We start from the raw sequence: 60,948 nt of genomic DNA on the forward strand, positions 1-60,948 counted from the left end.
TAATCTAAATAATAAAAAAGATTTAAATCCTAGAAACCTTGGCAGTTAAAGATATTTAAATATTAAAATATTATTTTACTAGTAGCTTGTTAATCTAGTTATGTTTTATAAAAACTAAAAAATAAAAAAAATTAGCTTTTTTTATTTTAATTTAAAAAAAAATATAGCTATTAACTTAAAAGGATTTTATATATTTTATAAAAATATTTATATATTTATAAACTAGCTTTATAATATACTTATATATAAAAAAAAACTTATAATAAAAACTAACTTAATTACTTGCTTTTATAAATTTATATTTAATTAATATATATTATAGCTTTTAAATATTAAAAAGCTTGATTTTTAAAAGGGCGCTATAAAAAAAAATTTTTTTATTAATTAAGTATTTTAAGCTAAACCTACATGCCTTTTTTATAAAGCTTTAAAAAATAAAGTATAATTTTACTAATATAAAAATTAGGAGCTTACCTAAATTTTATACTTAAAAAATTATTAAATATTACCATGGCTTTAATATTTATAATAAGGCTAATTAAATCTTAATAATTTAGTTTTATTTAAATTCCTTTTTATGTTAGTATATTTCTAAGCTAAATAAATAAATTATATTAAATATATTTTTTTAAATCCTAAAGTTTAAAAAGTTCTTATAGCAGGACTTACTTATAAAATATAATAAAAAAAAGTTTTTTTATTTATTTACTTTTTTAAAGTAAAACCATAGCTTATACTAAAATTATTTTACTTATAACTTTAAATTTAGGCCTTATAAATATTAAACTAACTTTAAACCTAGCCCTGCGCGTGGTAGTTATAATTACCAAGGCTATTTAATATATACCGCGCGTTTTTATAATAGCTAAAACTATCTAGTGCTAAACTAAAATTATTTATTATATAACTAGTAGTAAAACTATAGCTAGTAATAAAATTATAACTAGTAATATTAATTTTTAAATTTTTAAAATAAAAACTAAGAATTAGGTAATTCCTTAAACTATTACTTATAAAATTAAAATAATTTAGTAAATTATTTATAGGCTTATACTACCAACGTAAATGCTTTACTAAATATTAATTAGTAAAACTAGTAAAATTTTAATTAAAATATTTTTTATTAAGGTATTAACCCGTAGTATAACTAAAATATATACTTTAATAACTTTACTTACCCTACCCCTTTAGGAATTAATCCCTTTATATATTATAATATATAAAATATCCCTGCCTTTAATTATTATTAAAGCCTTATAATATTTAGCAAGTAAAATAATTATAAAATTTTAAAATTAGACTTTAAACCTAATATTAGCGCTAGTTTTATAAATACTTATTATTAATAATTTAAAATGGTTGCTTGCCAAGATTATTAAATAAGTTTTTTATTAAATAATACTTTATATAAATACCTAATATTTATCTCCCAGGCCTAGTATTTAATAATTTATTTATAAAATTTTTTATTTTTATTTTTTTAGTTTTTAATGCTGGTGTTAATCTCTTACTAGGCATGGAAATTTTAATAGGTAAAAATATTATATTATTTAGTAATTACTTAATAATATTTATAAAATTTTATAATAACCTAAAAGTTCCTATAGCTTGTTAAGCTTTACCTAAAAATAAATAGTTATTAAATACCCCTATATTTACTTTTTATATTATGCTTGTTTTAATATATTTTAAAGTTTATATTTTAATTTAAATTAAAATAAAGTTATTACCTAAGCGTAATATACTATTTAAGTTATTTAGTAATATTAAGCCTTTACTATATACATACCTTATTAATTATAAATTCTTATTTATTAAGGCTTTAAATAAAATATTAAAACTAATTTTCCTTGCCCGCCACTAGTAATTAAAAACTTTTTTAAATATTTTATATGCTTCCGCGTGCTAACTTTTAAAAAACACCTAAAATTTAGCTTAAATAATTTTTTTTTTAAAAATAGCTATTAGCTAGAGGAAGACCTAACCTTTGCTAAATTTTACTAAAATATTAACCTTAATATTAGTAGATTAAATAATTAAGGTTATTAATAATATATAAAGTAATGTTATAAAAAAGCTATAAAGTTATACCTATAAAAAAAAACTAAAAAAACCTAAAAAAACCCTATAAAATATATTATTCCTACTTTATTTATATTTACGCTGCATGTATTATTAAATAAAATTAAATACTTATAGCTTTTTAAGTTGCTTAACTAGTAAAAAGTGCTTTTAAAACACGTAAAATTATTACTTAATAAAGTTATTATTTATTACTAGGATCTTAAAAAAGTTTTATATTATTAAGTACTTATAAAAAAATTTAATATATAGGTAAACCCTAAGGGCATAAATATAGGTATAATAAATTTATTAAAAAGTTATTAAATACCTATTTTTATACGTAAGGGTTAGTAATATTACTTACCTAAAGCTTATATATATTAAGTTTTTTTTACTAATTAAGAAGTTATTAATACTATATTTAATTTATTAGTATAATTAGGGAAATTAAAATAATATATTAAATATACTTTAATAAAATTTCCTATTTTTATAGTATGGCGGACTGTAGTTAATTAAAATAGCTTAAAAAAATAAAAAAAATATGTTATTATTAACCTTTAAGTAGTAAATTAAAAAGCCAAGCCTAATATTTATTTAATTTTTTTATAATTTAAGATAATTAGCCTTGTTTAAAAATACATGTATATTTTTATTATTAATATAGCTAAATTTTTTTACTAATAGCTAATTAAATAAAAGTATAAAAATTATTTAGTAATAATCTTTTACTAAGGTTAAAAAATATTTTATATAATTATTATAGGATTTATTAACTTAGTTCCCTACCTTTAGTAATAAATAAATTTATTATTAGCTAAATACCAAGAATTTTACCGCGTATATATTAATAATATTATAATTATATTTTAATTTTTTAAGAAATATTTTTAGTATCTTTTGCTTATTTTTTAAAAATTTAAAAAAATAAATATAAAACTAGAGCCTTTAAAAAAATTTCTAAAATTTTTATTAATATAACTTTTTAAATAATAAGTTAACATGCTTAGCCTTATAATACTAATAAAAAAAATTAAAGCTATTTTAGCCCTAGAGTTTTCTTATATTTTTTACTAGTTAAAATATTATATAGGCTTAATTAGCTAATTTAAACATATAATTTTAAAATACACCAAGTAAATTAATTTTTTATAATTAAAAAAATAAATCTTTTTAAGCCTATATTAAAAAAGGCTAACTTTATAAGAATTACGCCTTTTATATATTACTAAATATTCTTACCTTTAAAAAACTTTATACTTTTAAGAATATTTAGAATAAGTTTTAAAAATTATAGTTTTTTTATTATTTTAACTTAAAAATTATATTTTATATAAACCTAAATACCTTTAAGCTAGGCCACGGCTTTATAATTTATTATATTAACCCTACTTTTTATTATAATAATTTAAAAATTCCCTTTTTATAAACTTGCGTGAAGCTAGTACTTTTTTTTTATATTTTAATTAAAGCTAAACTTTTTTACTAATTAATAAAACTAAAAGTTTTTTACTTAATTTAAATAATTAAAAAAGTCTGCCACCTTATAAAAATAGTAAAATATATAATAATTTATATTAATTATGCCTTTATAATTAATATATTTAAGTAAACTTTATTAAATACTATAGCTATTAAAAATTTAAACCTATACCTAGTTTAAGTAAGTATGTTTATTTAATAATTTAGGCTAGACCTTTTTTATAAGCTAGGTAAAGCTAATATTATTTTAAATATATTTTTTTAATTACCTTATAAAACTCCTGCACTAAAAACTTTTATAAATTTAAATAATTTACTTATTATTCTTACTTTGCTAGCTAAAGGTACTAATAATAATTATATATTATTTTTTTTATTTATTTTAAAAAGCTTTTAGCAATACTTAAAAAATAAGTATAAAAGTAATTTTTATGCTTTAGTAATTCTTAAAGCTATAAAAAATAATTAAATTAATACCCTGCCTTATTTATTAAATAAAAATAGTATATTTTATATAAAATATTAAAAAATAGTAAATATTAATAATATATTTATTTTATTTATAAAACCATGGCTATATATCCCTTAGTTACTTTTTATAAAGGTATTTTATATAATTTATAACAAGCGCGGATATTAAGGCCTAAATTTTTATTAATAAGCTTTTTATAAAATTATATTATATAAAGGTTAAATACTTTTTTAAAATTATATTACTTGCTATTTATTCTATTTTAAAAATATTATTAAATATTATAAACCTTTTAATTTTTTGTAACCTATAGGTATAGTAACCATACTTTTTAATATAATTATTATAAATTTTATTATAGGATTACCTTATTATTAATTTATATTTAATAAACATGCTAAAGCTATTCCTACACTTAAAAAAATACTATTTATTTTAATATTTTACTTATTATTATAAACAAGTTTACCAAGCACCTTGGGCTACTTTTAAAATATTTTATATAAATAATTTAAAAATAAGGTTTTACCTTTATAAAATATTACTAAGCCTATAACTAGGGTATTTTAAGGTGCTTTATTTTTAACTAAAATTTAAAGTTTTTATTCTTTTTTTAGTAAGAAATATTTATTAAGCTTACTTTTAATATAATATAGCACTATGCTATTATAGCTTACTTATAAATAAATAATTTTTTTAAAAAAATAATATAAAAAGTAAAAGTAATAATTTATTATATTATAACCTAAGGCTTTTTATAACTAGTAATCTTACTTATTATAATTTTTATAATAAATTTTACTTACTTATAAACTATAAACTTTATGTTATATAAGCTTTTATTTAGTATTAACTTATATTTACCCTAAAATATTTTTTAAAAAGTATTTTAATAAAATTAGGATTTCTTTATATAATTTAATACTAAAAAAGTATTAAACTTTATTATTATTTATATAAAGATTATTTATAATTAAAAATACAAGCTTATTAAGTTTACTATTAACTAGCCTATTTATTTATGCTTATATTATAAATATACTTTACTAGTACTTATTTATTTTTTACCTAAATTTACTAAATAATTTACTAGTTTTTTTAAAGTTAAAAAATATATTAAGCATATAGTATATTACTTAAAAGGTTTACTACTTAATTAAAAAATATATTTTATAGTATTTATGGTGTAGCTTAAACCTACTTTATTTAAAAAAAATTTATAAAATTATTATTATTTTATTTTGCTTATAGTTATTAAAAATACTAGTTTTAATAACCCTTATAAAATTAAGAAATTACTTAATTATTATATTTATAAATATAGTTATTTATAAACTTTTTATATTAAGTACCTTATATGCTATTTTAGATATTTTACTAATTATAATAAGTAATGTGGAGGGGCAGTACTAGAGCATGGGAACTAAAGGAGCCAAACAGTGGCGGTATCCTAGGACAGGATGGTATATAGTATAGGTAGGAATAATAGTAAAAAAAAAAATATATATATTAAGGTAAATAATAAACTAGGTATAAAAGGCCGGTAGCAAGGCTATAAATATTATAAAAATTAATATTAGGGTGTAACCCCACTATATTTCCTTAGGGGGGGGCTAAAACTTACTAATAAGTAAGACTTTTTTTTACTCACGCCCTTTATTTTTTTTAAGGTAGTGTCCTAAAATATAATAGCTAGCTATGCTTTGCTTGGCTAGCCTTTGCTAGGCCTTTTTTTTTACCTTTTTTTTTTTTTNGGCAAGAAGTATTAATAATAATTAATAAGTAGCTTGGCTTTATTTAACACTTTTTTAATAATTATGGCCACGTGGGCGGGAATAAAAGCAGGGGGTAGTATTATTTTATAATAATTATAGCTAAAGTTACTAAAGTACTCCTATTTTAGCTTTTAAAATTATATATATATATTTATAGTAATAAAAATAGCCTTTTTCCTCCAGGACTTAAAAAAATTATACCTAATAAATATATTTAGGCTAAATACTAGCTTTATTTTATTAACTACTTTAGCTAAATTTTATTTATAATATTTTACTAAAATATTATTAATAACTCCCAGCCCCTGGAGTTAAATAGTTAGGGTAAATAATTATAAAATTTTTAAGTAATAATTTAAAAAACTAAATAAGGAGGTAGGGCCAGGTATAAGGTTATAATATATAATAGCTAATTTTTTTTAGGTACCTTTTTTTATTATTTTAAGTATTTAATAGTTAGCTAATATAGTAACATACTAGGGTAGTACCATGCGCCTTATTTTTATAGCTAGTTTAGTAAATTTATATAGTATTAATAAGTATATAATTTAAATAATAAGCCGCGAGCAAGGGTTTTTTTTTTAGTTTATATAAAAGTATTTAGTATTATTTTTAGTTTACTTTTTATTTTTCACGTGATTAATTAAATTAAAAAGGTTATTAATATTATCTCGCGCCTTTACCCATGCTAGCTATGCCTTTACCTTATTTTTTTAATATATACCTGGTAAAACCTTGGTGTAGTTATTATTATTTTTTATATTTAATAATAATAATTTTTAAATAATATTTACTTCTTGTTTATCTTAAAGCGCTTAGTTAATATTAATATTTATATATTAAAAGTAGGTATGGTTTTTTTACTAGGCGTACTTTATATAGTATAAATATAAGATTAGTTAATACTTATAATTAAGCCTTAATATAATATACCAGGCCTAATAAAATAGGTCCTAGTATATAAGTTATTAAATAATAATATAATAAATATTTTATAGCTAGCTATAGTTTAGCGCTTTTTAGTACTTGCGTAGGTAGTAAAAATAAATGTTTATTTTTTTTTAAGCAAGGTTTAAAAATTAGGTGTTTAGTTTATACCCCTTAGGCGCTAGATTTTTAAGTTCTTTAGCTAAATAGTTAAAAAAACTATTAATATTAATAAATTCGTGGTTATTAAATATGCCCTTGTAGTTTTTTTTTTATAAATTATTAAAAAAAATGCCGCGGGCAATTTTTATAATATTAAGGTGTAAGAATAACTTAAAAAGTTAGAAACATTTATAATAATATTAATAAATACCTAGCGTGTTTTCCAGGCGCGAAGGTTAAACTTTTTATTAAAACTATATAAAGTAAGCCTTACTTATTATAATATTATTTAAATTTAAATAATTTTTTAGAATAAATTTAACACAAGGGCGCAGTATTTTATTAGGTAAGTTAGTTTTTATACTAATTTTTTTCCCTAATTATTTTATATAAAGGTAGTATATATACTAGCGCTTTTTTTTTAGTACTAGTATAATTTTTTTATAAATTTATTATAGGGTGCATGCTTATAAGATAACACTTTATTTTTTACTAGTTTTAATTATAAAATTAATAAAGGTTAGTACTTATATATAATAGTAAGTATTTTTACTTTTAGTAGGCGGGGCTAATACTTTTATAAACTTAAGTAGGTATAGGTTTTTAATAACTTCTTATACTAGGTTAGTTATGCTATTTTATAATACCTTTTATATAATTATTTTTATTACTTGGCGGCTAGTAGCACGCAGTAGTAGTTTTTTTAATTAACTAGTTATTTTATATCCAGGCGGACGTGAAATATTAGTAATAAATATTTAATTTATACCTATTAATATATGCAAGACTATGGTATTATAAGCCAACCCTTAACTAGTTATACTTATTTATTTTTAATAATAGGCTTTTAGGGCTAGTAAATTAAGGAATATAATATTACTAGTATACTAAAAGTAAGTTAAAATATAGCTTTTAAACTTACCAAGTATTTCTTAAAAAATAATATTATAGGCGGCAGCGTGTTTTACAGGTTTAGTTTTAGCTAGTTATAAAAGGCCTAAGGCATGTAATTTAGCCTGGCTTTAAATAATTAAGTTATAGCTAGATAATAGGGCAAGGCTAAATTAAGGTAGTAATTAAGTTAATAGCTAATTTAGGGCGCGGGAAGTTTTAGCTAGGTCTAGTATATAAGTAGGCGCGCGGGAAGTTACTAGCTAATTTTTTTTAATATTTTTATTTATAAAGTCCCGGGCGCAAATAAGTTTATTATTTTTTATAATTAATTTTAACTTTTTTAGGCAGTAACTATTATAATTAGGCTAAAAAGGTATACTTAGGGCATGGTTAATATTTCCAGGCGTGATAGCTAATATTATATATTTTTTTTATTTTTTATTGCCCACGCAATTTACCACGGTATTATTAATATTATTTTAAATAGCTTGCTATTTAGTATTTAAAGTTAAGCTATTAAATATTTTTTAAACCCTTTTAGCTAATAGTTACAAGTGCACGTGCTTAAAAATATTTATAATAATATTTATTTAATTTTTATTATTATAATACTTAAAAATAAGGATATTTTATATCCCCTTTATTTTAGCGTGTTACTTTTTTATATTTTTAATGGCTTTCTTAGCTATATTTTAAAACTTATTTTTATTAATAATTATAAAGTTAGTTACTTTTCACGCCTTGGCCTTTAAAACATGTTTTTAAAGCTTTATAATAATATTTTTTAAATTATTTTTTATAATAAATAATGCTATAAATAGCTTTTTTTATTATTTATACTACATGTTAAGTAGTGTGTTTTTAATAACTTAAATAACTTTTTTTATACTAGCATAGGTTACTAGTTTAATTTTAATTAGCTACTACTTTATAAGAAAAATAGCACCTATAAATATTTAGGTTTACTTTAGGGTATTTAGTAAACACGGGGTTAGGGCATGCTATTAAAACTAGTAAAGGCCTAATAATTAAAAAGGGCGGTGCTAAGTAGTATTAATTAAAGGACTTATTTATATACGCGAAAAGGCGCTTTTATTATTATAATTATTATTTAGTTTTTAAATATCTTAGCTTTTAAGTACTTGGCAGCTATAAGGCTAGTAAGTTTTAATATATTTAATACTAGTATTTTAGCTAGGTTAAAAGGCTTTTATTTTTTTTTTTTTTAGGCGCTTGCGTTGGGCGGCTATTACTTTCTTACTTTTTTTAAAGGGGTTAAAATTAAAAAAAAATAACAGGGCCATGGTTATAATACCTAGCACCCTAGCATGGGTAGTAATAATTTAAATAAATAAGTAATTAATAAAAAAAAGCAGTATATAATAATAGGAAATAATAAATAAAAATAATACTATAAATTAGGGAAAACATAAAATTAAATAGCAAGAGTTAAAAAAAATAAAAAATATAAAATTCTTAAAAGGCACTAAGTTATAATAGGTAAAGTAGGTCCAGGTAATAATAAGCAAAACATAAAAAAATTAATCTTAATTAATAGGGGGGTAACATAAAGAAAATTAACTAATAAAAGGTAATATAAAAAAAATTAACTAATAGCAAAATATAAAGAAAATTTACTTAGTAACTACTCTTTACTTAGCAACTTCTTAACTTTTTACTTTTTACTTAGGAACTTTTTAACTTATTTTAGCCGGTGGCGGCGGTATAATAATAGCTAGATCCTATTTATTTAGTACCTAGCTAGCTTTTTATTCCACTATTATATTTACCTAGTTTTTTATATTCAGGTCTTCCCCTACCTTTTATTTTTTTATTTTTAAGTTTTTACCTTATCCCCCGGGTTCCGCGGTGCCACTAGTAAAGTTTTTATTTAAGTAAAATAGCTTTAACTTATTACTATTTATTATATAAGCTATACATGTATTATTAAGTTTACTTAACTAGTAAGCTTTAATATTAATATATACTTTTTTAATTTAGTAAGGTTTTAGCTATTAAAATTATAGTTTAGCTATTATTTTTAAATCCTGCTTTTATTTACTATTTTATAAAAGTATATAGTTGCCTTTTTTTAGCAGGGTGTGCTTAATAATATAGTTATTATTTTAAATATTTTTATTTTTTTTTAAATATATTTTAGTTATAAAACCACTTTTTTTATATTTTTATTTTTTTTTTAATTTACTAGGTCCTTATTATAATTAGGTTTTTTTAAGTATAAATATTTTTTTAAGGCAAGGTTACCCATGTGGGTACTTTAAGTTTAATTAAAAAAATTACTTTTTAACTTATAAGTATTTAAATAGGAGTTATCCCGGTGGTTTTATAAGTTATTAATTAAATAAATTATAGTATTAAGTAAAAGTATTAGGTTTAGCCTTTTTTAATACTATTAGTAAGTTTGCTAATAATATTTTTAATAACTTAATTTATATATTTAATAATAGTATTTACTTTTAGGTGCTATAGCAAGATGTTAGCTTGCTTAATTTTATATTTTTATAAAAAAATATTAATAACTTTTTTTTTTATTTTTAGTTTTTTATCCAGGACTATTTGGCGGGGAACTTTAAATTTATAAATAATATATTTAAATAAGAACTTTATAATAGCAAGTATATTTATAGTAACTAGTAGTTTACCTTTAGGCTATTTTAATAATAGGCAAGTTCCTAGTACTATATACTTAAAATTAGTGTTAAAAGGCATATAAATAATATTAATATTAAATATGTTAAAAAAAAGCAGCGCAGTAATAAAATAAAGTTTTTTATACTTTTACTAGGGGTCCCTAGCTTGGCAGGTAAGGTATTTTTTTATTAAAGCTATTATATTTATATAGCTACCTAATTACTAGTACTTAAAAAATAAGTAATTATAAGTGTCTTTATAACCCCTGTGCCCTAATTTCTTATATATTACCTTAAGAATTATATAGTATTTTTTTATATTATTAACTACTTGTTAGACTGGTTGGCCTTTAAAGCCTTTTTAAAATAAATAGCCTTTATATAAAATATAAATAATAGTGGTAGCTTAAAGCTTGTGGTAATTTAACTAGCTTATTTTTAGTAATTTTAATAAGGTTACTAGGTACCGGGTAATTTTATAATATTTTATTAAATAATAGCCTTTTAAAAATATACTTATTTTTAAATTAGGTTTATTTTTGTCTTTTTTTAGTAGCAGGTTATAGTTTTTTAAGGTTTTTATAAACTTACTAAAGGCCCTTGCCCTAGTTAGTTATATTTATACCTTAACCACCCTTAGTTTTACTTTTACTTATTTATTAATATTAATTTTAGTGTTTTTTTATACTATGTTTTTCTTTATAATAGGCCTGCGTAATAAAGTATTTATAATTATATTTTTATTACTAGGTACGTGTTTTATAATAAAGTTAAATATTTAAATTTATGCTAACTAACTTACTACCAGCGCGCCTAATAAATTAAATACTAACTTATTTAACTAGCCCACCAGGGTATTAATATTAGTTTTTAGAAAAAAATACATGCTATATAACTAAAACCTAAGCTTTTTAAAAATTATTATAAAGCCTTAATATTTTTTTTTCCTAGTATTATATTATTTTTTTATATTACTTTATATACTGGAGTTATATCTCGCCGCGTGTTATTTTTTATTTTTTTCTTATATAATATATACTTTTTATTTATTTAGGCTTGCGTTTATTACTAAGATAATTATTAATAAAATAATAATATAGTTAATAGGTAGCATGCATGGGAATATTATAATAATTTTTTTTAAGTAAATAAAGGTATTTTCTTATTTTTTTTTTTATTACTAGCGGGCGTTTTTATAAAGTAGCAGGTGTAGTGGTTTAGCTTTTTAAATATAGTAATTAATAATTATTTTAAACCCTGCTATTAGCCCCGCGAATTTATAAACTTACTTAATATTTTAAGGCTTGGGCTAGTAAAAAACCTTAACTATTTTTATTATTTTAAAATACCTTTTATTATAGTTACATACCTATCCCATAATTTTAAGCCTTTTTATATAAAATTATAACTTTTTTACTAAGACTATGGCCCTGGCAAGCTTTATTAGGTAAAGCGCGTAATTTAGGTTTACTAGGTGCTTTAATATATATTATTAAATTTCTAGCAAAGCTTTTTTATTATTATACTTAGTTTTAAGTTTTTTCACGCTAATATTATTTAAAAATATTCTTATTATTAGTAGTATTAATTTTTTTAAGATTTTTTTTTTAATTTTAATAAACTAGGTAACTAAGTTTATAGCTTTTTATATAATAATTATTTACTAAAAAAAACTTATTATAATATAAATAGTGGTTTTATTCCTGTCTCTAGGGTTTAAAGTAATCTAGTTATACCTAAATATTTAATTAATAAGAGATGCCATGGCCATGCTAGCAAACTTGTTAAAAAATTTATTAATATTTAGCAGGAGGTTTATATTTTATATAGTAACCTTATTAAGTTTAATAGCGTTAATTACTAGTTAGTAGGTGCCAGGCATTTTTTTAATAATTAAAAAGTATGGGTTTTTATAGGGGCCCTAGGAGTGTTTAAATATTCTAGCCTTTAAGTATTTTTTAAGTATTTTAATTATTGTTTTTTAGGCCGCTCTTAGGATCTTAATTAAGGGTACTTACTATGCTTAGTATTTTACTATTTATAGTTATTATGGGGGCGCTATTTTTAGTTACACGTGGCTAATATTTTTAATTCCTTATTTTAACGCTTTTTTTTTTTAATATAATATATTTAATAGTATTTTCTTTTCCTGCGCTGTTAACTAATTTTTAATTTTTAATTTTATAGCTTTTTTAGGTGTTAGTTAGGTTCCCCGCGGGAACTAGGTAATTTATAGTTAAAAATAAAAGTTAAACTTGGTACTTACTTTAGGCGCCTAGTAAAGGGGATAATATTATTTAAAATAAAGTTTTTACTAATTTTTTACACCTTTTAATATATTACCTTTTTTTGTGCTATTTACTAGTTATACTTTATTAGCTTTTTTTTTAAATAGGGTTACTAGCTAGGTTATATTTAAAGGCCACGCCCCGCGTATTTTTTTAACTTTATACTTTATTTATTAAATATATCTTGGGGGCTTGCTTAGGTATTTTAATAATTTTTAAGTAATTTTATTAGCAGGCGCCTCGCACGTGTTAGGTAGGTTAGGTATAAACTTAATAATTATAAATTTATAGCTTATAATTAGCTTAATAATTTTATATTTACCTAGACGCGAAATTACCAGGCGTAAAATTAACTTAATTTTTAGATCTTTAAGTAACTAGGGGGCGTTTAGGTAATATTTAACTTGCCTAGTAATTTTATATTTAACTAAATATAAAATTATTTTAATTTTTAGTTTTTCAGGCGCTTGGACGCAGCTTAGGTATTTAGCCACCTTATTAAAAATCTTATTTATTAATTATTTTAGGGCCCCTAGTGTTATTATTCTAGCTTTTATAATAAGTAACCGCCTAATATTATAATTCTTGCTTAATTTTTTAAATCCTGCCTAGGTTAAATATTTTTCTTGTATTTAGCTAGTAATAGCTTTTAAAATATATAAATTTTTAAAAGTTAGTTATAACTAGTAAAATAAATTATATACTTTATATTACTATTTTTTTTAGTATTTATTATAAATAAGGCTTAGTGTTAAAAAGGCCTTCCTAGGATAAATTTTTTCTTTAAATTATTTAATATAAAATAATTAATACTTTAGTATATAAGGTTTTTAATAATTACTAAAAAGTTTTTTATAATACCTACATAGCTGCCCTTGGCTTAATTTATAACTATTACTTTTATTTATAATTTTAGCCTGTAGGGCAAGTTAATTTTTTTACATAGTTATTTATTAATAATATTAAGTTTTATGCTGGTATTTAAAAGCGCCTTTATAAATTATTTTTTTACTTTAATTAAAATTTTAATACTTAAAAATATATAGGGGTTTTTTTTACTAAAAAGGAGCTTGAACCTTAAGCCTTTTATAATAATATTTATAAGTATTACTTGCATAAATTAAAAGGGCATGTTATTAGTTAGCTTGGGTCCTAATACTAAGTTTATAATAGTTATATTTTTTAGGGTTACTTAGGGGATTTAGGTAATAGTGCTAAAAGGGCTTAAATTTATAAAAAGTTAATAAAAAAATATAAAATATAGGTGTTTAAATACCCTAAAAAGGTTATTAACTATAATATTAGTTATGGGTTGCTAAAGTACGCGGTTAAGTATAAAGTTTATTAATATTTTTTTTTTTAGCTTAGTTACTAGCTTATTTTTAGTTACAGGCTAGGATTAAATAGTAGCCTAAGGCTTTTTATTTTTTTTTTTTTTTTTTATATCTTAATTTTTATAGTTTTTATTACTTTCTTTACCCGGGGCTATTTTTTTGCGTTTTTTAAAAGTTTAGACTTTTTAATTATCTTATTTATGTGCTGGCTAAATCTTGCTAATTAAATAATAAGGTATTTATTATTAATAGCTTTATATTTTTTAACTTATTTATTAGCTATAAATAACTGTAATTACACCTTAATTAAATTATTAAACTTATAATTAAAGTTTTTGCTATTTTTAGTATTTTTTTTTAGGTTTTTAGTATTTATAAGCTTAATAACTAAGGCTTTAATAATACTAATATTTACCCTTAAAAATTTTAGCTTTAACTAGTTTTTAATAGCTTTTAGTACTTACTTTGCTATTAATACTTTTAACTAGCCTTTAATCTTAGGTTTTTTATTTCCCGCCTTGCTAATATATAACCTATTAATATTTAGGTTTTTATAATATATTTTATTTATTATATTTATTACTTATATAGTGTAGATACCTATATAGCATTTTAAGATTTTATAATAGTAGTAATTATTATAAGGCAGGGGTGCTTAAACTAGGAGTACTAATATATTATTAGGCAGGTATTATTATTTTTAGTATTATTAAGGCAGGTACTACTAGGGCGGGTACTACTAAAATAAGTACTACTAAAATAGGTACTACTAGGGTAGGTATTACTAAAAAGTAGCTCTGGTTTAGGGGGAAATATATATAATAGTTTAATATATAAATACTTAAGGGGGCGGTACCTACTATATATTTAAAGGGTAAAAAGGCTATTATACTTATTAAGCTATTATAGCTTTAAGGTTTAGTTATAATACTTTAATAACTTTTATAATTTTTTAAAGGTTATCTTAGGTGGGGCTAAAGTGCCTTTTTTACTAGCTTATAATTTTATTAAATAAAACTAGGGGTTTTTTAGCTACTAAAATACTAGTTATATGCCTAAAAGTATTTAAAATATAGCCTTTTTTTTTTAGCTTTTTTTTTTTAAAAATATAATAACCTTTTTACTAACCTTAAAATATAGTTTTTTTACTGCCAGGGCATTTAGTATATACTTTTTAATTATTTTATACTTAAGCTAGTGGTAGCTCCCTACCTTTAATTTAAATTTTTTAAAAACTTATTAGGCTAGGTTACTTGGGAGGCCTTGGGTTAGCTAAATATATTAAATATAATTATTTAATTTACTAATTTATATAACTTAGGCTAAAATTATATTATATTTTATAATATAGTTATAAAGGTTATTAGTCCACGTGCGTGGCTAGCTTTTAAATTTTTTAAAATACTAATATAATTACTTAATTTAGTACTAGTTAAGGCACTAGTATTTATTTAGCATAATAATTTTTAAAACCTTTTAGTTTTATTTAGTATACCCTTTTAAGTTTCTAATAATATTTAAAATACTATAATTATAGTAGCCTGCCACTTAGGTAACTTTTTTTAATTTATTATAAATATTTTAATTTTTATAAGCTTGCTTGTATACTTTTAAAAACCTAGTTATATTTTTATTATTAAATATAGGCGCGCCTAAAGTACCAGGAATTAATATAAGGGTAATTAATAAAGGGTAATACTTTTTTTTTACCATGCCCTTTATATTTTTAAAAGTACTGGTATTACTACCGCGGGACTTACTAAAGGGCATGTAAATTTTATTAATAATACCTTTAAACTTACTTTTAGCCGCGGGGAATATATTACTAAAATTTTTAATTATAAACATGGGTATTTATTTAATATTTTTACCTTTTTTTTTACTTAAAGATTTAAATACGTGGGATATTTTTACTTAATAGTAAAAGTTAGCAAGTAGGTAGTAGGCTTGTATATATTAAAGGTTTTAAATAATTTTTTAAAAGGCTAGGTTTGCAAATACTTAGTAAAAAATAAAACTTTATAATTATAAAAAAAAACTTATAAAATATTTTTACTTTATTATTAAATACTTAGTATAACTGCCTAGGTAGGCCCTTGGGAGCTTTACTTTAAATTTACTAGCTATATTTATATTAAATTTACTAATTTTATTATTTAATTTATTATATTTATTAGGTAATTAATATTTCTTAGGATTACTAGGCCTATTATTCCCCTAAAAATTACTAGGGCGCTTTATATATAGCCTACTTACCTTACTTACTAAGTTTAATTTATATTTACTATTTAATTTTTTTTAACCTTTAGGCCTTAATAGTTCCTTGCCCCTTTTTTTAATAATTTTAAGTACTTAAGTTATTAAGGCATAGCTACTAGTATTAAAAACTTTTAATTTAAGGGTTTAGCAAGCGCCCTTTTTACCTTTATAATATTAAAAAAACATGGCCCTGTATTAATTACTAATATATAAAAAGGTAGTACTAAAGCATGGGAATTAAAAAAGCTAAATAATAGTGGTATTTTAGGATAGAATGGTACATAGTACAGGTAGAAATAATAGTAAGAAAGAAAATATATATATTAGGGTAAATAATAGACTAGGTACAGGAGGCCGGTAGCAAGGCTATAAGTACTACAGGAATTAATGTTGGGGTGCAACCCCACTACAGTAAGTATAAATTAATAATATAAATTATAAAAACCTTATTACTAAATATAACTTTAAGTATGCTAAGTAAATTTATACGTAAAATAAGACTTTATAGTAAAATTTTATATTTTTTTTACCTTTATATTTTACTATGGTTTTTTTATTTTTATTTCACGCTTTTTTTATTTACCCTACTTTTATATATATTATAGTTTATAAGAATATAGACTTCTTTATTCCCCGGCACTATTAATAATAGCAGAGTACTCTACCTATTATGTAAGCTAGGCGGTTAATGTCTTTTATACTTAGCAAACCTTAATTAGCGAGAACTTAGGAATATCATCATCTTTCACTTCATAAAACCCTGCCCTTCACACTTCCGGCGTATCGAGGAAGATGACATTGAACAACCCAACTTGTCTTCATCATTGTTCCCATCCTTAATGTTCGGGCACAAGCAGCTCCACCCCGCTTGTCTCAGCGCTGTGGCTTCTATCCTGCTCGTCGTCGAATCAGAACACCGCAATTACTATGCTCTCGGTCAACAGTACGAGCCCTCTGATAAAGTTGTCAGAGCTATATTGCTAGGGGCAAGAACTGCGCAAATCTGGATTTGCAGGATACGTATGCAGGGCAGTTCGAAACCGCAATTCCGAGGTTGAACTCCGGGGTAATTCCGACTTCTGCACTTCTCATCCTGAAGAGAGAAGGGATCGACAGGGCTGCTCCGAGTTCCAGTGTTTGGTATAGGGCTAGGCCCACTCGGCCATTGATTCTGATGAGCTTGGCAGCAAAGGGTTGCGTCTTCTAGAACTTGTCCGCGTAAGTGCCTGGTGCTGGAGTGGAATGTAGTGTCTAGAATCTGGTCAGAGGGCAGGTATAAAAGGGTGATCTGGGCCACTGTGAATATTCATTCAAACAAGCTCACCTCCGATCTACCCGCCCAGCATGAAGCTCTCCATCATTGGCGCAGCCCTTGCGCTCTCCACTGGTGTTCTCGGTATGCACCTGATACATCACCTTCTATGATGCACCATGGCTAATTAAACTTACCTACGCAGCCCACCCCGAAAAACTGACCGAAGCCTCCGCCGCACACCACCACACCACCCGCTCAACCAACGCCTGCGCAGCTCAAATCGAAGCGCGCGCAGAGGCAACCGCTCTCCGCCGCCGCGAACGACTATCCCAGCGCTCAGCCGAGAAACGAAACATCTACCCGACGATCCAGAACTCGACCTGCGTCCTGGCCCCCGAGACAGTCTGGGGCCCCTACGGCATCGACGGCGAGCTGTACCGTCATGACGTGCGCGAAAACCAGGCGGGCATCGACCTGTACCTTGACATTGGAGTCATCGACGTTGAGACGTGTGAGCCGTTGCCGGATGCGTACTTGACGATCTGGGTACGTCACCATCATTCCCATCTTTAACTGACCGCAGTAAATAAGCGACGTGCTGATTAGCGTTTAGTCCTGCAACGCAACAGGCTCCTACTCCGGGTACACGGGCATCGACCCCGACACCGCGGACCTACTGGATGGCTACACCAAGAGCACCCAAGGCACAACCGACAACGAGACGTTCCTGCGCGGCATCACCAAGACCGACGAGCAGGGGATGTCCGAGTTCCTCACCATATTCCCGGGCTACTACGTCTCGCGCACGACACACATCCACGTCACCGTGCAGACGAACGTGACCAGCAGAGACGAAACAAGCTATAACTCTGCCTCCGGCGGCGTGCAGCATCTAGGCCAGCTGTTCTTCCCAGAGGACCTGATTAACTCTGTCTATGCTCTGGCGCCGTATTCGCAGCACCTGGCGACGTTGAACCGCACGACGAATGCGGAGGACTCGCTGTACGCGAGCGCCAGTGCGGATGGATACTCGGCTGTTGTTTCGACGGCGCTGCTGGGGGAGACACTTGCTGAGGGGCTCGTTGGGTATATTACCATCGGCGTGAATCGGTCGGCTGAGGCTGCGACTACGACGGGTGGTAGTGTTAACCCGCAGGGTTTCCTCCCTACTGCTAGTCCGGCGGCTGGTGCCCAGGAGAATGCGTATGCTGTTGATCGGGCGGAGGGGTATGTGGATAAATGAGCGGATCACGCCGCCGTCTCTTTTCCGGTTATACTGTGCCTGGTTTGGACTCAGAGGGCGTATGATTATCTGTAGTAGTGCTTCCGGGGCGCAATAGATAGAGCAACCGAGTGATGTTCCTAGTTGTTGTATAAAAGTTTAATAGCTTAAGATCTGATGTACCGATATGGTTTCTTGATATTGGTGCAAGCTGTAGTTGCGAGACATGAAGTTGCATCGTCCGCGGTTGATATATTGGACATAACATGTACCGCTATCTTCACATGTGGTTGTCAGTGACCACACCGTGTTTCGACTTGACGGGGAGCCGGGTGCAATGGCTCGTTTCCAACCATTGAAATGCTCCTCATAACTCATTCAGAGCAGAGCAGCAACTCCAAGCGCGAGGGCAGGCGCAGCAGTGACCAAAGCGCCAATGGGCCCAACGCCACCCGCCGCAGCACCCGGCTTGTCAGTCTCCGTCGCCGTGCCGTCAGCCCCATCAGTGGACGTAGCACTACCATCCAGGTTCTCCAACCCCCCGGTAACCAGCAAGTCCGCGCTCCCAACCAACCCAGTCGGCACCGCGAACGTCGTATCCACGTGCTCGGTCCACACTACGCCATCGTTGGACGCGTACGCAGAGTGGCTATACGAGCAGGACGCACTGAGCGAGGAGCTCGTGAACGTGCACCCATAATCCACCGTCGCCGTAATGGTAGGAGCCGCAACCCAGTCGAGCACGGTGTATTCGCCCTTCAAGGCCCAGGTTGAGGGGCCTTGGATCATCGTTGCTGGGTGCTTGGAGTCGATGAGGCACGAGCTGGAAGGGGCAGAGTCGAGACAGCCGATGGCTAGCGTTGTGGCGGTTGCGTCGGCGGAGATCACGCTCGCGGCTGAGCTGGTGTAGGTGGGGATGTTGAGCTCGAAGGACATGGTGGCATTCTGGTTGAGGTGAAAGTAGGGGAGTGAGGTGGTGGTTCTGTCATTGGCTGCGGCGATGGCAGCCAGGGCCAGCGCGGCGGTGGTAGGAAGGATTGCGGTGCGCATATTCAACAATTTGATTCTCTGAGAGCGGACGGAATGTTGGGGTTTCGATCTCGCTTGGTTGAGGGGTAGGCGAATCTTATATCCAGCCCCTTGTTGGATACATGCCTGAGAATTGTGATTGTTCTTCAGGAGTAGAGACCCCGGATCAAACGCCAAGCGTTAGAGCATGAAACCCTGCCAACCAGAATGCTGAGGCGATAGCTTAGCATCCCAGCTAAGGCTGATAGCGCATTCAAATTTCAGTAGCGCCAAGTGCGGTCCCAGCCGCTGGGTTGTATAATTCGGAGCCCCTGATTGGACACGGCGCTATAAGACCCTTGTGAATGTGGATTGGGAATTTGGGATCTGGACGGCATACCTGAGGGGTACACTGGGTGGGGTGTTTGACATTGCTCAATGTTCGACCGTGATTGGGTTCGAAATCTTGGAAATTACGGTTGGACCGACCTGGTTTGCTCCCAGGGCCGACGGCTAATTCGCGATTGAGCTGTCAGTGTCACTGACGAGACACTCCGAGCGCAGATGATGTGGATCGCCTGCGCCTGAACGCGTGGGTCTAACGAGTTGAAGGAAGCTAAGGCCAGGGGCAACCTCTTGGCAGCATGAGAAGAGGCTTAGCTTGTCGCTTAAAGCGAGGCCGAAGATGAAGCCCGGGTAACCGGCATTTTGTGACTCCGCTTAGGCAGCCGGAGTCTCGTGGATAGACTAAAGAGGCAGGGCGCTGAATGCTGATCTTCAGACTCTTGAACAGAGACCGGGTGTCCGCAGACTTGCACTCGAAGAAACCAGCGATCCTGGTCCACCGTATCTACCCGTCACGATCACGATCGAGCGCTGATCAAGCGGGAGGGAAAGCGATTTCCTCTCTTGCAAACCAAATGGAAATTTAGCCCTGGTTGTTCAGCTTTGGTCTATACCAAACACTCAGAGATGGCCCCGGGAATCGCGCTTGAATACAGCACGTAGTAATTGTCCGAAACTTCTAAGGAGAGCCCTCCAAGAGTCTCATCATCTGGTGGCTCTGGTGAAACCAACTTTCGAGCTCGGTCCCCGGGATATCTAACTCCACGTCCATGCCATAGTTATCGAGTTCGGGCATTTCCATTGGTGTCTGAAACAACAAGGGGTCTTCTGCCAGAGAGCAATCCCCGGCTTGGTCGGCGGAGTGATGCCCTTCATCCTCCATCGTCTCTGTCAAAGCCTCTGGGACCACTACTCGGTCGAAGGAATTTCCCGCGTGTGCTGAGAACCGAGTTTTTGGCATTTCGAGCAATGAAGATGATTGGGCGTCAGTTCCAAACAAAACCGTGTCCAAGGCTACACGGTGCGATCCGCTGTTGATATTTAGTGGTGACTGACCACTACCCGCGGCGGCTGCCCATGGTCTTGCATTTCCGGACTTGGTCTCGACGTACTTCGCGGCGACATCATACAGCGCTTTGAAGATGCGCAGTTGTTTGCCACATGCACTGCTGGCAGGATCCCCTGACGGCCGCGCTAGTACTATTGACTGCAAGCCGTCAACCAAATACTGCAGACGGTCCAGATCACACGAGGCAGATGTCTCGACGGTGTTACAGAATAGTATGAGGAAGGGAATGAAGGTCGCCGTCTGGACGACCTCACTGATCCAGGATCCAAGAGAAACAAATAAAGATGCAGGCGGAGATACCGCTAATGGGTCTGTTAGAACGGCAATGCACGCCTTGGCCTCGTCGAGAGCGGCTCTAGCGGCCGAGATGCACTCCGTACAAGGCGTCATGCTCGGTTTGCCTGATGCCGTTGGCCGAACGACGCCTCGGTAGATGGATGCTAAAATAGAGTAATCGGTGGCTTTATTGGCGTGGACGGCGAGCTTGTACAACCGGGTTGGAAGGGATTGGGCGGACCACTGCATTGGATGTTTCTATGTTCATAGTGTCAGCCGTGTGGTTCGCAGAGGGCATACAAGTGCGGAGCCTACATAAAGCTCGTTCCTGATAGCCATCATCCTTTCGAGCTCAGAAGCAAGAGATTTGATGCGCGATTCCCGAACAGCAAGTGGCTGTGACAAGGCATGCGAGCTGTAAATATCATCATAGACCCGGCCGTACAGCTCAGCCATCTCAATCCAGTCTGGTAGCTTGTTGTGGGATAGAGATGTCATATTACGGTCTAGTCGAAGACGCGGGATCGTGATATCGCGATCTCGAATTGTTGAAGGCCGCCCTAGGCGTAATGACACTGCTTTCTCAAGCACATAGACCGCCCAGAAGAGATTCCTCCTTCGCTGTGCCTCTTCAGCTTGTTCGGTTGACACGACAAGCAAGCTGTGCAGCCCCAGAGCCTGGCTTGTCAGAGAAGACCGAGAAATAAACGTCCATGCCGTAAATGGCTTGCCCTGTTGAAGGCAATAAAGAGTCTGTTTCTCAATCAGAGTTTGCCACGGCACGTAGAGCTGAGAAGATCGGCAGCACTTACAGCCATGTACGTAGCACAAACCGAGTCCACATTGTCAGGAAGATGGATAGAAAGATTCGACAGTATCGTTTCGAGACTATTTCTGCATGTGCCCGCTTGCTGCGCGTAATCTTGCCGGATGCTTTCATCTCCGGCAGTAATTGAGCACTCGGTAAACAGCCAGAAAAGGACGTAGTGGACGATGATCAGCTCGGCTTCTGTCACCGGCCCAGGGGAGCAGGCTTTGATGACGTATTTGGTGAAGTCGCCGGGAGAGCCAAATTCAAAAGGCCAATATAGCTGACTCGGAGAGCTTTCTGTGGACTATTAGTGACTGGAGCGCAATATTCATTGCGGACGCACCGTGGGCAAGCCTGAGCACTGCCATTATTCGATCTATTGGTGGCATTGGCAGATCCTTGAACCCAATTCCCGGAGGAAGGTCTTTCGAGAATGGGCGTGAACTTTCCAGGCTCTCATTCTGATGTTTCTGAATCTGGACCGCATTTTGCAGTGCATCCAGCGCCAATTCCAATTCATCGCTGACATCAGAGTGCCGGTCGTTTGCCACCGCAGCCTGAACGAACTTAGTCGCATGGAGGACATGAGCGAATAGCGTCGACTCGATGGCTTCGGGTTCTGAGTTCCTAGCACTTATAGTCTCGTGCTTATTTATGCCGACAACCCGTGCTCGGGGATCCTCGGACGATCGAAGCAGGCCATGGTCTAGGCGCCTCATCCTCTCGCTGAGGTCATCGATCTTGTCGGAGATCTGCTCGAGGCGACTCTCGCTAGCGGCACAGAGATGTCAACAAAGGCTTCAGCGCTGAATAATAGAAGTACTCACTAGGCGCTGGATACGAGGATCCGCTGCTTCCTCTCCTTCACTCGCTGGCTCGACTTGTAGGTGCATTGCGATCTGCTCTTGACGCACACTGAACACGGATAAATGCGGTCACACTTGGTCTTTCTCATTGTCAACCTTGGAACTGGCTGGCGGTTTCGTTGGAAAACACACCTTTCGTTGGCGACATCTATCACACTGTTGGGGTGTTAGCGGCGAACTGGGGAAAGACGGGGGCCGCGTACAGCTAGCTTCTCTGTTGCCGGAGACGGAGTCTCGGTCACGTCCGGGCCTGGCCAGTCGTTGTGGGTGGTATCGATACCCGACATGATTCAGAGCGGAAGGTTCGGACTGCTGGAATGGAGATGGAGGTGCAAAGAGTGGAAAGAGTGCGCGAGGGACGAGCGAGATTTGCCGGACCTCGGGACGCCAAGACTCCGCCGTCCGCTCGCCATCGTTCGACGTCACAGGCATGCGTCCGAATATACTTATATATCGTGCGATACCCCCCAGCTTTCCCCTGCAGAATGCTCAAACCCATCCAAGCGTCCCTCTTGATCCTTGCTAAGTTGCCTTTTAACCAAAGTGAGGCCCGTTCCCTCCGAAACCCTCGACACAAACTAACACAACACAGGCCAACAGTTACCATGAAATACCGCGGCGTCGTCTACGACGTCGGCCTAAACTTCAACGGCACCGGGCTCTCCGTCGAGCCTTTCTCGCCGCCTCAAGCCGAGTACGATATGCGAGTCATCGCCACCGAGCTACACGCCAACGCGGTCCGCATCGAAGGCGAGGAGATCGGCCGGCTGGTCACAGCGACAAGGGCGGCCCATTCCGCCGGACTAACGGTCTTCTTCAACCCATGGAAGATGAATGACGATGTCACCGGGACGCGAGTCTACCTAGAAGAGGCCGCGAAGGAGGCAGAGAAACTGCGCAACGAAGGGGTTGGCATAATCTTCGTGGCCGGCTGCGAGTACAGCATTTTCAGCAAGGGTGTCTTCCCGGGCGAGAGCTTCAATGAGCGGGTGATGTGGATGGCCTCTCACTTTCCGCAGGGCCAGATGCCGGAAGGTGGGAACATGCCGCCGGCCTTTCGCGAGAAGGCGGGCGCATTGAACGAAGCGCTGCGCTCTTTCGTGGCAACTGCACGTTCTCATTACCACGGGCCTCTAACGTACTCCGCTGGCACTTGGGAAGCCGAGTTCATTGACTGGGGTATGTTCGACATGGTCGGACTTGACTACTACCGCCGCGGCGAGAGCGAAGAACAGTATGTCTCAGGTCTCCAGCTGTACAAGCGATTCGAAAAGCCTCTTGTCGTCATGGAAGTCGGGTGCTGCGCGTACGAGGGCGCAGCGGAGCGCGGAGACGGCGGCTTTGCGCTTCTGAAGGGCACGAACCCGGACGGCAGTGGGATTTTCGAGGGTGGTGTTGTTCCGACGAGGAGCGAGGCTGAGCAGGCTGGGTACATAGGCACTCAGCTTGGTCTGCTTGATTCTGCGGAGGCCGGGGTCGATGGGGTGTTTGTGTTTGTGTTTGCGTTTCCGTGCATGCGGGCTGGCGAGGGGGCCAAGGATCTGGATATGATGACTTTTTCGTTGGTCAAGTACTTTCCAGAGGAAGATTCAAGGAACAGTGTTACGCCACCCTGGGAACGGAAGGAATCGTTTCATCGCGTGGCTGATGTATTTGGGCAGATGGAGTGAGCTGACCTGGCACGGATAAACATTAGAAAAATCGCACTAGAGTCAGGCGAATTACATTTACGTTCAAGGGAGTGTTAGTCAGAGTTTCATGTTGATGAGTGTTTGTTATCGAACAAATTGCTAACTTTGTCCCTTAGAGGAAGAGCCCGTATGAACAAGAGAAAAAGTAGAGTAGAAATTGGGAGTGCCAGATGGCATCAGGAGACGAGGAAACGGCCAAGGCCAAGTCTCGTCAAGCCATCACTGAACATCCACAACGCCCATACTCCCCCAAACCTGCTCAACGGACGTAAACCGTCCGACGGCGTCAACAACATCATCATAAACACAAGCAGACCCGACATACCGCCCATCAAAGCGCTCCTTGATCCAAGCGGTCCACACCGGGTGGCTCGCAACAAGCGCGCCGTCATGGTCCACCGACGGAAGAAGGTAGTACATGAGCTGGCTAAACGGGAAGACGTCGCAGTGGGCCCTCACAACGTCATCGTTATGGTTCCAGGGGATGATGGTGTCGTCGCGGCCGTGCAGGACAAACAATGGGCCTCCCAGGGGTTTAGGGCCTTGGCCGGCGTACTTCTCTTTCCATTCCAGCACTTCAGGCGCGGAGAGGAAGGAGGCGTTGTTGAGGTACATGTCGGACAGGGTCAGGTTGTTCAGGAGCGGGATCGCGACGTTGAGGCAGCCTGTGCTGGAGGTTGCGAGGTCGGTGAGGTCGATTAGTTTCTGCGTCATGTAGGTTTTCAGATCGAAGGTTGGGAAGAGGCGGGCGATGGAGCGGAGCATGAACGGGACGAAGGGCTCGTGCAGGGGTCCTCCGTTCGCGCGCGAGATGAGTTCGGGGATGAGGTCGATGGTTTGTATGGCTGGGGAGATGGCAACGGCACCAATTAAGCCTCCGATGCTCTTGTTTGCGTCGGCTTCGCGTTCGGCAGTGCGCCATGCCGTAAGCCCTCCCTCGCTATGGCCCATCACCATCCACTCCTTGGTAATCCCGCTTGGTATTCCCTGTTCAACCCCGGTCTCAACTGCCTCGCGGACGGCCTTGAGGGCATTGGACACGTCCGCCGCATGCAGGATTCCAGCGCTGTACATGAAACCGGTGGGGATGGTGCTGCCTAGGCCGGCGTAGTCTGGGGCGACGACGAGGTAGCCTTCCTGGGCGAGTGCGAAGGGGGCTTGCCAGTTGTACTGGAGGCCCTTGTTGTTAGAGGGTGCGCACTGGGGTGTGAAGCCGGCGGTGCCGTGAGCCCAGACGATGATCCGGTGCCGTGCATTGGGGCTTATAGGGTTTGTGTAGGGGAACAGGACGTAGCCGGTTGCTGGGAGGGGCTTGCCGTCAATGTCTTCGGAGACGTAGAAGAAGCGGGTGAGGGAGAGGCCTGAGGGGATCCAGTACGAGGTTGAGAGCTCGGCAGGGTCGACGTTCTCCCATTTGATGAGGTTGCCGACATTGTAGGAGGAGAAGTTGGAGGGAGTCTCGTAGAAGGGGTCGAGGCTCACGTCGCGGTGGGCGAAAAGGGCGTTGTCATTGGCGAGGCCAGTGGTGTAGGCGACTTGACAGGAGAGATCGCACGAGGCAGGGAAGCAATCAAGACAATCAGAAGCACCGCTGACAGTCATTGCCAGATGGATGAATGCTAGGAGTATGCCAAAAAGAGAGAGCCTGGTATTGACTCTGGAATGATCAGAGCGATAAAAAAGATTCCAAGTACGCATCATGAGAATGCCGTAGCAGAATCCGAGAAACAGGAAATCGAGGGCCCTCAATTTGGTGTTGGCGACTAGCTGGTCCAGCACATCGACGGTCTTCATCTTGGTGGTGGCAATCGGCTGATCAGAGTGTTGGAAAGGAGAAAGGAGGATGAGAGAAAGAAACTGGGAGACAAGAGAGAGACATATCTTCAGAATGAGAGAGTGTGCGAAGCTGATATTAAGCGAGAGTCAGCAAAGTGCGCAGATTATCACTGGGAGTGTTACTATTCACACACACTCTGGCGGGTCTCAACACAAGGACTACTTTTCAGGCAATTCAAAATACACAGGTGGCAATCAGTCAAGGTTTTCACCCAGCCGTATAATATTAAGAAACAACTTGAATAGTTGTACTGAATGAGTACATTCGCGATTGTTTGACACACACTGGCTGATTGCCTTGCCTGGTCCATTTCCAGGAAAACCAAAATCGCACTGAAGTAGCATTCCTTCCAGGGGCAGACACACTTGGTTCCTTCAAGCAGGAAAAGCTATTGTTTCTGCTCCGGCCTCGAGTCACTCCAAGCGCATACCCCTAAAGGAGCGATTTCTTATTCCCATCTACGAACAGCCGTAATCCAGCTCTTGGTCATGGACCTAGAGGTAGGAGATACCGTGATACTGGAACCATCGAGCTCTCGATCCACCGCACACTTCCCACTAACACAGACGAGGTCGTCGGCGCAGTCATCGAGCGTGGAACAAGGTGCACCTAGCATAGTAAGCAAATGAGCCTGAATACGACTGTGCAATGAAGGACAGGAAGCGTGGGAGCAAAACATACCTAGACACCGTCCGGCCCAGGAACAGCTTGGGGTTGGTGAGGGGGATGAAGTCACGACTCTCTTCGCCATAATGCTCATGCTCCCAGTAGGCGAGGGGGACTCGGTGGGATCCGAGTCATCATCGTCCTGCTCGACCGCACAGACTCCGCTGGCGCACATAAGATCATCTGAACAGTCATCGTCGGTGGAGCAGGACGATCCTAGATAGCATTCTATTAGCTCGCAGGTTCGGTTGGGATATGAGAGGGTGATGAAATATTCTATGAGGGGCACCATACCTAAGCAATGACCAGGCCAGGAACAGCTTGGGGCTGCTGAAGCGGAAGGGGATGCCTGTCTTCTAGCCATAGTAAATCCAGTGGAGGACGGGGTTCCTGTAGGCTCGGTCTCAAGGTCGTTGTCAACCGCGCACGCTCCGCTGATGCAGGTAAGATCATCAGAGCAATCGTCCTCCGTGGAGCAAGGGGCGCCTGGGTGGGAAATATGTTAGCCCCTGGCTTTGTCTAATACCGCGATGAAAAGCGATGTTGAAGCTTTCGAGTCCATACCAAGGCAATGACCAGGCCAAGAACAACTTGGAGTCGGCGTTGGCGCCGAGCTGGCCTGTCTCCTGAGTAAGGCAATGCCAGTAGATGATGGGGTGCCTGTAGACTCGAGTTCATTGTCGACTGCGCACACTCCGCTGCTGCAGGTAAGATCGTCTGAGCAATCGTCTTCAGTGGAGCAAGGCGCGCCTAATGATAATATTATTAGCCGTTCACACCATGGATGGGATATGGGGACAGTGAAAACTTCTAGGTGATGTAAGAGCGTACCTAGGCAATGACCTGGCCAGGAACAAGTTGGGGTGGGAGTGGGCGTAGGAGTTGAAGACGCCTGTCTCTTTGCCAGAATCGATGCGCTAGGTGCTGATATTGACGCTCCGGGAGAAGTAGTCTCAAGCTCCCGGTCAACAGCGCATGTCCCACTGGCACAAATAAGGTCGTCGGCGCAGTCATCGAGAGTGGAACAGGGCGCACCTGTATCAGAGTTTGTCAGCAAAGCCTCGATCAACTGGAGAAAATGATGATACACTAGGAATAGCGAAAGAACATACCGATGCAGTGACCCGGCCAAGAACAGCTCGGGCCCGTCGTAGCAGGCGATGAGCTACCGGGAGAAGCCGCGCTGCCAGTAACAGCAGCTGGCGGAGTGGCAGCCGAAGTAGGAGGAACAGCGGCGCTGGGAGGCACGGCTGCGTTAGGAGGGTTGACGATCGGAGGAGAAACAACAGAGGAAGCAGCAGCGCTAGAAGCTGAAGCACTAGACGGCGAAGCTGCGCTGGGAATGGCCGAACTAGGACCAGCAGCATTTGACGGCAGAACACTGGCAGGAGTGCCTACAATGGCAGAAGAGAGAGGCGGACTTGACGCACTGCTAGCAGGAGCGGGACTCGAAGAAAGACCAATTGGACTCGCTCCACTGGCGGCTGCGAGGTCCGAAGGCGAGATGTTGGGAGCGGCTCCACTACCACTACCAACACTTGGAGCGGAGGAACTGGAGGCCGCGGGACTTGATGAGGATCCGGGACTCGCAATGCTTGGAGATGCGGCACCGGAAGACGAGGCGCCCGGAGTAGCACTCCTGGTAGAAGCGGCGCTGGGCGAGGCGGCACTAGATGAGGCGGCACCAGAAGAAGCGACGCTCGGTGAGGCAGCACTAGATGAGGCAGCACCAGAAGAAGCGGCACCCGGCTCAACTTGTTTCTGACCCGTAATCCAGTCAGGCAATGTGCGCGGCAGAGGAGTGTCCCGCCCAGTCGCAACGGGTATCATCGCCTTCATGGTGGGAGGGCGAGTGCGCGTGCGCGGACGAGTCACGGTGTTGCTGCCGTCGCCGCCGCCCAGCCCAATATTCCTAACCAGAGAATTGACGAGTTTATCGCCCATCGATCGGAGGGCTCCAAAGTCAGTTATGTAGTTGTCATTCATAGCGGTGCCAGGGAGGACAGCGTTGGGGCCGAGGAAGAGGATATCTGGGATGCTGTTAGCTGATGTTTCGTATCGAGGCGTTGGGATCAACGTACAAGTAACATCCTGATCACTATGACCTGCAGCCCCGCTCAGACCCTCGTTAGGGAAACAGGTGCGAGCCATGAGCCAGGAGGCTTCGCCGGTTACTTCGGGGCTGTCGCCGTTCGTGTCGCCGAGGATTCCGTAGAACATTTTGCCGTTGCTGTAAGATTAGTACGTTTGACAATGATAGAGTAGTATGAAATACCATATAACAGCGGCGATATTATTTCCGGGAATGGCGGCCTCGTGCGCTTCCTGGTACTGCTCGGGAATGACGATGAATGGCACCTGATACTTGTCAGTTGGATGGCAGGGAGGCAGGGCGTGATCGTACCTCGTATGCCGCTAAAGCACCCCAGCTCGTCTCGGGCAGACCATCGGAGTTGCCCTATTTTGTTTAGTCACTTGTTTATAAGGGGCTTGAAGATCGTACGTACTCTGCATCTGAAGTCGATCCCATCGCAGTCGACGTCCATATCGGCAGTCCAGACAACGGCCGCGCCCTGATTCCGTTAGTACGCCACCAAGTGCAAAGTCCAGCGACCTACGTCATTGAACGACGCCCAGTCGCTGTAGATCGGTGATCGTTGAGAAGAGTCAGAGCTGATGCGGAATGAACCCCCACGGGCTGTCCTGCTCAAGCCCGAAGCCGCAGATTGCAGGGCAGCGACTGGCATGGTCGGCGCCGCTTTGAAGTAGTTCGCTGGAGGACCGCCATTTGGACGGTTGAAGTTAGCACCGCCGTTCTGGGCCAGTACTGAGGCGGAGAAGAAGGCAGCCGCCAGATGACGAAGACAGCTGCTGGGATACATCTTGAAGTCGCTTGACTGCGAGATGGTGAGGAGGGAACGGAGATCCTGACCGGTGAGAGATCTCAGGATCCATTTCGCAAATTCATCATTGTGTAGGTTTTACACGAAGATAGGCCCGAGCCTTGGGCAAACCTTGGAGTTGAGATGCGTCCAGTCGTGCGGTGCGGAAGCTTAAGCGCCAACTCAAAGTAGCTATTGCAGTACGCGTCCTGTGAGTCGCGCAAAAACTTCACTTATAATATAAATTACCGAGTGGGCCCTAGGGCAGGTATAATTCAATTGAACTAGAGTAGATGTTGCCGTCCAGTCGGGGGATATTCAAGATGATTGTCAAACAAAAGAAATGTAAGGGATAGAGAATCCAAGGCAGAGGGCAGATCAGTGCTCGCAGAGATTGAAGCCTCCCTGAGTGAACAAGTCATTTTCGGATGCTGACTTGAATGCTCTCTCATCCATCAGTTCCTGACGGTATGCCTTTGCCTCATCCATGGTCATTGGTGTAAAGTCTAGATTCTCGTGAATCATATCCTGTAGCTCGACGGGCAGCCGACTGGCCAGTACATTATTTGCAGCTTCGATCCAATTGTTACACCAGTCCTCTCTTTGTGGAGGAACGTTGGCAGTCGATATGATGCGCCGGTTGGGATCAATGAGGAAGAGCGCGAGAATCTTACGATGGCCCGGTTTGGAGCGATCAGCGAGCGAAAACGGAGAAACGCGATGCTGGAGGGTATTGGGGAAGGTCAACAACCGTCCAGTTCGACACGAGACTCCGCCTAACTCTTGAGTAATAGAGGAACCTTCATCGTGATAACCAGAATCGGGTTCGAAGCCAAACACGCGCAGGAACTGGAATTGTCCCTGTTCATACGACACGTCCTGGACATACTCCAAGTCAGCACGGTGGCGGAATGAAAGTGTATTCTCCGTGATGTTCTCGGAGTCGTAGTAGTAGATCGCTGTGGCGCAGATTCTCTCATTCTAGAAGGCCATTAGTATGGGCTCAAAGAGATGGAGGGAATAACACTATACCAGCTGCCCTTCCACGTGCCAGGATCCGCCTTCGTAATCAGGCTTCTCAGGCGTGAGCTCAATATTTGCTAATTTCACGATAATTTGAAGCCCTCTCTCACGAAAGCTGTTGCGCAAATCGACCAGCTCGGGAGGCTCGACCATTGGAGGCTGGAGCAGACGCGGATGGGGTTCAGGCTGCTTGGGTTGGCGTTTTTCGCTCCATTCCTCGTAGCGCCTGTCATTGGGGTCTGGGTTCCATTCGGGCTCGGGCTCCTCATCAGAGGGGTATTCGACAGTATGGTAGTGGATGCGCCGCGGTAGATCGTCGAGTCGAGTAATTGAAATGTTCCAGAGCGGAATCGTACGTGTGATAATCTGCTCAATAACATGATACAGGTCCATGTGCTTTGCCGGGTGCAGATTATTGATGTAGGAAACAATCCGACACTCTCCATCTTGTCCGATGTCCACATTGCAGGGAAGCCACTGGAACCGTTTGCTGTACTGTTCCACTCGTTCCGCTATTCTTCTCCCCGGGTAGGCCGGCCCTGTATCTTCGGCAATCTCTGCCACTGTACCTTGTCCGATGCTGCTGAAACAGTTGGCGACATCGATGGTTGAGTCGCGGAGGACTCTGGTTCGACCGTAAACGAGGGGGAAAAGTGACGGGTGCACCAAATCGACAACTTTGTCACCAGACCCAGGATGATAGTCCTTTTGTTCTTCCGAGACCTCCTCGAGCGGTTTCACTGCGTCTCGAAGCTTCTGCTGAAGATCCTGCGGGATGACCGTGTCCGACTTGACCACGCCTGGATCGAAGGCCGTGATGATACCGGTCTTTGCATACTGTTGAGCCTTCCAACGCAGCTCCTTTAAGATATATTCAACCATCAACTCAGACACATCCAGGCCGCTTTGCAGGATCTCGCTTTCCCATTTATCGGTGATCTCGTCCTTCCAGATCTGCGTGGATCAGTTTGGCACCCGAACCTAGTCGCAAGGGCCTACCTTTGTGGTCCAATCCGGCTTGTCAGTGATCGCCTCCATGATGCGCATCATAGTGAGCTCCCTCAGGGTAAAGATATAACTTTCTTTTTAGTCCCCTCTCCGCGAGCGAGAATGGCTGCTTGCTTACCCGCAATAACCGTCCTCAATATCATCCGTATCCAGCGCATGGGGGAATATATTGTCCAAGTTTCTCCGCTAGATTGTGTCAGGGATGCTGGAATCTCTTTGGGCGAATTGAAACATTACATCAGGCGAAAAGTGCACAGGCAGTGTTAAGCCTGGGAGATCAAAAGGAGTATTCTGAACCGAGGACATTGCGGTGACGGCGATAAGTATGCAGAGGAGCTTTGTGGAGGGCCGAGTGAGATGAACGCAATGGTGCAGTGATGAAAAGGCATCTCGAAGAATAGAGGGAAAGGGGGGCTTTATAGAAGCGAGATCGATGGATGATGGTGGAGTGCAAATCTCCGCGCAGGCAGATCCAGGCAGATCCGGGGACCAGGCACCAGGGTCGCCAAGAGATCAGGCGTTGAGGCATCAAGAACTGTCCAGGAAGGCATCCAGGCGCCAAGGCATCGCACGCCCTTTGACTTTCTCCAACCGACTGACTCACTCTCGTCTCCACGCTAAACTCGCAATTCCGCGTCTTTTAGCGATAAGCCCGTCGCTATCATGGATTTCCAGCCTTTAAATAATCCAGTCCGTCGCGGATTTTCTTTTCTGCTCCTCAGTTCAACCATCCACTCCGTTCCTCGCCCACAATGGCCACCGCGCTCGTTCCAATCAATCTCAACGACCGCTCCGAATGGGAGGAACTCCGCCAGCATCGCCTAGCCTGCGGATGGGACCACTCCCCAGAAAGCCTTGAGCTTTGGCGCCAGAAGCAGAAAGCCGGCCTGAAGTCGTTCTTCTGGGTCACCACCACCGCCGCCACAACTGACGACGGAGAGCAAACACCCATTCGTGCCGGCCACATTTCACTCGATGCCTACGCTGAGCCCGCAGATTGGGACCTCGCCAACGCAGACAAAACCAACCTCACCATCCAGACGTTCTTCATTCTGCCAAAATATCGCGCAGGAGGTCTCGGTCGCGCGGCGATGAAATTGGTCGAGGCGTTGGCAACAGAGGAACCGTACGGAAGCAAGAACTGCGAATACATCACGCTGAACTGCATGAGCAAAGCTCACTACTATGACGAGGTCTTGGGTCCGATTCTCAAGAGGACCCTGCCAATCTGCAACGAGGAGTGGTACGAGAAGCAGGGATACGTCGCTTGGAAGACGGAACCGCGGTACGAGGACAAATTGGATTTGCCCGACAGAGAGAAGATTATTTGGGACGCGACCTTTATGCGGAAGAAGGCGAACAGAGTTGAGGGTCAACCTTGACTGATGAAGTTTTGCGAGAGTCAGAAATATACTGCATTGTCCATGCTCATCGACCACTGTTATATCCGATGTAACATACCTTGCCACGTCAAAGGACCTGGATGGACACTCGTTCAAAGTCACGGGGTTTCTCTTTGCAAGTATCCGTACGGCTTTTTATGCTGATGACGTTGTGGGTTGGGTGCTCCTAAAGTCCCGTTCGGTACATTCCTGTCATGTATATATCTCCGACACTTGTCTCACCGCGCGACGTTCACCGATCGATAACCCCAATTCCCAAATCGTTGTATGGTAGCCAGGTATAAAATGTCCGATGCTAAACCATTAGATATTATCATCGTCGGTGCCGGGATATCCGGGCTGGCAGCAGCTGGGGCTCTCGGGAGACAGGGTCATCGAGTCGTGGTACGTCAGCTCCCATCTTGCTTGGTCAGTACTAAATCGAGCAGGTCCTGGAGAAGTCCAAGTTCAACAAAGAGACCGGCGCGGCAATAAACGCACCCCCCAACTGCACCGCCCTGCTGGAGTGGATGGATATTGACCTGCGGGACCATGGAGGGACACTGATGGAGGAAGTACGTTGCACATCATGGCTGGGGGCACTGCTGATTATGGTAGGCAATGCGGCACGACAATCATGGCTCGGTCAGATTCCACAGCGACTTGGGGCCTATTCGGAAAAATTGGCAAGCTGTAGATGTCCCTTGATGTATTCCAGACCTTGTCTAACCGTGCCCAGGAATACTTCCTCGTCCATAGATGCGACTTGCACGGTGCTCTGAAGAGGCAGGCATTGAAAACGGCGAAAATATATACCAGCTGCGACATTGTGTCTATCAACGCGACCACCAACCGTCCTTCAGTCACGCTCGACGACGGGCGCGTTTTTGTAGGAGACTTGTTGATCGGTGCAGACGGACTCCACGTAAGCGGCATCTGATTTTCACATTCGTCCAATACTGACGCCATGCAGTCAATTGTTCGCCCAAAAATCGCACCCAACGCACCCTCACCCACTCCCGCAGACAAATCCTGTTTCCGCTGGCTGCTGTCGGCAAGCGATATTCGAAAACTCAAGACCACGAAGCATGTAGTCCGAAGAGGGGCGCTGATGGAATGGGCAGAAGTCGGCAAAGCTCGGCTCGTGATGTACCCATGCTCGAACAACGAAGTGTTGAACCTTGTTGCATTCATGCCAACTGCTGAAGTAGGAAAACTGACTGAGGGTATGATCGATCTTCCCCGGGTCGAGACCAATAGCTGATCACCGACCTAGGGTACGAAGCGACCGGAAATAAGGGAGTTTTGACCACTGGCTTCGAGAGATTCTGCCCTGCCGTTCGAGAGCTCATCGATCGGGCCGGTGAGGATCTGAAGGTATGGCAGCTCTATAATATGGCAGCCCTTCCGCGCTATGTGATTGAACACGCGGCGCTGATCGGAGACGCGGCGCATCCCTTTCAGCCATGTACGTTATTCTTCGCGAAGTTGTTGGAAGAGCCTCAACTAAATTTACAGATTTGGGACAAGGAGGCGCCATGGCAATTGAAGATGCCGTATCGCTCGCGATCTTCCTACCGATGGGAACAGCAGCGAAAGACATTCCGCAGCGCCTGAAGCTCTACGAAAACACCCGACGGCCACGAGTCGAGCTGGCGCTACACTACACGGCGCTGAACGCCCGAAACGAGGATCAAGAAAGCATGGACCCGGAAACCGGTAAGTGCACTCCCGACCGGGCTACCGGCAACCTGGTCCCCGGTTGAGTCTCTGTTGACAAGCGGGCACTGACCTCGTCAGCGGCGGAGATCGCGAAAGTTATGGGCCAGATAGGCGCACATAATGAGGTGGCTCACTCAACAGCAGTCCTGCAAGAGGCTCTCACGCGCTGCGCGCCCGAGCGTCGAGCTGAATGTGACAGCAACGCATCCGAGCCAGAACTGGGAAACCGATTACCCACTGACCTCCCTTCCTCTCTCGGCCAAGCTTGACGTGACGAGGCCAAGCGATCTGTACATAGCCATTATCAATCGAATCCAGATTTCCAATATCCGCTCCTCCTGCTGATTAATGGCGTTAAGGGTCTTAACGCTGTATTCTCCGTGATGACTCCATGGCGGCGCTGCCTAATCTCCTGCTCTCTTGATTCGTGGAATCGGCCTCCCAAGCCCTGTCAGGCCATCCAGCTGGGAAACAACCAACGGTAAGAGCTAAGCTTGATCCGAGCAAGCGCCCATCCCTCGGATTCTTCCTCCCCATCAGCCCTCGTATCGCGGAGATAGTGGCACCAAATGACGAGCTCGGGGCAGACCATGGTCTAGGGAATTATCGGGCGCCAATCTCCGTTGGCCTTCGTGGCTGAGGAATGATTCATCGCCAGAGTTCTCTACCTTCTTCACTGTCAGCCCTATAAAAGCCTGGTAAGCAGGGTCCCAGTCTGACATTGCCAGGTTCCACTCCATCCTCACACTGTGCGACCTTACAAACCACCTGCAGCTCAACCATGGATATCGAGAAGCACCCCGGCCCCGACGAGAAGGAGGCTGCCTCGGCTACCGCCGCGGAACCAGAGTACCCTGGCTTTGCCAAAGTCGCCGTCATCATTTTGGGACTGTACCTCTCCGTCTTCCTTGTGGCGCTCGACCAGACGATCATCTCCGTTGCCATCCCCGAGATCACGAACCAGTTCAAGAGCATTGAGGATATTGCCTGGTATGGCAGTGCTTACTTCCTCACCTCGACGGCACTGCAGCCGTCCTATGGTCGCCTCTACAAGATCTTCAGTGTTTGTTCTCATCCGTTGCTCGTCTGGAGAGAGTGCCATGGTCTAACTGTCCCAGGCAAAATGGGCATTCCTGTGCGCCGTGTTCATCTTTGAGCTGGGGTCTTTGATCTGCGCTGTTGCACCATCGAGTACGGTGCTTATTGTTGGTCGCGCCGTTGCTGGTATTGGTGTCGCGGGTATCTTCTCCGGCGCGCTCGTTATCATTGCGCTGTGCGGTAGGTATCTCCCCAGGCTTTCGATGGACTTGTATCTGACAGATGCAGTACCTCTGCCTAAACGTCCTCTCGTCTTCGGAATGTTTGGGATGGTCTGGGGTATCGCAAGTATCGCTGGACCCTTGTTAGGTGGTGCTTTCACCGACTGTGTCTCGTGGAGGTGGTGCTTTTATATCAAGTGCGTTTTTCGTCCGTTGATGTCCTACATTCGACCACGTTCTAACATCACTATTCCAGCCTTCCAATCGGCGGATTATCCATGGCCATAATAGTTTTCATCCTGCAACTCCCTGAGCAAAACCAATCCAGCAAAGGCACGCCGATCCTGGGCCGCATCAAACAACTCGATTTCATAGGCGCCGCCTTGCTAATCCCCTGCATCATCTGCCTACTCCTGGCTCTGCAATGGGGCGGCAATAAATACGCCTGGAGCAACGGCCGCATAATCGGCCTCTTCATCACCTTCGGCGTCCTCGTCATCCTAACAGTCTATTCTCAAATCAAGCTCGGCGATCGCGCAACACTCCCACCACGCATAATGAAGCAGCGCTCCGTCATTGCCTCAACGGCCTACGCCCTCTTCTTCGGTGGCTCGTTTTTCGTTCTCGTCTACTACCTCCCCATCTTCTTCCAGAGCGTCCGCGGCTCATCCGCAATGACATCAGGGATCCAGCTTCTCCCGCTTATGCTAGCAACCGTCGTTTCGTCTATTCTAGCGGGAATCCTCGTTACAGTCTTCGGCTACTACACCCCTTTCTTGATCGGTAGTACTGCGATCGCATCTATCGGCGCCGGCCTCGTTACTCTGTATTCAATCGACATTTCCTCGGGAAAGTGGATTGGCTACCAGATTCTCCTTGGTGCCGGTGTGGGCGCTGGCTTCCAGATCCCCATGACGGCCGTCCAGACTACCCTCAAAGCAGACGATATCCCGCAGGGTACGGCTGCGGTGGTGTTCTTCCAGACACTCGGTGGGGCTCTTTTCATTGCGGTTGCGCAGTCGCTCTTCCAGAATGGTCTTATCGAGGGTGTAGCGAAGCATGCACCTAGCGTTGACCCCAGCAAGATTGTTGAGGCTGGCGCGACGGAGATGAGACACGTTCTTGAAGACCTCGGACAAACAGACCAATTGCGCAACGTTATTCTGGCCTTTTTGGATGGGCTGAAGGATACGTATAGACTCAGTCTTGCGTTGTTCCTAGCGGCGTTTGTGGTTTCCTGCTTATTTGAGTGGAGGAGTGTCAAGGAGGGCGAAGGTTCTGGGGAAGGGGGTGTTCCTGCTCTTTGAAATTCTTTTTGTGGAGGAATCGTTGGAAAAGCCTTAGTTCTACCTAATATTGCCTATATAATCAGTGTGTACGATAGATGATAATAGAACATGCCATTCTCTCCCCTCAGATGCATGTGATTCTGCTTGGGGCTTCTTCCAGAACTCCAGGTATGCGAGCACGTGTCCTTGGGCCTCCAATGCTTGTTCCTGTGCGGACTGCCCTATACTATTGTAACCTCTGCCTGGATCTAATTTTGTATGGGTGCATCATCACCTTTTCACTGTGTCTCGTAAGGCACAATCTTACCACCTTCTTACCACCTTCGTGTTCTTCTATTGCTTATAAAGAGCGCCCACACTGCGATTAATATTCATTATCCATAGTGTGATAGTGCAAGACGCGTGATAGACATGTGCTGAGGCCGGATCATTGCATAACGCTCACAGCAAGGTACTGAAAATACACCGCAACCTGGACGGGGGGTTCAAGTAGGACGTAAAACCGGGCTACCAGCTTCAACCGTCACCACCAATCTCCGTCCAACTCCATTCAGCCTGAAGGAAATCCTCAGTACATGCCAGGTCTCCGCTCATTCCAAGTAAAATGATCTATCCGATTCTCCTATGCCTTCTTGGCCTAGTCGCCAGCTCTGCCATTGCCTCCACTAGCAACGCGTCTCCTCACGCCCCCCTCGCCCACTTGACTTTCACAAATATATCTTGCTCTGAACTCGCCGACTTTACCGCCAACGTTGCTACGGTCACTGAACTCAAGACTTCCATACTCGCACGCACGCCGGCCAATCTCCTCGCGGAGGTCCAGCCAGCACTAGAAGCCATTGAGATCCATGTCACCACCTACCAAGACCTGATACATCAATCGAGTCCGAAGGCTTGCCCAGGAACAAGAGCAGCTCGCGGCGTGAATGCCAGCAACGTGGAGAGCAGAGTGCATGGCAACCAGCCGCGAACCCCTGGTAGCTTACAGTCGCGCCAGATGCAGGAGGTGTGCGATATGATGACGCGACTTGAGAATGCGCTCGAGCTTTTGCAGCTTCCGGCTGAGCTGCTGATTGAGCGATTGAAGCAGCTTATGAGGTGTCGTTAGTGGATGGATTAGGCATTAGGGAGGATCCGAGTTGCAGGGTTGGTTATGACATAATGTTAGCCTTAGTTAAAAGCAGCGGTTGTGGAGAGGCGATTCAACATCAGGTTACCAAGGTTGTTCTATATCTTGACTCTTTCCTCGCTCTTCCCAGCACATATTGTAGCTCTAGCAGTTAGTACAAAGACCAGCGGCACTGTCATTATCAACACAGCCCTAACCCTACCTCGGAATCACCATAGTTGAAGGTTGAAATGGACATTGATCCGAAGGAACCTGTTTGCGTACAGGCAGTTTGGTTCCACATGTCCTGAGCGGCATGACGGCCCCCTTCCTTGCATTATGTGGGCTAACACATCCCGTCTCTGTGTATCAGAAGTCTCAAAGGTACTGTTGTATGGTATGAACTGGCAAGGATGCCATATCTAGTGCACCTAAGCTTTGCATAAATATACCGCAGACCACGTTGCACAAAGGGTGCATTGGACTCTATACACGGGTAGCATGACAACTTCAACCAGGTAGCTATCAGTCAATCCAGTCAACGCTCTTTGCTCCTGGAATTAACAGCAATATAGGCTGGAAAGTACCGCGAACAAGCCAGGCCGGCCTGCGACCACCCGAGCAGGTACCATGCCGCGGCAATAGACACAAATTCACCGCGATTCTCTGCGTCAGACTGAGTGCCCCAGGGCGAGCAGATACCTATAAAGCAGGTCTCTTGAGACTCGAGTTTGCTCTCTATATCCTCATCCGTTTGAAGTCTTCTCAGCAAACACTATAACCTATCTCCAAATACCGCAGTCTGCAACAATGAAGTTCTTCTCCAGCCCTCTCTGCCTCCTCCCCCTACTCGCCGGCGTGAACCATGCCTCCCCATCCAACCCATCCATCTCCCTCACGCGCATCTCAATGCCCTGCCCGGACCTCGCGGTCTTCAACTCCCAAATGAGGGCCCTGATGAATCTAACTGCGCCCGCCGGAACCCCCCAGTCGATCCTCCCTCAAGTCAACACCCGACTCGCTGCCATGGAGTCATTCAGCGCGGGATACATGGACCTCGTCAACGCGTTCAGCCCGGTCTACTGCGCAGCGAATACCAACAACAACGTCACGGTCATGAATGCGCAGATGCATGTGGGAACGGGTAACCACACCAGCCTGGTGACCCGCCAGGACATGCGCGGTGTTCTGGAGTCCATCTGCACGGTTCTCGAATCTGTGGAGCATATGCTTGAGGAGGTCATAGCGCCGATTGCGGGCTTCCTTGATTCCGTGGAGGATGCGATTGGATGTGGCGTGTTGAGTTCTGCGGTTGTTAGGCCGACGCCTACGCCGGTCAGGGGGTCTGGTTGGAGGTCCTTCTAGTTTGGTCGTTGGAGTAGGATTGTACCTAGAGCACTCTGTGAGAAATGTGTGTACTGGGAAGTTTGTGGGGTTGAAAGCCCGGTGTTTATGTGCTGAAGTTGGTGGAATTGCGCCGAAGGAGTTCCTGTGGCCACGTCAAGGCTGAATTACAAATGGAATATCGATTGATGATGTGCTTTGGTATACTCTGCTGTACTCCACCCTAGCTAGCGCCAGCTCAGGTACTGGGCCACCATGTAAACTCTGCAGTTCCTGAACAGTGTCATTTCCTCCGGTAAGGAAAGCCCTGGGAATGGAGGCATATCATTGACCGGGCCAGAGCTCAATGTAACCCACGGGGCCCAAGGAACCCATGCCTTGATCAGATACCTAGAGAATACTCCGTAGCTACAAACAGCGCAGGTCGGAATATTGTTGTCTACCCCGGGGCAGGTACATATACGGCGCTATAATGCTCCCAACGGGAACTTTCCCAAGTACCTGTACCCATTCTACCCAGGAAAGATGGTTCCACTTCTTGCACTCGCACTCCTCCCACTACTATCAACTTCGAGCTATGCCGCCTCCTTGCCCCCGGCCGCTTCTCTGGCACCTATTTCAATCCCGTGCTCGGAGCTAGCCCTCTTCAACACTCAGATTAACTCTGTGCTGGCCGGTCTTGTCCCGCCACCCGGCACACCCAATGCCGTCCTTCCAGACCTTGAGCCCGGCCTCGCCGCAATCGGGTTTTTCGTCAACGGGTATAGAGAGATGGTCAACAGGTTCAGTCCTACTCTCTGCACCACAAAACCCGAGACCATCAACAGCACCCAGATCATGAACAGCACCGAGACCATGTACACCACCAAGGCCATGAACAGCACCAAGGCCATGAACAGCACCAAGGCCATCAACAGCACCGACACCATGAGCACCTTGAACAGCCTGCAAACCCGTCAGACCTCGCCCGACCCGATCGCGATTGCGTGCCTGGTCCTGAGTATCGTTGAACAGGCGCTTTCCGTCCCGTTGCCGGAGGTCGCGGCTATCTTACATCTTGTCCAGCAGGGCCTGGGATGCAGCTCGGGCAATGGTACCGATTTCGCGGTTCCTGATGCACAGGGAGAGGTTGTTTAACTGTGTCGGGGAGGGGGTGATTTTGTCTATGGCTGGAGACTATGTATGGTACATGGCAGTAAGATCTATCTCTCGCGCCTTGATGGCCGGGAAGAGAAGGTCTATTTGATTGTTGCGTTAGTTAATGTATCCATTAATGGAGCCTACGGCTATCAATAAAATTCCAAACCATCCTCTCTGACTCGATATCCTCTGTAAATGCTTAGGTTGTAGGCCAAATGCAATCCCACAATGCCCTGTTATACATTTACCCAGGCTACGGATATAGTCCTGCACCAGCCATGGACGTCGTCACCGCTTAATGGGCGACAAACCTATCTTATCTAACGAGGGCCTGAACTTCACCCGGAGCTGAAAGTAGCCAGACCAGCCGTAGCTCTGATGACGCCGTTCTCGCTTCGATCCTTGCCCTGTACGCCTTTTGGCCCCATTCACTTGCTACAGTGAACGAACTGGATTATAGAATATATCACGATAAGGCTCGTATTGTATGTAGGGCCAGGCCATGACCGAAATCAGAATATCATCAAATACCTGGCTGCCCAACCATTCACATGCATTCGGGCATAAGAACATGCCCTCACGGTCATCAATATTCATAGCACCCAACGTATCCAGCCCATGATTCAAGGCTCTGTTGGCACTCCAGGTTCAGGTCTTTCCGTCCGACTATCATGGATCGGTTTGATCTATCTCATGCCTGCAGTCTTCCCCTCACCAACAGTCACCAGTTTCATTGCAGCAAGAACCCCTATCATTTCCATGTATTCAAGTAGCTATGATGTTTCTGTCCTCTCCTTAAATTCCGGAAGAGCCTTACTTACGATTTAAGTATCAGCCCTGGTTAGCATTTATGAGTAAATCGTCTATCAACGGGATGATTGTGCGTCTTCGCCATGAGAGAATGACCCATGTCTAAATACTATGCCTTGCGATCATGATGGTTATTGAATGGCCTCCTCGACTGCTCCGCCATGTGATTCGAGGAATGAGCATACAATCTTTCAACCAAAGCTGCTCAAAAAGACACACACCCTCGGCCTGACTGTTTCTTCCCGTAACTCGTGTCAGAGCATTGGCCTAGCTCCTCTCAACCTATGTTCTAGCAAAATGCATCCTTGCAGCTGCCTGGAAACCATACACAGGCTTGGGGAAATAGCTCGTCCCCGCTCGGAAGACAGTCAGTTTAACACATAGTCTGTGATCACGGGTAGTCTTGCTGCTTCTGAGAGATAATGAGGTATGCTCTTTTTCCAGAATCGGCCGCTTGATATCAATACTTCGTTAAACTCAGTCATTCCTACACTTGAACTTGTTAGCAATTGAACAGCTCTGGGTCCTAGACATTCTCATACCAGAAGCTAGGTACCCATTGCCGATAGAGACCGGACAAGCCCGCCTGCTCCATGGTCCCCATGCATCACGAAAGGTTCTAGATCATCACTACCGTTTCAGGAGAGCAGCCTCGTGGACTCATCCGGTCGAGGCCCGGTTCCGCTACAGCCCCTGCACAACATGCGTCGAGTGCACGTTGCACTACGTCCGCTCAGCGTAACCCAGCGCTGTGAGAACATAGTATATCTATAGAAATACACCGTAACGGATAGCTCACATGCATACCCCAATGCTTATCCTATTGCCTCCCTGTCTACCAAGCCAACCTACCTACTTTTAGGGCCCATGCCACCAGCGTTTCCCACCCCAGTACATACCATCCCTACCACTGCCAAACCATCTACCATAATCCAATTTCATCCACCAGCAGCAATGCATACCTCCTCTCTTAGCCACCTCTCTCTCTCGCTGTTAGCAGCCTCCACGGCCATCTGGACTCCGTCCACCCTCGCAGCCCCAGTCCAAGAGCCCGCCCAAGCGCTCTCCCTCGCCCTCGCGCCGCTCTCAATGTCCTGCGCGGACCTCACTGCCTTCAACGCCGCGCTTTCAACCCTCACGAGCCTCTCTGCGCCACCCGAGACCCCTGACTCCCAGCTGCCTGAACTGCAGACCCAGCTCGCGGCCGTATCCTCCCTTGCCGCGGGCTACAGGGACTTCGCGAACGCTTTCAACCCGAGCAACTGCGCCCCGGGATTGGCCGAGTCTGCCCGCCTGAGCTCCCGCCAGGACGCCCCCGGCGGTCCTGGCCCAGTGAGGCTGATCTGTGACGTTGTGTATCTCCCGGGTCTTCCTCCAATACTGGTTGACGCTGTGGACGACGCTTTGGGCTGTGAGTATGAGGAGGAGTAGACTCTGCTGTTCCTAGTCCACCGAGCGGGGGTGGGGAGGTGCAAAGGTGGTGATCTGCGGACGCGGTGACTATGGTGCCTTGGCCTTTTTGTGTTGCGGGTGAGGCGAGAATCAACTTCTCGTGGAGTACATGTTGCCGAATATATGCGGGATAGTTATGTTATAGGGCGATACCTAGGCTGCGGATGGCTCAACGCTGGTTAGACGGAAATCCCATCATGATCTACTTCCATGCCCATTTCCTAGGATAGGCATCGTTAGGCAAAGAATGGATATTGCAGTGCTTGCGTGCTGCACATACCACTCTGCAGTTCTGTTACCTACGTCGCTCTGTGGAGGCGTCGGTATGGATATGATACTATCCAAAGTACTGGTAGTCTTTTGCGTTGTCAATAGCAACGCCCTGTATTGGGCCCTGGACAGCGTTTGCTATGGGGCTGAGGTCCATCCGAATATCCCGCGTCACCCTAGCCCTGGGCTTCTAGCTTTGCATGCCCAATCACTGTCCTCTCACATGCCCGCATACGTCCAGGACATGCCTCTTGTACTGCTATGTAATTGTGGACCGGTGTCATAGTCCACGGGTGGATCACATCTCACCATCACCTTGTTCACCTAGTACCTGTGGCATGTATGTTGTTCATATACTTTGCTATATTGTTTGCAACACTATGGTAGGTTCAGGAATTGCTACCAGCTTATGTGATTATCCCGCATTCGGCACTGGCAGAGGGTCACATGCAGCATGTGGACTAGATGCCATGTCACTGGTTAATTGATAAACACGTAGTTTCACTATATTCTCCGCCAGTTACGCAGTTACCAATTGCCACAGTAACTGCAAGCTTCCCCCGGGGTGTAAGCTCGACTCTCCTTCTTGCCTAGTCGATGCAAGTGCAGCACACAGCCTGTGCTTCTGTTCCAATCCACGGCGAATATGAATTGTCTCGACCGGTTCTAAAAGCCCTGCGTGTAGCACCCTAGATGACAGAGGCAGAGGCCAGGACTACATGGAACAGGACAACACCAGCCTCTGAAATACACCGCGACCATGCTCCCAGAGATGTCAATCCAGGGAAATACACCGCATCCATCGTCCGCTTGGATCGAGCCAATCTAAGATATTTAAGACACTGCCTCCCCTCTTTGTCCTGCAGCGTTCATACGCAACATCTCGCGTGCCACAAACCATCACCCGCAGAACACCAATTCAGCAGCTCACATCCAACAAGCTACATTGCAAAAATGAAGCTCCTCTCCGCCCATCTGCTCCTCCCCTTCCTGGCCGTGGCCATTGCCGCTCCCAGCATGCTCCCCACCTCACCAAAGGCATGCACCGACCTCACTGCCTTCAACACAGCCATAACCCCCCTCCTCAACATCTCCCTACCCCCCGAGACCCCCGAGGTCCTCCTCTCAGACCTCCAGCCGCGCATAGCCGCCCTCTCCACCTTCATGCAAGGATACAAAGATCTTATGACAACATTCGTCGATGCGACCTGCACTGATACCGCCGGGAATATTGCCCGTCTTCGCTCGCGGCAGGGCGGTGAAATGACCTGCTCGATGCTGGAGGAGATGGCCCAGGCCCAATCTGAGGCTCAAGGTCTTGGGTCACAAGCCATGGCTGAGGCTACGGACGCGTTTATGGAGGGTACTAACGCGCAGGGGCAAGCCATGGCCCAGGCTATTGAAGACATGCAGAGTGCGGCTGGATGTTAGCTGGATTGTACGGACATTGGCATCGGGGCTGGTAGAGGTGGGAGGAAGCTACTATATCTTCGTTGGTCTGGCAGTCTCGACATGACGCGCTGCAGGGCTTGCCTTTATTCTTCTTGCTAGTTGACGTCGAAGCTGTGGCTCCTTCGATGTTCGATGCGCCGTCAAGTGTTCTTTACCTTGGTTTGTGGACTCAAATATCTGACAACTGCTCCTGCTGGATTTCGGGTTTGCTCTTTGGTCCCGATTGTGGCACGCTGCAGTTGCATATTGTTCTTTCGATGAAGGGGACGTCGCTGATGCTTCTCACACCCTGTGTCGAACGAAGAGACGTTGGTTGGGCCGCAGTGGGTATTCAACATGTCCATGCTTTTAACCTAGATAACCATAGCGAGTTATTATATGATGCTTGCTTGAATGTAAATCCCCTGCGTAATGATGTTCAAAGCTCCGCTAGCATTCCTGTAGCAAATCTGTCGGTATAAGTATACCGGCATAGGTCCGCCCGGCGGCATCTCAGAGAATTAATAGCAGGGAAGAATACCCATCCATGCACGTCCGCTCTATTGCTATGGCCGAGAAAAATAAGAAAGTAAATTGCATATATGAGTTCCAGGTCTGAGTTCTTATATCCATCCCCGATTCAAAATACCCAATCCCCCACCTCCAGCAGAAGACTCCCTATTTAAAAAAAAAAAAAAAAAAAAAGAAAGAAAAAGAAATCAATCCTCCAGCGTCCTCACAATAACCGTATCAACCACATGCAAATCCCTATGGAATTTACACTCCTTATGCAAGCAGTACTCGCCATACGCGCACCGATGGCCCGAAATACAATCAACGTCGCGGCAATTCAACCCATTAAAGCACGGGCTCGAGCGCGCAATGTACATCAAATCATTTAGCTCCTGCTTGCTCAGCTCGGCGCCGTGCTCGTGGTTGCAGCTCCCGTATGTCGCGAGGTTATGGCAGTATCCGAGCAGGTGGTACTGGTTGCAGAACTTGCGGCGCTTCAGCGCGGCGACGCCTTCCTTGGAGGAGGTCTTGATGGGGCTGTCGACGCGCTGGTTGCGGGCGTTTAGGCAGACGAGGATGCGGGGTTTGGTCTTTGCTTTAGGGGTTGTGGTTGTGGTTGATGGCGGTGGGGTGGCGGGCGCGGTCTTTGCGGCGGAGGCCCAGTTTGTTAATAGAGGTGCGGGGCCTGGGACTGGAGCTGGAGCTGGGCCTGGAGCAGAAGCCGGGGCAGGCGTGGGTGAGGGCGTCGCCGCTGTGGTTGGGATCTCTTGGACGATGGGAGGCGGGAACTTGACGGGTCTTTCGATCTTGGATGACATGAAGACGTCGGGGAAAGATGTTATCTCAAATGTTGCGGCTAGTTCGGCCATCTCGCGGGGGAACGGGGGCCCCTGGACGAGGGAAATACGGGACGAGCCGCGATGGGGCCCCAGAACACGCGCATAGCCGCTGTCTGCGGAGGCGCAGAATATAATGCGCTGGCAGTGGATATTGTTAAGGGCTTGGTCGAAAAGGCCTATTTCCGGTATTAGTCGGCTGGCTTGGACGAAGGGGGGGACTGACCTTTGATTTTGACATCAGCGCACTCTTTCCCATCACCTGAATCAATAAAGTCACACAGCGGGCTCTCCATATTGAACCCGCGGATAAAATTAGATAGATCCTCGCCCGGCCTAAGGATATTGACTTCCCGGTAGACTTTGGTGAGGCCCAGCACATTGGCATACACACGGATATTGTAGCTAATGTTCGGGCTGGCCTCAGGGTCGATCTGTTTGATATGGTCTTTAACTGCATGGATCAGAGCTCGAGCGGCGTCATGTCCGCCGTTCTTGCCGTCTTGTATGAATCGTTCCAAAAACTGGTTGTGTTAGCAGGATGGGCTAAGAGAATATCGGGCACATACATTCATCCCGTCTCCATCAACTAACACAGATACGGAACTCAATTTACGCTATTGATGTCAATATCACGGTCATAAAGGAGCTTGAGAATGAACTCACCTTGTCAGAAACTAAAGCATCTCTCTCAGCCAGATACCGACGACTATCATCTCTGTACGAAATGGTAGCCCTCTTCTGGGCATCAACCTCATCTCTCTCACTTTCAAGTTTCAGCTCAAGGTCTTTAATGTAGTCAAAGAGGCTCTGCGTCGTAATGTCAGCTGTAGGCACGGTCGGGCAGTTGCAGACAACGGACCGCGATAATTTCATCCTTGCTGCTTTCAGCTTTGCAGAGCTCATCGTACTGACGCTTGAGGGCTGTTGGGTCAATCATATTGAGTTACTAGTACCAGATATTGAGCCGTTCGACAGGAGCGCGACGGTGTTGGCGTTGGAAGAACTGGAGAATTGAGGAATCCAGAATTCGCGCTTTGTTGATCGAGCTAGGCCGGATCGGGCAGGTGGTCACGTGAAAGCCCCCGCAGTCTTGGCGCACGGCTTCCCACCACAGGTAGCGTGAATATATATTTTGGCAGAAGGAAAGAAAAGAAGGGAAGAGAAAGGGCGCAATGGGAGGTGGATATAGAGCTCTCAAACAAGAGTGAGAGCAAAGCACGGTCTGCGGCAGCCATATCTGCATTTCTGCTTCACGGGCGAGCTGCGCCACATCAACCAGGGTCTGGAGGTCCATCACAGCCAATGCCCGCTTTGCTGGGCACCGCCGCCATCGTATGCATCAGAGGTTGTTACTCCGCAGGAACGAACTAGCCACTCCTGGAGGTCCCAATGTGCTACCCATCCTAGCTCTGCTATCCTTCGCGTACAGGAACACCCCCGGCCGAATTCAAGGCGGACCTGGACCCCCATCCAATCAACACATCGCGCAGTTACGGATCCATGTGTTGGGTTTGGAGACAAGGCTGACTGCCAACACCCTTGAATTCGCTGGTAGCCTGGTGTCTACGCTACACATACCTATGCCATCGACTAGGCTGTGTCTTCGGTGCCTACCATATGAATGGTGGATACCCCGTTTGAAGCAATGCTTTTCCATGTGTATACTGCGGAACATCAAAGCTGCGCCATTGTCGACAGCGCTCGATTGGGGTAAACAATTTTAGTAAGTAGTCACCACCTCCACTGCCGCCGAGGCATCTTGAACTGCGCCGTGCTTTTGGTTCTCATGCATACGATGTCCCGAGCGCGATATATACCATCATACTTTGAATGCCTATGTCGCTCCAATGACCCGCATCGGCTCTTATCGAAGGTTGCATCGGCGCGGCGCGGATAATTCCAATCCATGGGATTTGTAAACTTGCCTTCGCGGCGTGTGTAGCTGAAGTCGACCAGTGCCATAAGTATGTACTCCCTACGCTCCCATCCGGGACATAGGGCAATCCGTGGCACGTGATTCCCAGCGGCGCAAAGCACGGCGTTAAGGAGCGGTGTCCGATGCAAGAGAATCCTGCGGCGTTGAATGAATCTGAGCCCATTCTATATGCATAGAAGACTGCTCATATAGTCGGAGAGCGCCCTATTCCCCGGGCGAGGCCTGGAAACACCAGGGTACGGAGATAAGCTGCGGAGAGCAGATCCCAGTCAGCGGCGGGGATATAAATTCCGCGCACGTTCCTGATCCATCCCTGTCGAGATATCGAGTAAGGTCTCTACCATGCCTAGAGTCTGGTTCATTACCGGCTGCTCCTCCGGGTTCGGCCGCGAGATTGCGATCGCCGCTGCGAAGAACAACGACACCGTGGTTGCTACCTCGCGCGATGCCTCCAAGCTCGCGGACCTACTGCCGTTGGGAATCACCCCCAAGGCGCTTGATATCACAGGAGGTGACGCGGAGATTAAGGCCATTGTCGATGATGTCGAGTCCACCGTTGGACCCATCGACGTCCTCGTCAACAACGCAGGCTATATCCTCGAGGGCGCGGTTGAAGAGTGCAGGTACGACGTCCACCCACGTCTCCAAGACCACCCCTGACCCTGACAACATCCCAATCCAGCGACGAAGAAATCCTCACGCACTTCGATGTCAACGTCTTCAGCCAAATCCGGCTCCTCCGCGCAATCCTGCCGTCAATGCGCGCCCGGAAATCAGGCGTAATCGCCAACATCGGCTCGATCGCCGGATGGAGCGGCCACCCCGCAGCAGGCTTCTACTGCGCCTCAAAAGCCGCGGTGGCGATGTACACCGAGGCTCTGCGCGCTGAACTCGCCCCGCTGAATATCGACGTGACGTGCATCGAGCCGGGGTATTTCCGCACCAACTTTCTGAGCATGAGTGGCGGGCACAAGGTTACTGCGTCAAATCGCATCCCTGACCTCCATGCTGGGACGCAGGCGAATCGTGATGCGTTGGTCGCGTATAGTGGGTATCAGCCTGGGGATCCGGCTAAGGGGGCTAGGGTCATTGTTGAGGCTTTGACGAAGTCGGGGCGTTGTGAGGGGCGCACGGTGCCGGCGAGGTTGGCGTTGGGGCGGGATGCGGTTGAGTTCATTGGGGCGTGTTTGGAGCGGGAGAGGGAGATGTTGGATAGTTGGAAGGAGATTATTGCTTCCACGGATTGCGATGATGTTCTGAATACCTAAGAATTGTCGTTTGCTGCGAGTATGCTGGAATATAATAAGATACGATTGCTACAACTAGGTACGTCGATAAGGTCACATTCCAACAATACAAGTAAGATGGGGTCAAATAGGGCAATCTAGGCAAGTCTACCATAGAATGTCAGAGGGTATATTTGCGATATCCATGTCTTTAGGGCATGTCGTGATCCTCGGCAAGTCTCCAGAAACAACGTCATCCGATAAAACTACCTCGCCTTGAGATATGTGATATAACAGCTCTGGATAACGAGCAGGGCTTCCACGCCGTACATGGCATTGCTAGCTTTGCGCTCACACCTTTCCACTGCGGCTGCGTCGGCGAACATCACGCACACCTTGTAGGACATGTACTAGAATGTGAATATGCCGATGATAAATCTGGAGCGCTTCGAAAGTCAGTGGATATATAGCCTGGATTCCTGGAGGCGAAGGGAGTAAGAGCAGCATACAGGAAAAGGTGCCGCGAAATGGGCGCATAAATGTATTGCACATAGAGGTTCTGGGGGTCGCCGTTGCTTGTGGAGAGCGGTCTCTCTACATCAGCATCCGACCGGGCGGATTCCGTGTCCTTGCTGGACGAGCGGGTGGGTTCGTCATTGCGACTGCGAAGGTGAATAGGTGCTATGCTTCCAGGAATGGGGAGATAATGGCGAAAAGGGTTGCGGTAGGAAAGAATGCACTCCAAGTTAGATGCCCTGGGGTCAAGTAAAGGATGAGACGGAGATTTCTAGGCTGCCATTTTGCCAGATCGATGTGGACCGTGTCTCACTCCCTACTAGACTAATCTAGTAGCAGGGGCGGCTGGAACCGACTCATTTCCACGCCTGCATCTCCAATTTGCTCCGTAATCAGGGCTACAAGGGGACCGTCTAGGTAGCCTCAAGCTCGGATGCCGTCCGATCAGGGCCGGACTGCCGGACACAGTCCTTGCCTCCTGGCTCACGACTGCCTAGACTCAAGTAAGTCAGGCAAATGTCCATTGCTATGTGCCGACAAGGTGTATGGTAGTTACCGTTACCTGCCAATAATAAGCTTAGGAACTAGATACTTTGACAACGGACTATAGAGAGGATGCAACAGCTTATAAGTGCGTTCCACACCAAGTGCAAGAAGGTAAACCATAAATGTCGGACGCCCGGAGGGCCGGCGCCCGGGACGCGCCTATCCTAATTAGGACTAGCGCAGCACGTGATAGTTAAGGTTTTTTTATAACTTACCGCTTGCTATATATAAATAATTTAAAGGTTTACTATAAGTAATACTATTAATTAGTTATTAGGTTATAAGCCCTTAAACTTTTTTAATTACTTTAAAATACTATTTAAAACTTTTTTTAAGTACTTTTATAAGCTTTAAAGCTTGTAATAAGCGTTATTATATACTTTTTTTACCTTTTTAAAATATAATTTTTAATACCTATTATTTATAAATTAATAAAACTATAATTTTTTAACTAATTAAAACTTAATATTTAATATAGCCAAGCCTTAATAAGTTATTTTTTTTATAAAAATACTTAATCCTATTATAGGGATGCTTTAGCAAGTAACTTAGTTAATAAATTCCCCTAATTTCTTACTTAAACAGGTATATTATAAGCACTACCTACTTAGGGTTATAATTCTTACTATTATATACTTACTTAAAATTAAACTTTTAAGCTAAATTAATTATAATAAATAGTTTAATTAAGTAAAAAAATATTTACAAGCCCTACGCCTTTTTTAATTAATTAATTTCTTGCTTGCTAGGCCTCCTAAAAATAAGCTATACTAAAAATAATAAAAAAATTACTTAATACTTATTATTAATTAGCTCCTGGGCTAAGTTAGCTATAAAATTTATATTAAAGTTATAAAATCCCTATATTTAATAAAGTATATTAATAAGATATTTAATATAATTTACTAGATTATTATTAAATAAGGTGTACCTTAAATTACTAAGGCAGTGCTTAGTATTATTAATATATATAAAAACTAGTTTTTTATTACTTTTAAGTTTATTATAGTATCTATAACTATATAAAATATTATTAAAAATTTATATATTATTATTAAATTTAGTATTACCATGCTATTAGTTTTTTAAAAAATTTATAATAATTTTAAAATATAGGCTATACTTTAATAATTATTTTTAATTAATAAAATTTTAAAAAATTATAGCAAAAATAACCTAAAATAATTATATAAAAATATTATAACTAAAACTAAAATAATTATTTTACTTACCGCCGCGGCCCCGCTTTTAAAAAAGTAAAAAAAATAGGTTTATTATAAAAAACCTTATATTAAAGCGCTTACTAGCCCTTTAAATAATATAAATAAAAAAAATAAGCTAATTAAATAAAATAAGGGGATAATAAGGTTTATTTTTATAAATATTATAAACATGGCAGCTATTTTTAAAAAAACTATTATTATTTAAACCCTTAACTTTAACCTAATAATTAAATTAAGCTTTTTAAAATATAAGTATTATACCTAAATAAAACTAGTATAAAGCTATAAGCTATAACTTTATATAATAATAATAAATTTAATAATTATAACTTTAAATATAATAAATTAAAACCTAAAATTAGCCCTAAATTCTTGGCTATACCTACTTTTATTATAACTATTAAACTAATAAAGTGGCTTATAAATATAAAATTAGCTAAGTTTATTTTTTTTAAGCACTTTAACTTTAAAAACTATATAAAATATAGCTTAAACTACTTAGGGTACTTATATAAAATATCTAGCAAAGTAATTAAGCGTGCTAAAGGTTATAAAATACTAATTATTATTATAAAGGGTGTAAATAATATATATAAAAAAATTAGGATTTATAAATATCACGCGCCTAAGGCTCTAATTTATTTATTATTTATTAAAAGGTTAAAAAAAATGCTTGGTATATAGTATTATAAAAAAATAATATTTTTATTAACTTAAATAAAATTATTATAAGGCAAGCTTATATATACCATAATATTTTTTTTTTAAAGTTTATATTTAAATAATATTTTTAATTAATTATAATTAATATAAATTTACTTTACAAGCGCTTTAGCCACGTGGGTATTCCTAAACTTTATATTATAGCCTAGGTAAAAAGTCTTAATATAAATATTATAAACTAATTAAATTACTTTACTTACCTTAAAGCTAAATTTTATAAAATATTATTCTAGCCCGTCCCGCGGGAAGTAAATTTAGGAAAACTATAATATATAAATATATAACCTATTTAACTAACTAAAATTAGTAATTTTAACTACTACCTTATAATTATTAATAATACCACCTAATTAGCCGCGGTATACTATATTAAAAAAAAAGTATTTTAATAACTAATATTATATTAAAAACACCACAAGCGCCTTATAGGATAATATATTTATATTATTAAAATAAATAATAATAAAAAGTTTTTTAAGTATAAGGCCTAGGCTAAGTTAAAAGGTTTAATATTTTAATTTTTTTTACTAAAAACTTTAAAGTTTAATAAGATTTTAAAATATTATGCCTAGTATATTAATATAATAGCTTAAGCTATAAAAATTAATACTAGTTTATTAAAAAAAGTATGGCCTAAAATAATTAAGGCCATTATTAAAACCTTAAATTAACTATTTATTATTAAAAATTTTTATAACAAGTTACCCCTATAGCTTTAGTATAAATATTATTAAATTAATAACTTAATACCCTGCCTTAATAACTTTCGCGCTTATAGCTATAAATTATATATTTATATATTAATTAAAAATTATAAATAATTTTATAAGCTTGCTATAAGGGCCCTAATTAGCTATTTAATTAAATATAAAAAAAATAATAATAAAATCTTTTAAGTATAGGTTTTAGGAAAGTAGGTTTACCACTTAAAGCATGTTTTATTTAATAAATTAAAGTTTTATAAAAATAATTACTTACTTAGTACTATATTTATAAAGGGTGCCCTACCTTAACTAAATAAATTAACGCCAGGGGCCACTATATATAACACTAAATTTAATAATATACTTATTTTGGAGCTAATTTTAATAATCCAGGCGCCTAAAATATTAATTATTAACTAAATTTAAACTATATTTCTAACTTTATGGCGCTAACTAACTTTAGTACCATGTGGTAATATTAAATTAAAGTTATTTATCTTATTAATACTAAAATACTAGGTTAATTTTATCCTGGCGCTAATATAGCACTTACATGCTAAAAATATAAAAATCTTACTAAAATAATTAATTAATAATAATAATAATAGCGCTAGCACGCTAAGCCTAACCTTATTAAATTATTATAATAATTTTAATCCAGTAACACCACCTTAATCTTTAATAAAAAATATTAATACTATAATAATACTAGCTTATATATTACTATTAATAAATTTTATTAATTAATTTTAAATATAAATTATATTATTTTTACTAGTAACCTAAGCCCCACCCGCTCCGCGCCCTTAAAAGCTTTAAAATAACCTTAGTTTACTAGGGTTAGCGCTAAATAATATTTAAAATATATATAAATAAATTTTTAAAATAAACTACTTTAAGCCATGTATATTTAATATAAATACTAATATAGTACTAAATACACTAATTAATTAAAATCTAAAAATATTAAACTATAAGATACCAGGCTAATTTCCTAACTAATTAAAGGTTTTAATAATAAAGGCTACCTTATATAAAATAAATATAAATACTAATATTTTTAATATAATAATTATTTTATTAACTAAATACCCTAAACCTTATATTAATTACAGCTTGTTAATTAAAGTAACCAAGCGTGCTAACACTAAAGTTATTAAAATACCTAAAAAAATAGTTTAGTATTTACTTACCAGAAGGTTCTAAATATTAACTAAAATTAAATTATATATTAATAATATTAAAGTGCTAAAATCTTATAAAAAAACATGGTAATCTAAGTTTTTTAACTAATAAAAAAAAACCATGTTAATTTATATTAGTATAATAGTTACTATAAACACGTGAAAGCTTATTAAATAATTAAAAGAAGCTAAAATTATTTTTAGCAAGTAGGTATTTGCGCTTAAAAGTAATAAAAATAGCTTTATTTTATTATTTAAGGCTTAAATTATTGCGTGTGGTAACCACTAAGTTACTAAATTAAACTATAATAAAAGCTTTTATTTAGTTATAGCTAATATAATAATTAAATATATATTAATAACTATAGCTATCCAAAGGCTTAGCTAATACTAATTTAATATTATTAGTACTTACCTTAATATAAAAATAGCTAATTAAAAAATTTATATATAATAGCCACGCGGCCATAAAATTAGTAATAACCTTATATATAAGGTATAAAAAGCCTTATTTAGCCTTTATAACTTTGTATACTTATAAAACTAAAAATTTAACTAATTACTACGTGTTAAGGGCTTTAAGCCGCTTACTAAAAAACCTTATATATATATTTAAAAGTTACCCTACGCGCTAATTATTACCTATATAAATAATAATATTATTATTAGTAAAATAAAGGCTAATATAAATATTATTATTAGCCTTTTATAAAAAATTTATAAACTTAAAGTTAGTAACAAGCTAATTAAATTTCTTAAATTAATAATATCCTATAATTATAAAAATAGGATAATCCGCCTTTTTTAAGCTATATATATAAAATAAATAGCTTAATATTTTAGCCTTACCAAGGCTAGGCTAGTAAAAATACTAATAATAAAAGGGTATATTAAAATTATATAAAAAATTAATTAATTAAATGTTATAAATTTTAATATACCTTTAGTTTTTAACACCTTTAGCGCTCACGCCTTTATTTAATTAATTAAATTTTTTAGCTAGCTTAAAAAAACCCGTGTTAACCTTATATACCTAGTTTAATTTTTATAATATTAATAAAAATTTTTAATTACTAATAACATGGCAGCTGCCAAGCACGTGGTTTACTATATTATAGTTAATTAAAGTAATTTAATACTTACTAAAATTTATATAAAAGGGGTAATTATTTATTTTAATATATTTTATTAAAATTATTTTAATAAAAAGTTTACTAAAGGTTTTATTATATACCTTTATAAGTTTCCTATTGCATAAAGTTTAAAAAAATAAGTAATTATAATACCTTTATTTATTATAATAAAATTTTTAGCATTTAACAGGGCTATTAAAACAGCCTTATTTATAAAAAAGCTTGCTAAGGCGCTTAAAATATAAAATAGTAAGCTAATTATAATATACTTTAATAATACTAACACTATTACTAACGCCACTAGTTAAAAAATTTTAGTTACTATATATTAGTTAGCTAATAAATACTTTTTTATATAAAATATTTATAAATAATGCCTTATAAAGTTCTACCATGTGTTAAAAAAAAACCCTGTAAATAAAATAACTAAACTATTAAAAGTAATAAAATTTACTACCTTTTAAAATATAACAAGCCTTAAAAAAGCCCTTTAATTAGTAGATTAAAAGTATAAAAGTTTTATTATTTTTATTTTTAGTAATATTTCCTATTTAAAATATATATATAGCTTTATAGTATGGCCATGTATTACTTAATTAAAAGGTGTATTAAACACCCGGAAGGCTAGCGCCTAAAACATACCTATTTTAATTAAAACTAGCGCAGCACGTGATAATTAAGGTTTTTTTATAACTTACCACTTGCTACACATAGATAATCCAGAGGTTTACTATAAGCAACGCTATTGGCTAGTTATTAATAAACATCAACAAAAGCAAGGCATGGAATAGATTATGGGTAATACTACTAAAAGGAATGAATAGTTACTATATGTAGAAGTCTCTTATATTGCTTGGTATGCTTAGCTAGGTGTTTTAGGGATAAATAAAGAGTTTTACAGGTAGTTATTTAAGCTAAAAAAACCTTTTTTTACTAAAGCCTTAAGGCCGCCAGTGGCCTTAGGTATTTACTTTTAGTATTTTTTTTTATCTATACTAAAAACTTCCCTAAATTAATAAGCTATAAGCTACTAGTATAATAAAAAGGTTTTTTTTAATTAATAAGCTATAAGCTATTAGCACTAAAAAAAGGCTTTTTTAAAAATATAATTTATAAGTAAGTATTAAAAAGCTAGTAATTAAAATAATAAAAATAATAAATATTAATAAAAGCTTTAGGTATTAATAAGCTAAAGTAGTTTTAAAAAATATAAGTATAATAATAAAATATATAAAATAATAAACTTTTAATAAAAGTTTTAGGCACTAGGTAGCCCAGGGTAAATTAAATAATAAATAATAAATTAAGTAATTTATAAATTTAGGGGCTAGTTAATATATTTACTAGCTTTTTTATAAATTATATAGCCCCTTTATAATTAAAAAAGTAATAATAAATATTAAAGCATGTAAAAGCTATTTTAAGGGTAAAAATAAGGCCTAGTTTATATAAAAAATATTATTAATTAATAGTAATAAACTAGTATATAATAATATATTTAAAAATCTTAATTTTTAATATAGGGTAAATTACCTAGCGTAGTAATATATTAAATTTACTAAAATATATATTTTAAATATTAATTTTCCTTAAAAAATTTAGTGCTAGTATAATACTATATATTTTAAAAGGTATAGTATTAGTTTAGTAACTATAATAGGCGTAATTAAGCCTTAAATATAAAGTTTTTAAAGTATAGGCTAGTAGGATTATAATAGGGATTATAATTTTAAATAATAATATTTTTTTTTATTAAAAAATAAGATTACTATAGTGGCTTATATATGCTAAAAGCTAATAATACTATTTAATTACTTAATTTAAAAAAGTTTTAAAGTTTTAAAGGCTATTAGTTATATAATATAACCATGCTTTAAAGCTTAAAAAAATATTAAGTAAAAATTTTAATTAAGGTAATTAATAAGCTAGCTATGCTAGTAAGCTTATATTTTAATATTTAATAATAAAATATCCCGCGGGTAAATATAAGGAGTACTAGGAATTTTATTAAATTAAGCTAAAAATATATTAACTTTTAGTATTATAATTAAGGTATTATATAAAACTAAAATAAGGTTTTAAAATAATATAATATTATATTACCTTTACTATAAGATTAATTTTTAAAAATAAAAATAAAGTAATAATAGGCCAGGAATAAAAATAATTAAATATAATTTTATAATATATAAATTATTATAAGTTTAATATAAAAAAGGCTAATTTTAGTATAAAAATTACTAAAAAACCTACTTATATAAGCTTAGGGAGAATTTTTAATAAGACTTTAAAATATTTAAATACCTTAGGCCCTAGTGGCTTAATACAGCTATTTATTATTTATTTTTTAATAAAAATAAACTAAATATTAACCATGCCTTTAGCCTTTTTTTAAATAAAATAATACTAAATATTAATATACTTACTTTAAGTATAAAACTAGGGGTTACTAGCTAGTGCTATAATATTTTTATTATTTTTATTATTTTTATAAATTATAATAATTATAAAATTTACCTTTTAAGTATTTATAAGCTTTTTTAATAAGTAATAAAGCTAAATAGCCTTTTTAATAACTTATATTTTTTTTATATACTTAACTTTATAAAGAAATAAAGCCATGGTAGGCTAATACTTAAAAAACTAGTTAATAATTATAAAGCTTATATAAAATATATATTTAAAGGTAAAATAGCATGTTTTTAAATTACTACCTTAATTAGTATTAATATAGCTAGTTAATAGTTAAAATTTTTAAAAAATATTAATTTATAATTTATAAAGCCTTAAAAATAATAAAACATGTATTTAATAACTACCACATGTTTTTTTATAGGTTTAGTAAAAAAATAGCTTAAAATAAATATAGGGTAGGTAATATTAACCCGGGTACTTAATATAAGGTATATTAAAAATTTAATAATACTTTAATATTACTTTAAAATATTTACTAAAGTTAAGTATTTTTTAAAAGCAGGCTTTAGCTTTAAGCAGTGATTTATTAGCATGTTATAAATTTTAAAGTTATTTATATTAAATTAATAAAGGATTTTATTTATATAACTAAGTTAAAAAAGCTAAAGTATTTAATTAGCCTAATCCTAGTAAACCTCCATGCTAAGATAATAATAATAAAGGCTAAAATTAAATATTTTAAAGTACTTATTTAAGGTATTTTTACTTTTTTTAAATCTAGATTTTATTCTTACTAACCAGCAGGAAATTATTTATATATATAATAATAAAAATCTTACTATTAATAAAAATTTTTAAATTTAAATAAATAAAATAAAAGCCTAGTATAATTAAAAAGTTTATAAGTAATTAATATTAAATTTATAATACTTATTTTAGGTTATAAAAAGCCTTTTAAAGCTAGTAAACATGCTTAAAGCTATTAATAAAAAAATAAGGCTATTTTATAAAAATTATAATATTAATATTCTTATATAAAAATATTATTTTTATATTTATTTATTTAATTTTTAAGGTCCAGCGCGGTAGTAATAATAAAAAAAAATTTATAGCTTATTAACTTTATTACCCTAGTAAAGGTTTTATAATAATTAAGCTTATAAACTTACTTAAAGCCATAAACTACTTAATAAGCTTTATAATAAAAAATCTAGCCTTTTAATTTTTTTAAACTTTTAAAACTTATTTATTAAAAAGCAAGTATTTTTAAAAAAGTAAGTTAATAAAATTTTAAATTTTATTTTTTATTAAAAAATTATATTTTTTTACATGCTTTTAAACTACTTATTTTATTTACTTTTAGCCTTGGCTTACTAAACTATTAATTTATTTTTTTTAAAAATTTATTTATAAAGTATTATAGCTAGTACTAAAATATTATTTAGGCTAGGTTTACTAGCTAGTACTTAAAAATTATTTAAATAAAATTTATTAATTAGGGTAATTTTATTCCACGTGACTTTAATAATATTTTAGGAATAAAATAAATAAGCTAGCTTATTTAAAATTTAAAAAACTTTTTTAAAATTAATAATAACTTAAATATATATATAATATACTAGGCTAGTATTATAAAAGGTAAGGTTTAGGTTTTTTAAAAATATATTAGCTTTAGTAACTAAATTAATAACTTTTACTATTAAATTTTTAGGGTTTATATACCTAAAAAAGTCCCTGGGAGTTAAGCTTTTTAAAAATTTATTTTTAAGGTTTTTTTTAATATTTAGGTTAATGTTAGCTAGTAAGTTCTTGGGAATAAAAATTCTTAAAAATACTAAAGTTTTAGGTGCCTTAAAAATAAAGATTTTTAAAGGGTTTAAAGCTTTAGGCAGCACCTTAAAAATAAAAATCCCTAAAAAAAGTAAAGCCTTAAAAATAAAGATTTTTAAAGGGCTTAAAGTTTTAATAACTTTTAGTAAGGCCTTAAAAATAAAGGTTTCTAAAGGCGCTAAAGTAGTTACTTTTAGTAAAAAATTTAGCCTAATATAATAATTTTTAATAATATTAATATTATATATTAACACCACGTGGCTATTATCCAGGAAAACTTAGTATAACTTATTTATTTTTTTATTAAATTTAATTAGCCTTTTAATTTTTATTTTACTGCCCTTATAAAGTTTTTTTTACTTTTTTAATAGGTTTAAAATATAAACCTTAAACTAAAAAATATAAATATAAAAAATATTTAATTAATAGCTATACTAGGCTTTAAAAAATATAATATTATTTAATATAAAATATAAAGTTTAATTATATAAATAATTAATATTTTTATAAAACTTAAACTACATGTTAGCTAGGGCTTTAGTATTATATAATATAAATTATATAAGGCCTAGTAGCTTACTAATAAGTATTTTAATATAATTATTTTATTTATACTAGTTTATATTAAAAGTTTTTATAATAACTTTAAAGCTATAAATAAAATATTATAAGTTATAAATATTCTT

At 39.0% G+C, this 60,948-nt stretch overlaps 17 protein-coding genes across 17 annotated transcripts; 11 read left to right on the plus strand and 6 right to left on the minus strand.

The window, feature by feature from the left end:
- Window positions 1–17,652: 17,652 nt before the first annotated feature.
- Window positions 17,653–18,806, plus strand: DSM5745_00240 (intradiol ring-cleavage dioxygenase; the record flags this gene model as incomplete). The annotated part of the gene is made up of 3 exons (XM_026742256.1): window positions 17,653–17,704; window positions 17,766–18,109; window positions 18,177–18,806. The coding sequence occupies 3 exons, from the start codon at window positions 17,653–17,655 to the stop codon at window positions 18,804–18,806; spliced, it is 1,026 nt and encodes a 341-aa protein (XP_026608101.1).
- Window positions 18,807–19,163: 357 nt separating this feature from the next.
- DSM5745_00241 (uncharacterized protein) lies at window positions 19,164–19,835 on the minus strand (the record flags this gene model as incomplete). The annotated part of the gene is made up of 1 exon (XM_026742257.1): window positions 19,164–19,835. One exon carries the CDS (start codon window positions 19,833–19,835, stop codon window positions 19,164–19,166), a length of 672 nt encoding a protein of 223 aa, XP_026608102.1.
- A 982-nt stretch (window positions 19,836–20,817) lies between these two features.
- Window positions 20,818–23,187, minus strand: DSM5745_00242 (fungal specific transcription factor domain-containing protein; the record flags this gene model as incomplete). Its single annotated transcript, XM_026742258.1, has 5 exons — window positions 20,818–21,741; window positions 21,799–22,236; window positions 22,296–22,591; window positions 22,638–23,046; window positions 23,122–23,187. The coding sequence occupies 5 exons, from the start codon at window positions 23,185–23,187 to the stop codon at window positions 20,818–20,820; spliced, it is 2,133 nt and encodes a 710-aa protein (XP_026608103.1).
- A 578-nt stretch (window positions 23,188–23,765) lies between these two features.
- On the plus strand, window positions 23,766–24,830 carry DSM5745_00243 (uncharacterized protein; the record flags this gene model as incomplete). The annotated part of the gene is made up of 1 exon (XM_026742259.1): window positions 23,766–24,830. One exon carries the CDS (start codon window positions 23,766–23,768, stop codon window positions 24,828–24,830), a length of 1,065 nt encoding a protein of 354 aa, XP_026608104.1.
- Window positions 24,831–25,070: 240 nt separating this feature from the next.
- On the minus strand, window positions 25,071–26,645 carry DSM5745_00244 (alpha/beta hydrolase family protein; the record flags this gene model as incomplete). Its single annotated transcript, XM_026742260.1, has 1 exon — window positions 25,071–26,645. One exon carries the CDS (start codon window positions 26,643–26,645, stop codon window positions 25,071–25,073), a length of 1,575 nt encoding a protein of 524 aa, XP_026608105.1.
- A 491-nt stretch (window positions 26,646–27,136) lies between these two features.
- On the minus strand, window positions 27,137–30,236 carry DSM5745_00245 (glycoside hydrolase family 75 protein; the record flags this gene model as incomplete). Its single annotated transcript, XM_026742261.1, has 11 exons — window positions 27,137–27,297; window positions 27,370–27,570; window positions 27,649–27,840; window positions 27,919–28,104; window positions 28,186–28,389; window positions 28,467–29,384; window positions 29,436–29,584; window positions 29,630–29,712; window positions 29,759–29,812; window positions 29,862–29,927; window positions 29,973–30,236. The coding sequence occupies 11 exons, from the start codon at window positions 30,234–30,236 to the stop codon at window positions 27,137–27,139; spliced, it is 2,478 nt and encodes an 825-aa protein (XP_026608106.1).
- A 378-nt stretch (window positions 30,237–30,614) lies between these two features.
- DSM5745_00246 (DUF4246 domain-containing protein) lies at window positions 30,615–32,297 on the minus strand (the record flags this gene model as incomplete). The annotated part of the gene is made up of 3 exons (XM_026742262.1): window positions 30,615–31,217; window positions 31,269–32,213; window positions 32,259–32,297. 3 exons carry the CDS (start codon window positions 32,295–32,297, stop codon window positions 30,615–30,617), a joined length of 1,587 nt encoding a protein of 528 aa, XP_026608107.1.
- Window positions 32,298–33,019: 722 nt separating this feature from the next.
- DSM5745_00247 (uncharacterized protein) lies at window positions 33,020–33,649 on the plus strand (the record flags this gene model as incomplete). Its single annotated transcript, XM_026742263.1, has 1 exon — window positions 33,020–33,649. One exon carries the CDS (start codon window positions 33,020–33,022, stop codon window positions 33,647–33,649), a length of 630 nt encoding a protein of 209 aa, XP_026608108.1.
- Window positions 33,650–33,955: 306 nt separating this feature from the next.
- Window positions 33,956–35,640, plus strand: DSM5745_00248 (uncharacterized protein; the record flags this gene model as incomplete). The annotated part of the gene is made up of 7 exons (XM_026742264.1): window positions 33,956–34,054; window positions 34,099–34,224; window positions 34,389–34,574; window positions 34,623–34,875; window positions 34,926–35,117; window positions 35,168–35,368; window positions 35,450–35,640. The coding sequence occupies 7 exons, from the start codon at window positions 33,956–33,958 to the stop codon at window positions 35,638–35,640; spliced, it is 1,248 nt and encodes a 415-aa protein (XP_026608109.1).
- Window positions 35,641–36,152: 512 nt separating this feature from the next.
- DSM5745_00249 (MDR family MFS transporter) lies at window positions 36,153–37,937 on the plus strand (the record flags this gene model as incomplete). Its single annotated transcript, XM_026742265.1, has 4 exons — window positions 36,153–36,434; window positions 36,490–36,649; window positions 36,698–36,827; window positions 36,887–37,937. The coding sequence occupies 4 exons, from the start codon at window positions 36,153–36,155 to the stop codon at window positions 37,935–37,937; spliced, it is 1,623 nt and encodes a 540-aa protein (XP_026608110.1).
- A 586-nt stretch (window positions 37,938–38,523) lies between these two features.
- Window positions 38,524–39,027, plus strand: DSM5745_00250 (uncharacterized protein; the record flags this gene model as incomplete). The annotated part of the gene is made up of 1 exon (XM_026742266.1): window positions 38,524–39,027. One exon carries the CDS (start codon window positions 38,524–38,526, stop codon window positions 39,025–39,027), a length of 504 nt encoding a protein of 167 aa, XP_026608111.1.
- An 810-nt stretch (window positions 39,028–39,837) lies between these two features.
- On the plus strand, window positions 39,838–40,392 carry DSM5745_00251 (uncharacterized protein; the record flags this gene model as incomplete). The annotated part of the gene is made up of 1 exon (XM_026742267.1): window positions 39,838–40,392. The coding sequence occupies one exon, from the start codon at window positions 39,838–39,840 to the stop codon at window positions 40,390–40,392; it is 555 nt and encodes a 184-aa protein (XP_026608112.1).
- Window positions 40,393–40,896: 504 nt separating this feature from the next.
- DSM5745_00252 (uncharacterized protein) lies at window positions 40,897–41,508 on the plus strand (the record flags this gene model as incomplete). The annotated part of the gene is made up of 1 exon (XM_026742268.1): window positions 40,897–41,508. The coding sequence occupies one exon, from the start codon at window positions 40,897–40,899 to the stop codon at window positions 41,506–41,508; it is 612 nt and encodes a 203-aa protein (XP_026608113.1).
- Window positions 41,509–43,275: 1,767 nt separating this feature from the next.
- DSM5745_00253 (uncharacterized protein) lies at window positions 43,276–43,752 on the plus strand (the record flags this gene model as incomplete). The annotated part of the gene is made up of 1 exon (XM_026742269.1): window positions 43,276–43,752. One exon carries the CDS (start codon window positions 43,276–43,278, stop codon window positions 43,750–43,752), a length of 477 nt encoding a protein of 158 aa, XP_026608114.1.
- Window positions 43,753–44,997: 1,245 nt separating this feature from the next.
- On the plus strand, window positions 44,998–45,474 carry DSM5745_00254 (uncharacterized protein; the record flags this gene model as incomplete). The annotated part of the gene is made up of 1 exon (XM_026742270.1): window positions 44,998–45,474. One exon carries the CDS (start codon window positions 44,998–45,000, stop codon window positions 45,472–45,474), a length of 477 nt encoding a protein of 158 aa, XP_026608115.1.
- A 719-nt stretch (window positions 45,475–46,193) lies between these two features.
- Window positions 46,194–47,763, minus strand: DSM5745_00255 (CCCH zinc finger DNA binding protein; the record flags this gene model as incomplete). Its single annotated transcript, XM_026742271.1, has 5 exons — window positions 46,194–47,002; window positions 47,050–47,347; window positions 47,393–47,440; window positions 47,490–47,633; window positions 47,686–47,763. 5 exons carry the CDS (start codon window positions 47,761–47,763, stop codon window positions 46,194–46,196), a joined length of 1,377 nt encoding a protein of 458 aa, XP_026608116.1.
- A 1,341-nt stretch (window positions 47,764–49,104) lies between these two features.
- On the plus strand, window positions 49,105–50,030 carry DSM5745_00256 (uncharacterized protein; the record flags this gene model as incomplete). Its single annotated transcript, XM_026742272.1, has 2 exons — window positions 49,105–49,385; window positions 49,445–50,030. 2 exons carry the CDS (start codon window positions 49,105–49,107, stop codon window positions 50,028–50,030), a joined length of 867 nt encoding a protein of 288 aa, XP_026608117.1.
- Window positions 50,031–60,948: the final 10,918 nt, after the last annotated feature.

This window comes from Aspergillus mulundensis (assembly GCF_003369625.1).
Source record: "Aspergillus mulundensis strain DSM 5745 chromosome Unknown scaffold_0, whole genome shotgun sequence".
Taxonomy (NCBI): domain Eukaryota; kingdom Fungi; phylum Ascomycota; class Eurotiomycetes; order Eurotiales; family Aspergillaceae; genus Aspergillus; species Aspergillus mulundensis.